Source organism: Lipophrys pholis, assembly GCF_963383615.2.
Source record: "Lipophrys pholis genome assembly, chromosome: 8".
In the NCBI taxonomy this organism is placed as follows: domain Eukaryota; kingdom Metazoa; phylum Chordata; class Actinopteri; order Blenniiformes; family Blenniidae; genus Lipophrys; species Lipophrys pholis.
The window spans coordinates 19,066,416-19,138,504 of NC_137630.1; the positions used below are offsets into that span (position 1 = coordinate 19,066,416).

Genomic DNA, 72,089 nt, shown 5'->3' on the forward strand with positions numbered 1-72,089 from the left:
TGCTGATGTGTTTGATTCTTCTTCTTTCCTTCACCGTAATTTGAGGAAGCGCATGGCCGTCCTGTGCGAGCAGCCATGTGGTGAGACTGACTTTGTTCATAAATACTTGTGTAAACTCTTAACTATCTGAGGTCCGTTGTTCTTAGCCAGCCACAGTTTTGGAACATGCAGAATACTGAGAGAAAATGATCTTACACTGTGGGCACCATTTGTTCCAGCCACACACATCCCAGCAACATTTATCTGTCCCAGGGCAGTCGTAGTCATCAACGCACAGTTGTTGGCCACTGACCCCACAACTGACATCCATTAGGAAGTCAGTGTGAGAGCACACTCCTGGCTTGACTGAAAACACATAGAACACAACATGTGCTAAGATTAACACAATTGTTAGCATCAAAATAACTTTTAAGCTTATTTTACATAACAGTGAAACACTGAATTGAGCAATTTACTTATTGATGTTTTCAAGTTAACTACCCTATGCTTCATCAACGTTACATCTTACACTTTATTTTCATCTTACCTCTCATCACTGGCGTGCACACTTGTGCACATCCATTGTCGCAGCATTTCTGATCTTTATTGCACTGACTGTCAATGAAGCACACAGGAAACGTAGTTCCGCGACAGAACCATTGGTCGCTGAGAAATTCTGGGAGAGGGCACACCCCAGGGTGATCTGAAAGCAAAGAGAAATCATCATGTTCAATGAGCTGAAAATAAGACAAAAAAAACCCCGCCAACACACATGATTGTGATTTAACAGAACGTCAGGAAGGTTTAGCCAAAGAAAAGATTCAACAGCCTGAAACAAGTAGAACATAGACATTGAAACTAAAAGCAGATAGCCTTTTACCTTCAATTCCATCTTGCCACCTTAACTTTTATATGTGTTGCTGCCATTGAATTCAATTGAGGCTTATATAGGAAACAACACAACAGCAAAAATATACAAAAAATTATCTCTGCTGGTTTATAGAGTGTAAGACAAACTTACTTCCAATCAATCCAACTGAATTTGCATCTGACTGCCCAACTGCACCCAGAACCAGGATCAACGCACAGACTGCAGACAGGCGTCCCTCCATGTCTTCACTTCCTGCACACAAAGAAACAACGACTGGGAAAAAATCTCTGTACTTACAGTACATGCAGTTGCAAAGTAGTTCAGAAAGATGATTGGTCTGCTCCTTCTATTTTACCCTCTGATGAATAGATGAGTTCACTGGACTCCTCGTTCACTTTGAAGGAAAAACAGTCATTAATGTGCTCTTTTATTGATGAGGAAACAAGAGTGGAATTAATCACGCAGTTTCACAGATAATGACCTTAAACAGAATACATGGAATAAAACGAGATCTCGGGCTCAAGCACCAGTCTGTCCGGGAGGATCAGGCTTCAAATGGTCAAGTGCCCAGAGTAAATGAAAACGTTGGTTTAGAAGCATTTCTTTCACCCCTCCCTGCACATATGGTGTGGATATCACATGTTGTCTTTATTGAAATTGGCTACATCTCGTGTTCTGTCCCGAGAAGTTTTAGACATCACAACCGTACTATCTTCTCACAAGCTGGATGTCACCTTGACATATGCTACAAACTGGTGTGTATGTAGTTGCATCCTCCCATATATGGTCATGTTATTAACAGTTCTGAGCAGAAGTGAGACAAGCTGATTATAATGGTAAGCAGGCTAGTGCGTTGATAACTCATAACATAGATTTCTTCCTTTAACTTTAATGACATTCTTGTAGTGGATGAAGCTCCCACAAAAAAAAAATTGTATCTACATTATCATTATCTGCCTTTCAATATTTGCTGAGCAGCACTTTGTAGCAAAAAACACACTTTCTATATTATGAGTTGCTTTGGTTCTTTGAACCCCTCTGACCAGAAGTATCTGTTCTGTCCATCATTAAACACTATGAATGTTCAATTCTTAGTCAAAGAACCTTTATCAACCTTTTCATAATAAGTACTGAATCAAAACTGACGTACTTTTTCTCAACACAGTACTTTGGTACTAAGATGAACAAAGCAAATAAAAGGTCTTCTCCTTGCACCAGAAGCCAGACTCTCAGAAGGTCAAACAAAACAGATGATAAATAACAACATTCATCTTCTCATCCTGGATTAAGATGTGCTCTGTACCTGTTTGTGGTTCTAGCCGGGGTTAAAAAAGGTAGAAGTTGATCTCCTCCCAGGTGTTTCTCTCCAATGTCTGGGCTGATGGACAGAGGGGGGAATTTATAGTCACAATCATCATCCCATTGGTCAGGAAGAGAACAATTATTTTGTGTAATTGTCAAAAATGTGGGCAGGGTGGTATAGACTTCCTATTCAACCCTCTTCATGAATGTGATGGAGGAGATTTCCATCGTGTGCTTCAGGCTTTCCAAAGATGTGTCCTTTATGCTGAGTCGATGGTCCAATTTGGTGACTCCTGCCTTCCTCAGGTTGACCCTCAGACTTGTTGACTGCAGTACTGGAGGCTGAAAAAACCTGTTGAAAAACCAAGGTTCTTCAAACATCCACATGCCTGGCGTTTCCCTTGTTGCATGTTTGGGGAGAAAAACCAGCCAGGCATGAAGGACCCTTCATAAATTATTCATCAGGAATTGCTGCTTGTCATACCCAAGCCACCCCACCCTCCTCAGCAGTAGGCGAGCAGTGTCCATCCACCTTGCTCCACGGCCATAGAGCAAACGCTGTGCAGTGGTGAGTCTGAAATCTGTGGCTGAAGGACTAATGGACATCTGGTTGAAAGCTGCAGACAGATAAAGGACTACAGGCTTCACCCAGTGTTTATCAGAGCAGAAAAGATTCAGGAGGATCATCTGAACCTCCTCTATCAGTCCTCTTGGTGGCGTCACCATGATCAGAGTTGAGGCGACCAAGTTGTTGACAACCAGAGCTCTTCCCCTGTAGGGCAACTGAGGTAGCAACCATTTCCATTGAGACAACTTGGCACACACGTTATCCCTTACAAGGTCCTGTTTGCCCCCACTATAACCCACTATTCAGTAAGAAACTGTCTTATCCTACCACTGTCTGATCGCTAAAGCTTCACTCTTTGCCCAACTCAACCACGCTGACTTTGACTGTTCATAAGTTGATGGTGTTTCCTTAAAAAATACTCCCATTGAATATTACAAAAAGGTAAACTAAACTAAACTATACCAGCTAATGCTCTATTGTTTTCTACTTCCGACTGACCTTAAGATTCATTGGGATATTTGCAACCTTTTTGATGTTGTTTATCTTGTAGATGTCTTTTCTTACTTACATGTTGCAGCTTCTTGTATCAAACTGGACTTCAGATGCATTTATGTTGCATTTCACACAATTAATATATGTGGTACACTGGGCCTATACTGTGATATTTGTGTGTAGTTTCAAGTAATGTTGACAAATGTATTTGAATGTTGTCTTTGTCATTTTAGTATTTGCTGTTTTCAATACAGCAGAACCTCTGAGGAGCAGAACCGGTAAGAGCGGACACCCTGTACTGGGCAGACACGTCACTGTGTCATTTTAATATTTGTTGTTGTCAATACTGTCTGCTGTGTTCAGAGTCAGACTGAAATTGTATTTCTATTCCATCATCAGTGTTCATGTAGTGTCTTTTTGTTATTCTGACATTATTATGAATGTGTTTTTTTAACTCATTAAGATGATGTTCATATTGTGCTGCTTAACTGTATTCAATGGTCAAAAGTTATTTGTGCAGATGTGTTGAAATGTGATTTAGCCAGTTATTGGAAAGGCTGACATAATGGCACCCACATTGACAAACACTTTAGTTTATTAGAAGCTGTATTAACATGCAGCAGGCAGTTTATTCAGCTGCTAACCTTTCTTTAATCCCACCACACTCAGTGTATGTATTGATTTGTGATTAAGAAAAACATAAAGATTCAATTGATCACTCAACTGTTATTAAGGTCTATCTCTTTATGTTCTTTAAAGCTGTAATGCAAGAACAAGATCTTGACTGATTCTGTTTGTTCATCGTTTTTTGAAGAATAAAAAACCCCTGAGAGAGCAGATAAACTTTACTGCCTCTAAAACTAAACTAGAAATACATGACCACTTCACTATGCTCAGTATTGTGGATATAAATTGATTCATAAAATTGATGTGATTGTGAATATAATTGGCAAAACACAGAGCATTTTGTGATGCAGTAGTTTCTTTTTATTTGCTGATATTAAAGATATTCAGACAGTCGGAGCGACAGTTACCATACCATTATTTAACTAAAAAAGGATTCATCATATAAAGATCAAAATTTGAATTAAGTTGAAAAATCTCAGATAATATATTGTTTAGCCCATTTTGGTTTATACGTTTTTTTTATTTTTTTTATTTGACAGTTAAAGAATCCCAGAAGATGCAGCCAGATATGTAGAAGATTGCTGACTCGGCAGGGCTCCCTGCAGGTATGACAGCCAGTCGTCTTGTTGAATTTATTCTCTTCTGAACATTTTTCTCCTTCAACCTTCTTTGACAGACATCAACCATGCCAGTTGTCTAGAAAACAGAGAAGAAAAACACTTGCAATTAAAAAAACAAAACAAAAAAAAGCCCCAAAACTACACAATAATGGTTTGAAAAAATATCTGAGGAGTTTTTCATATTTATAACTCACATGGTCGGGTACAGACTTTTCCACATCCGTTTAAGCAGCACTTCCAGTCACGGGGACATTGAAAGTCATGAGAGCATGGACGTTGTCTGGGACACCGCAAAGCCTCATCCAAGGGAAAGGGACGGCAATGTCCTGGCTTGACTGAAGGGAAACAAATGAAAAGAAAATGTACAAAGTTAAGAGACAATCTGACAAATATTGTATGACTCAAGAATATATGATTTGACTTTTGAATTTATAGGAAATTACTGAATAATTTAGGTTGTATTATGTACAGTCATTTGCAAGAAGTAATAGAATTGGTTGGTGTGGGTTCCATTTCAACATGGGAATAGAGTGTTTCAGCATTTGGTTGCATGCTGCACAGATGGAGTCGTCATGATGATGTACAACATTGTCATTGAAACTAAAAGAAGATAATGTTTTATCTTCAAAACAATCTTACCACCTTAACTTTTATATTATGTGTTTATGAGTTGAGAAATACCCAGAGTCCCGTTTGCCCCCACTATAACCCACTATGCAGTAAGAAACTGTCTTATCCTACCACTGTCTGATCGGTAAAGCTTCACTCTTTGCCCAACTCAACCATGCTGACTTTGACTGTTCATAAGTTGATGGTGTTTCCTTAAAAAATATTCACATTGAATATTACAAACAAGTAAATTAAACTAAACTATACCAGCTAATGCTCCATTGATTTCTACTTCCTTCTGACCTTAAGATTCATTGTGATATTTCTTTTTGACCTTTTTGATGTTGTTTATCTTGTAGATGTCTTTTCTTACTTACATGTTGCAGCATCTTCTATTAAAATGGACATCAGATGCATTTGTTAGCTGCTCAAGTGAAAACATGCAAAAAGATACTGAGTGGATGTATACATCTTATATATAGTACATGTATATATAGTGTATACATCTTTGTATTGGTTCAGTTATGTGCTTTTAAATAACCATAACATATTTGGTGTTTGGTTCGTTCAATTTCAACTGGTCCTACAATTTCTCCTCATGACCTGTCCCTCCGAAGAGAGACAAAAGTGAAAACAAGTGAAAAGTTGGATTCAAACAGTAATGTGGTAGAAATTGGGAAATATTGAATGACTCGTCAATTACTTGTAGTATAAATGATGGTTGAAGATGTGCAACAGTTTGAGAACAGTGCTCAGAACTTAATTGAATCACATACCAGAGAGCAACCATACCTTCCAGTCAGCAGTAACCATGTTTCTTATCACATTATGGCATTTACTACATTGCATTAAGAATTAATAACAAAATAATTATAACAAATTTGGTTATCTATCAGAATTTGTTTGCATGCTGCACAAATGGAGTCGTCATGATGACAGGGAAAAATAAAGGCTTCAACAGATGATTTAAAGAGAAGACAGACACAAGCTGGCAAGCAAACGCCTGTGAAAACCTCAAAGACTGAGGTAAGAATAATGAACTTTGACAACGCTGGCTCAATCAACAAACCGATCTTTCATGAAGTACGCTGGCTTTCCAGAGGAAACGTATTGGAGCGTTTATTATGATTGAAAAAACCCCAAATAAGACAATTCTTAAATGGTCCCAATCAGAAATTATCTGACGAAATGAAAGATTAGCTTTTCTCTAAATCTCCCAATCTGGATATATTCAGCGAGTAGAATGACGACGGGTCACTTAAGTCAACTGAGGAGAACATGCGGGTCCCTCAAAAAATAGGGTGGGAAGCGCTGGCTTAGGGTCGTGTTAAATTGAATAGATTCATCTGAATAATAGCAAAATACTCATTTGTTTGGGGGGATTATTTACTTGAGGGGCACAAGGAGTATATGTAAATGAGAATCAAAGAGAAGCCAGAAAAATTGTCAACACACATTATTGTGCTTTAACATCATCAAGAAGATTCAACCAAAGAAAAGATGCAACAGCCTGAAACAAGTAGAACATTATCACTCAAACTAAAAACAGATAGTCTTTTACCTTCGATTCCATCTTACCACCTAGATTTTTATATTATGTGTTGCTGCCATTAAATTCAACTTAGGCTAATGTAGAAAACAACATACCAACAAAAATATACACAATTTTTTACTGCGGTTGGTTTATAGAGTGTAAGACAAACTTACGTCCAATCGGTTCAATTGGCTGTGCATCAATTACACCCAGAACCAGGATCAATGCACAGACGGCCAACAGGCGTCCCTCCATGTCTTCACTTCCTGCACATAAAGATACAACGACTGTTTGGGCAAAAATCTCTGTACTTACATGCAGTTGCAAAGTAGTTCAGACCGAGGATTGGTCTGCTTCGTATAACATTAGTCCTGACCCTACCATTATTTTGTTGTGCATCCCTTTGCAGCAATAAAGACACTTTACATTTTATGATTTGCTTCAGTTCATCCAACTCTTTTATAAATAGTTAAAACAAAAAAAGGCATATCGAGAGAGAGAGAGAGAGAGAGAGAGAGAGAGAGAGAGAGAGAGAGAGAGAGAGAGAGAGAGAGAGAGAGTCATCATCACCAACAAAACAAAAAACATTCTCAATTGTCCGTCATTGAACACTATGAATGTTCAATACTGAGTCGAAGAACCTTCATCAGACTTTTCAGAATCACTACTGAATCCAAACTGCCCCTGTTCTCTTCACATTTCTTCCAATTGAGCCTGTGACAGTGAGCGACTTAACAAAACAACATTTATCGTCGACCCCTGGATTAAGATGTGCTCTGTACCTGTTTGTGGTTCTAGCCGGGGTTGAAAAAGACAGAAGTTGATCACGTCCCAGGTGCTTCTCTCCAATGTCTGGGCTGATGGACAGAGGGGGGAATTTATAGTCACTCTCATCATCCCATTGGTCAGGAAGAGAACAATTATTTTGCGAAACTTGTCAAAAATGTGGGCAGGGTGGTATAGACTTCCTGTTAAACTCTCTTCATGAATGTGATGGAGGAGATTTCCATCGTGTGCTTCAGGCTTTCCAAAGATGTGTCCTTTATGTTGAGTCGATGGTCCAGTTTGGTGACTCCTGCCTTCCTCAGGTTGACCCTCAGACTTGTTGACTGCAGTACTGGAGGCTGAAGAAACCTGTTGAAAAACAAAGGTTCTTCAAACATCCACATGCCTGGCGTTTCCCTTGTTGCATGTTTGGGGAGAAAAACCAGCCAGGCATGAAGGACCCTTCATAAATTATTCATCAGGAATTGCTGCTTGTCATACCCAAGCCACCCCACCCTCCTCAGCAGGAGGCGAGCAGTGTCCATCCACCTTGCTCCACGGCCATAGAGCAAACGCTGTGCAGTGGTGAGTCTGAAAGCTGCAGCTTTCAACCAGATGTCCATTAGTCCTTCAGCCACAGACAGATAAAGGACTACAGGCTTCACCCAGTGTTTATCAGAGCAGAAAGGATTCAGGAGGATCATCTGAACCTCCTCTATCAGTCCTCTTGGTGGCGTCACCATGATCAGAGTTGAGGAAACCAAGTTGTTGACAACCAGAGCTCTTCCCCTGTAGGGCAACTGAGGTAGCAACCATTTCCATTGAGACAACTTGGTACACACTTTATCCCTTACACTATCTCAATTATCTTTTCAAAACTTTCTGAGCCGAGAAATACCCAAAGTCCTGTTTGCCCCCACTATAACCAACTATTCAGTAAGAAACTGTCTTATCCTACCACTGTCTAATCGGTAAAGCTTCACTCTTTGCCCAACTCAACCATGCTGACTTTGACTGTTCATAAGTTGATGGTGTTTCCTTAAAAAATATTCACATTGAATGTTACAAACAAGTAAACTAAACTAAACTATACAGCTAATGCTCTATTGTTTTCTACTTCCGACTGACCTTAAGATTCATTGGGATATTTGTAACCTTTTTGATGTTGTTTATCTTGTAGATGTCTTTTCTTACTTACATGTTGCAGCTTCTTGTATTAAACTGGACTTCAGTGCATTTATGTTACATTTCAGGCAGTGTTGTGGATTAATCATGGCACGTAGATCTGGGGGAAGCGTGGTGCTGGATGAGCCCAAATACATTTTCTGTGATTCTCCAACTCTAATGGTAAAAAAACTTGACTCTTGAAGCAAAAAGCAGATAAGAAGTTGGACTTGGATGCAAGAGTCTTTATTCTGCAGAACAAACACTCTGAGCCGCGGATCCCACCGCAGTCGGCGTGCACAGATCGCGTGGTAACAAAATGTGGGCTGCGCCGTCAGCTGAGTGTCGGAGTGGAGCCTCTTGCACGGGGCAGATGATGATTTTGACGTCACAAGACTCTGCGCTCACGGAAGTTTCCCTTTCCCTTAACAGCAGAGAAGATAAGGCCTGTGGGCCAAAGCAGACCTGCAAGAGGCTCTAATCTGGTCCCACAAACCCACCAAGCAAGGTGCTTATATAGGATTTATATAAGTTGTTTGTTTTGACATGTCATTGTATTTTGCACCAGAATGTTTCATTAAAATTGACTTTCTGTTGAGATTTTAGTCATTTTCAGTACTAACTGTTTGATCTTGCAAAAATATCGACAATTTCATTACATACACTGCGACAACAACAAAGAAAAACTTCCTAGTGTAAATTTAGAGGTTATTATAGCAATCTTTCACCATTCTGGTCCACTCAAGATGAAACTGGACTGTATGTGGTCCCTGAAGTAAATAAAATCTTATTTAACGATTATTTTGTATACATCTTATACACATGTATATATATTGTATACATCTTTGTATTGGTTCAGTTATGTGCTTTTAAATAACCATAACATATTTGGTATTTGGTGCGTTCAATTTCAACTGGTCTTACAATTTCTCCTCATGACCTGTCCCTCCGAAGAGAGGACACCTGTCTTCAGGGGAAACTTGCCCTTGGATTTTAGGGTGTCCCTACATCACAGGTTTTACTGGACTGAGTCAAACTGAAATTGAATTTTTATTCAATCATCATTGTTCATGAAGTGTCTTTTTGTTATTGTGACATTGTTTTCAAAGTGCTTTTTAACTAATAAAGATGATGTTCATATTGTGCTGCTCAACTGTTTTCAATGGTCAAAAGGGAGTTGTGCAGATGGGATGAAATGCATCTCAGCTACTTATAAGAAAAGCTGACATGATGGCACCATGCAGGCCACCCACATTGACAAACACTTTAGTTTTATTAGAAGCTGTACAAATATGCATCAATCTATTTATTCAGCTTCTAACCTTTCTTTAATCCCGCCACACTCAGAGTATTTACTGATATGTGATTAAGAAAAACATAAAGATACAATTGATCACTCAACTGTTAATAAGGTCTACCTCTTTATGTTCTTGAAAGCTGTAATGCAAGAACAAGATCTTGACTGGTTCTGTTTGTTCATCATTTTTTTGAAGAAGAAAAAAACACTTGAGAGAGCAGATAAACTTTACTGCCTCTAAAACTAAGCCACAAATACATGACCACTTAACTATGCTCAGTATTGTGGATATAAATTGATTCATAATATCGATGTGGTTGTGAATGTAAATGGAAAAACACAGAGCCCTTTGTGATGCAATAGTTTCTTTTTATTTGTTGATATTAAAGATATTCAGACAGTCGGAGCGACAGTTACGGCAAAACATATTTAATTGATAAAGGATTCATCATATAAAGATCAAATTTTGAATGAAGATGAAAAATCTCAGATAAAGAATAGTTTGGTCCATTTTGGTTTATAATGTTATTTTTTGTTTTTAGTTTTTTTATACTTTGGCATTAAAGAGCCTCAGAATGTGCAGCCAGATATGTAGAAGATTGTTGAGTCAGCAGGGCTCCCTGCAGGTATGACAGCCAGTCGTCTTGTTGAATTTCTTTTCTTCTCAACAGCCTTTCTTTCCTTCCTTCCTTCCTTTCTTTCCTTCAGCCTTATTTGACAGACATCAACCAATCCAGTTGTCTACTACAGAGAGAGAAGAAAAACAACACTTGCAAATTTAAAAAAAACAAAAAACAAACCCGAAACTACACAATATGGGTTCAAAAAAATATCTCCGGAGATTTTCATTTTTATAACTCACATGGTGGGCTACAGCCTTTTCCACATTGATTTCTGCAGCACTTCCAGTTATTGAAACATTGAAAGTCATGAGAGCATGTACGGTGTCTGGGACACGGTGAAGCCTCATCAAAGGGAAAGGGAGGACAATGTCCTGGCTTGACTGAAGTGAAACAAATGAAAAGAAAATGTGCAAAGTTAAGAGACAATCTGACATATATTGTCTGCTTCAAGATTATATAATTGAAATTTTGAAAATTGCAGGAAATTACTGAACAATGATTTAGGTGGTATTATGTACAGTCAATTGCAAGAAGTAATGGAATTGGTTGGTGTAGGTTGATGACGCTTCTGTCGAAGACTGTGATGTGAATCTCAGTCTCAAAATCTCCACATGCAAACGGAAGGACCGTTTTACTAAATCTTCATATTGGCTGGAGTTTTCAGGTATCACCTTTTTTGGTGACTCGTCGTTGCGTTTACATGTAAATGCAAGGCCCAATCCGTAGAAATGTCACTGTTTTTATAAATACCTGTCTACATGTAAACGTGGTCAAACAGAATAAACTTTCTCAAATGCTGTTCAGGAACAAATGCAATAAACAGATCGTGTCCTTTGACTATGTCGTGTTAATGATGGGGTCTGTTCACACGGTGGCAGTGGTAGAGTTCACCATTCCCAATTTAACTTGTTATATCAGAGCAGAGTCTCATGACAGCGAGCAGATATCAACTTGTTATTGAGCTACAGACAAACAGCTGGAAAGCCAGTCTCATGAATGAAACAGTATTTGCCCTACAGGCAACTACATGTAAACGCACCGACATGCACACTGCCGCTGCTGATTTCTCACTTCATCAATACATTTTCCCATCTTAGCTCTTTAGAAACTCCCTTTATATTATTTAGCTCTATGGAGGCTTCATATCCAGGGCAGTTTCTACACGTGTGAATAAGCATAAAAGAGGAGAGAGGAGAGGTTCCATCTTGTCTCTTCATTAACTAAAGTTAGATTTATTTGCATGACGGACACTTCATATATCAAGATAATATACTATTTGTGTTATACGGTAAAACGTTTCAACTTTTAATGAGAGAATCATGTTTGAATGAGGAAACACTGTGGACCTAAAGTGATCTTCAGTTAGTCACGGTAATACCGTATACCCCGGGAATATGTGTGGAAGGTTTAACGGAATCAAAATGTGGATGAAGCCAAACTCTAAATTATGGAGATTTGTTTGTTTTCAGTTCAACAAAATAAATGTATATTAATAACTCTCTGCTCTGGGCTTTTCTAAATGCAAAGGAAAACCTAATGTACAAAAACTTGTAAAACAAGCAATTAAAAACAAACAGACCAACTGGAGGTTAACTATTTGTTACAGAACAAAAGTGTTAAAGCTAGGATCTTAAATATTAATCTATAAAAAAATAGGTTATTTTAGTCAAATCTTACCAAGTGAATTTGCACACAATCTGGTCGTGCCACATTGATCCCAGCAACATTTCTCAGTCCCAGGGCAGTCGTAGTCATCATCGCACACAGGTAGGCCACGGACCTCACAAATGCCACCAATTATCGAGGGAAAGCGAGGGCAAATTCCTGGTTTGACTGAAAATACGTAGAACACAACGTGTGCTAAGATGAACACAACAATTGTGATTTGTAATCCATTTTGCTGTGTGATAGTGTCAAAATAACCTTTAAGCCTATTTTACAGTATATGACAGTGAAAACACTGAATTGACCAATTTACTTATTGATGTATTCAAGGTAACTAACCTATGCTTCACCAACGTACAAAGAAACAAAAAAAAAACAACTAATGAACAAAAAAAACAACCCCCAATAAACACTTAAATATATCTTACAAGCAGTATGTTGAATAAAGTGACTTTATTTCCACCTTACCTCTCCTCACTGGCGTGCATACACGTGCACATCCATTGTTGCAACATTTGTCATTCTTTTTGCACTGACTGTCAATGAAGCACTCTCGAAACCTAGTTCTGGCACAGAACTCCGGATTGTTGAAATAATCCGGAGGAGGGCACACACCAGGCTTGTCTAAAATGAAAGAGACATTTTGTTCAATGAGCTGGAAAAAAGACAAAAAAAATGGCAACACACATTATTGTGCTTTAACAGAACATCATCAAGAAGATTCAACCAAAGAAAAGATACGACAACATGAAAAAAGTAGAACATTATTATTCAAACCAAAAGCAGATAGCATTTTGCCTTCAATTCCATCTTACCACCTTAACTTTTATGATCTGGGTATCTGCCATTGAATTCAATTTAGGCTAGAATTGAAAACAACAACAATATACAAAAAATGATCTCTGGTTGTTTATAGAGTGTAAGGCCCTGTTTATACGACAACGTTTCCCGTGACAACACCAAATCCGCTAAAAAAAGGAGTGCGTTTACACTGCAGCAGCGGACACAGAGACAACGATGTAAAAATTGAGAGCACCCGACATCTGCATGGACTGATGACACATCGGATGCTATCGGGGGTGAGTCTCAACTATTAAACTACTGATATGGATGATAAAACTAGAATATGGACCGCGGGTCATCCCACTACGCGGCCACCATGTTTGTTTACAGCTGGATTGAGCAGGAGGGAGGGGGAGAGATGTGCATGCGCAGTAACGGGCTATGTAGCCTTCGAGCAGTCTCTGCAGGAGGGATTTGCGCCATGAAAGAATCTTTCCACCTTGGGAGCCGGATTAAAAACTTTGCGGATATAGTGCATCCGCAAACTGGTGCCTTGTAAATGGACCGCCCAAAAGTAAAGAAAGTTTTTGCGGATACACTCGAATTCGAATAAGACACATTTACCTCCAATCAGGCTAGTTGCCTGTGCTCCAATTACACCCAGAACCAGGATCAACGCACAGACTGCAGACAGGCGTCCCTCCATGTCTTCACTTCCTGCACATAAAGATACAATGGCTGTCAGGGAAAAAATCTCTGTGGCAGAGCAGTTCAGACAGAGGAATGGTCTGCTCCTTCTATTTTACGCTCTGATTAATAGATGAGTATACTGGACTCCTCATTAATTTTAATGATGTTCTTCTAGTGGATGAATCTCTCACAAAAAAATATACCTTTAAACATTTATCGTCGACCCCTGGATTAAGATGTGCTCTGTACCTGTTTGTGGTTCTAGCCGGGGTTGAAAAAGTTAGAAGTTGATCACGTCCCAGGTGCTTCTCTCCAATGTCTGGGCTGATGGACAGAGGGGGGAATTTATAGTCACTCTCATCATCCCATTGGTCAGGAAGAGTACAACTATTTACTAAACTTGTCAAAAATGTGGGCAGGGTGGTATAGACTTCCTATTCAACTCTCTTCATGAATGTGATGGAGGAGATTTCCATCGTGTGCTTCAGGCTTTCCAAAGATGTATCCTTTATGTTGAGTCGATGGTCCAGTTTGGTGACTCCTGCCTTCCTCAGGTTGACCCTCAGACTTGTTGACTGCAGTACTGGAGGCTGAAGAAACCTGTTGAAAAACCAAGGTTCTTCAAACATCCACATGCCTGGCGTTTCCCTTGTTGCATGTTTGGCCAGAAAAACCAGCCAGGGAAGGAGGACAGAGGTGTAAAAAGAAGCTAGACCAGTTCAGTCCCCTTCATTAATTATCTCACAAGAATTGCTGCTTGTCATACCCAAGCCACCCCACCCTCCTCAGCAGTAGGCGAGCAGTGTCCATCCACCTTGCTCCACGGCCATAGAGCAAACGCTGTGCAGTGGTGAGTCTGAAAGCTGCAGCTTTTGACTGGATGTCCATTAGTCCTTCAGCTGGTGTTAAAAGATATAGTTTGCGGTAACGTTGACTAATGTATTGAATGTTGTCTTTGTCATTTTAGTATTTGCTGTTTTCAATACTGTCTGCTGTGTTCAGAGTAAAAGTGAAATTGAATTTTTATTCTATCGTCACTGTTCATGAATTATTTATTTTCTTATTATTCACATTGTTTTCGATGTGCTTTCTAATAAATAGGACATTCATATTGTGGTGCTTTATTTTATTCATTGATCAAAAGGTAGTTGTGCAGTACCACTAAAGATGTGACGAAATGCATTTCAGCCACTTATAGGAAAGGCTGACATGAAGGCTCCATGCAGGCCACCCACTTTGACAAACACTTTAGTTTATTAATAATAATAATAATACGTTTATTTGTAAAGCACTTATTTTAAACAATGTTACAAAGTGCTTTTACATTAAAACGACAATAAAATTACAATAATAAAATACAGAGATCAGAGGAAAAGAGTAAAAACAGCTGTACAGTTCATAAAACTGAAGTGATAAAAGTGAGTTTTAAGACCAGATTTAAAAACAGGGTAATGAGTTTGCCTGTCTGAGCTCCTCTGGCAGGGCGTTCCAGAGCCGAGGAGCCTGTACAGCAAAGGTTCTGTCACCCTTTGTAACAAGCCTAGTTTTAGGAACCATTAGTAGGCCCCTGGCCCCCGGCGAGTTCAGTTGGTAGAGTATGAGACTCGCAAACTCAAGGTAGTGGGTTCATGTCCCTCGCCGGACGCCACCTTCCCATGGGCTCACCACCCGCAGGAAAAGTTCTTAATCGGTGCAATGTGATCTGGGTGACAGTGCTCAGACGGCCACCCCCGTGACCTGGAAACAGATAAGCAGGGGAAAATGGATGGATGGATGCATAGTAGGCCCCTGCCAGCAGATCTCAGACAGTGGTCTGGTTTATACACTGTTAGCAGGTCTCCGATATAAGGAGGCGTCAGACCATTCAAGGCTTTAAAAACAAGTAGGACAATTTTAAAATCTATTTTAAAATTTACAGGCAGCCAGTGAAGTGCAGAAAGGATTGATGAAATGTGGTCACACCTCCTGGTGCCTGTTAAAAATCTGGCAGCAGCATTCAGCCTTTGGATACGGCACTTACTGATGCCCGAATAAAGGGCATTACAGTAATCCAGCCTCGATGAGATGAAAACACATATGATTTGCTCCAGGTCTGCTGGGGAAAGAAATGACCTGACCTTGGCTAGCCGTCTCAGTTACGCAAAGTAGAATTGGACCACTTTGGTCACCTGGCAGTCAAAAGACAAGTCTGAGTCAAACATGACTCTTTCCGCACATTGTCCAAAGAGCTACCCAGACTGTGGCAGAGGCTGTTAAAATCAATCGAACTGAAATCAAAACTAGAACTGGGTCCATAAGGAGCAATAAAAAGGATTTCAGTTTTTGTGGAATTTAATTGTAGAACATTTTTTGTCATCCAGCTCTTCACCTTTGCCAGGCAGGAAAGTATGGGGGAAGTGTCTGTGGTGCCAGGTTTTATCTGCATAAAAGTGGAACTTGATGTTGAGGCTGTGCAAAATATCCCCAAGGGGAAGCATGTATGGTGAAAATGATAGGGGGGCCAGAACAGATCCCTGAGGGACTCCAAAAAAAGGGCAGCACAAGTGGAGGAAGCTTCTCCCAGTCGAACAGAGAAAGATCCATCAAATAAATAGGATTTAAACCAGTTCAAAGTCACACCAGAAATGCCGATGTAATTTTTAAGACGGTTGTGGTCGACCATATCAAATGCTGAGCTAAGATCAAGGAGAATTAAAAATGAGTACATGCCATTGTCGGCTGCAAGTAGTAGATCATTGGTGACCTTGACCAGTGCAGTCTCAGTGCTGTGGTGTGCGCGGAAACCTGACGGAAATGTCTCAAAGGTATTATTGGGATTCATAAATGAAATGAGGTGGGAAGCAACCATTTTTTTCTAGAATCTTTGATAGAAAAGGAAGTTTGGAGATCGGCCTAAAATTACTTAAAACACTGAGGTCCAGTGATGGCTTCTTATTAGAAGCTGTATTAACATGCATCAATCTATTTATTCAGCTTCTAACCTTTCTTTAATCCCGCCACACTCAGAGTTTGTATTGATATGTGATTAAGTAAAACATATAGATTCAATTGATCACTCAACTGTTATTAAGATCTACTTCTTTATGTTCTTTAAAGCTATAATGCAAGAACAAGATCTTGACTGGTTCTGTTTGTTCATCGTTTTTTTGAAGAAGAAAAAAACCCCTGAGAGAGCAGATAAACTTTACTGTCTCTAAAACTAAACTAGAAATACATGACCACTTAACTATGCTCAGTATTGTGACTATAAATTGATTCATAAAATTTATGTGGTTGTGAATGGAAATGGAAAAACACAGAGCATTTTGTGATGCAATAGTTTCTTTTAATTTGCTGATTTTAAAGATATTCAGACAGTGACAGCAACAGTTACCATACCATTATTTAACTAAAAAAGGATTCATCATATAAAGATCAAATTTTGAATAAGATGACAAATCTCAGATAATATATTGTTTTGTCCAGTTTGGTTTTTTGACAGTTTTCACATTAAGAATCCCAGAATGTGCAGCCAGATATGTAGAAGATTGTTGAGTCAGCAGGGCTCCCTGCAGGTATGGCAGCCAGTCGTCTTGTTGAATTTCTTTTCTTCTGAACATTTTTATCCTTCAGCCTTCTTTGACAGACATCAACCACGCCAGTTGTCTACAAAACAGAGAAGAAAAACACTTACAAATTTAAAAAAAAAAAGGAAAAAAAAAAAAAGCCCCTAAACTACACAATAATGGTTAAAGAAAATATCTCTGGAGTTTTTCAAATTAATAACTCACATGGTCGGGTACAGACTTTTCCACATCCGTTTAAGCAGCACTTCCAGTCACGGGGACATTGAAAGTCATGAGAGCATGCATGTCGTCTGGGACACAGCGAAGCCTCTTGCAAGGTATAGGGACCGCAATGTCCTGGCTTGACTGAAGGGAAACAAATGAAATGAAAATGTGCAGTTAAGAGACAATCTGACAAATATTGTATGACTCAAGATTATATGATTTGGATTTTGAAACAACAGGAAATTACTGAATTATGATTTAGGTGGTATTATGTACAGTCAATTGCAAGAAGTAATAGAATTGGTTAGTGTAGGTTCCATTTCAACATGGGAAGAGAGTGTTTCAGCATTTGGTTGCATGCTGCACAGATGGAGCCGTCATGATGATGGAGGAAAAATAAGGACTTCAACAGATGATTGAAAGAGACGACAGACACACACTGGCAAGCAAAGACCTGTGAAAACCTGAACATAACCTGTAAGACTGACATTGAAATAATAAACTGCTCGATCAATAAACAGATCTTTCACAAAATGCACTGGCTTTCTCTGGGAAACAATTTGGAGCGTTTAATGAAATTACAAAACAAATAAGAGAATTCTTAACTGGTCGCAATCAGAAATTATCTGACAAAATGACCAATGAGTTTTTCTCTAAATCTTAAGATTCAGATATATTCAGCCACGAGAATGAGACAAACAAGCTCATGAAGGGTGCGAACAGGTCACTTAAGTTAGCTTTTAAAAAACACAGGCTGGGAACCACTGGCCTATGGTATTCATACACCCAATAGCTTCATCAGGAGATTTGCAAGACAAGCTAGAATCCTGAAACACGAAAAGCAGATTCAAGAAACTTTGACAAGGAACTGCAAAATAATGACATTGTCATTGAAACTAAAAGAAGAAAGAATTTTACCTTCAATTCCATCTTACCACCTGAACTTTTATGTTCTGTGTTGCTGTCATTAAATTAGGCTAATATAGAAAACAACATACCAACATAAACATACACAATTTTTACCTCTGTTGGTTTATAGAGTGTAAAACAAACTTGCATTGAATCGGTAGAGTTGCTTGTGAACCAATTACAACCAAAACCAGGATCAACGCACAGACTGCAGACAGGCGTCCCTCCATGTCTTCACTTCCTGCACATAAAGATACAACGACTGTTTGGGCAAAAATCTTTGTACTTACATGCAGTTACAAAGTAGTTCAGACAGATAAACTACTCTGATTAATAGATGAGAGGTAGAGAGAGAGAGGTAGAGGTAGAGAGAGAGAGAGAGAGAGAGAGAGAGAGAGAGAGAGAGAGAGAGAGAGAGAGAGAGAGACATCATTATCACCAACAAAACAAAAAACATTCTCAATTGTCCGTCATTGAACACTATGAATGTTCAATTCTGAGTCGAAGAACCTTTATCAGCCTTTTCAGAATCACTACTGAATCCAAACTGCCCCTGTTCTCTTCACATCTTTTCCAATTGAGCCTGTGACAGTGAGCCAAATTTTTGCGAAGTCCGAAAATAAAGTCTATGAGTTTAACAACATATTTTTCCTTTCAACAAACAAAGGAAATTAAGTTTTAGTTTGATGATAAAAAACATAATTTATCTTCAACCCCTGGATTAAGATGTGCTCTGTACCTGTTTGTGGTTCTAGCCGGGGTAAAAGACAGAAGTTGATCACGTCCCAGGTGCTTCTCTCCAATGTCTGGGCTGATGGACAGAGGGGGGAATTTATAGTCACTCTCATCATCCCATTGGTCAGGAAGAGAACAATTATTTCGCAAAACTTGCCAAAAATGTGGGCAGGGTGGTATAGACTTCCTATTCAACTCTCTTCATAAATGTGATGGAGGAGATTTCCATCGTGTGCTTCAGGCTTTCTAAAGACGTGTCCTTTATGTTGAGTCGATGGTCCAGTTTGGTGACTCCTGCCTTCCTCAGGTTGACCCTCAGACTTGTTGACTGCAGTACTGGAGGCTGAAGAAACCTGTTGAAAAACCAAGGTTCTTCAAACATCCACATGCCTGGCGTTTCTCTTGTTGCATGTTTGGCCAGAAAAACCAGCCAGGGAAGGAGGACAGAGGTGTAAAAAGAAGCTAGACCAGTTCAGTCCCCTTCATTAATTATCTCACAGGAATTGCTGCTTGTCATACCCAAGCCACCCCACCCTCCTCAGCAGTAGGCGAGCAGTGTCCATCCACCTTGCTCCACGGCCATTGAGCAAACGCTGTGCAGTGGTGAGTCTGAAAGCTGCAGCTTTTGACTGGATGTCCATTAGTCCTTCAGCTGGTGTTGAAAGATATAGTTTGAGGTAACGTTGACTAATGTATTGAATGTTGTCTTTGTCATTTTAGTATTTGCTGTTTTCAATACTGTCTGCTGTGTTCAGAGTAAAAGTGAAATTGAATTTTTATTCTATCGTCACTGTTCATGAATTATTTTTTTTCTTATTATTCACATTGTTTTCGATGTGCTTTCTAATAAATAGGACATTCATATTGTGGTGCTTTATTTTATTCATTGATCAAAAGGTAATTGTGCAGTACCACTAAAGATGTGACGAAATGCATTTCAGCCACTTATAGGAAAGGCTGACATGAAGGCTCCATGCAGGCCACCCACTTTGACAAACACTTTAGTTTATTAATAATAATAATAATACGTTTATTTGTAAAGCACTTATTTTAAACAATGTTACAAAGTGCTTTTACATTAAAACGACAATAAAATTACAATAATAAAATACAGAGATCAGAGGAAAAGAGTAAAAACAGCTGTACAGTTCATAAAACTGAAGTGATAAAAGTGAGTTTTAAGACCAGATTTAAAAACAGGGTAATGAGTTTGCCTGTCTGAGCTCCTCTGGCAGGGCGTTCCAGAGCCGAGGAGCCTGTACAGCAAAGGTTCTGTCACCCTTTGTAACAAGCCTAGTTTTAGGAACCATTAGTAGGCCCCTGGCCCCCGGCGAGTTCAGTTGGTAGAGTATGAGACTCGCAAACTCAAGGTAGTGGGTTCATGTCCCTCGCCGGGCGCCACCTTCCCATGGGCTCACCACCCGCAGGAAAAGTTCTTAATCGGTGCAATGTGATCTGGGTGACAGTGCTCAGACGGCCACCCCCGTGACCTGGAAACAGATAAGCAGGGGAAAATGGATGGATGGATGCATAGTAGGCCCCTGCCAGCAGATCTCAGACAGTGGTCTGGTTTATACACTGTTAGCAGGTCTCCGATATAAGGAGGCGTCAGACCATTCAAGGCTTTAAAAACAAGTAGGACAATTTTAAAATCTATTTTAAAATTTACAGGCAGCCAGTGAAGTGCAGAAAGGATTGATGAAATGTGGTCACACCTCCTGGTGCCTGTTAAAAATCTGGCAGCAGCATTCAGCCTTTGGATACGGCACTTACTGATGCCCGAATAAAGGGCATTACAGTAATCCAGCCTCGATGAGATGAAAACACATGATTTGCTCCAGGTCTGCTGGGGAAAGAAATGACCTGACCTTGGCTAGCCGTCTCAGTTACGCAAAGTAGAATTGGACCACTTTGGTCACCTGGCAGTCAAAAGACAAGTCTGAGTCAAACATGACTCTTTCCGCACATTGTCCAAAGAGCTACCCAGACTGTGGCAGAGGCTGTTAAAATCAATCGAACTGAAATCAAAACTAGAACTGGGTCCATAAGGAGCAATAAAAAGGATTTCAGTTTTTGTGGAATTTAATTGTAGAACATTTTTTGTCATCCAGCTCTTCACCTTTGCCAGGCAGGAAAGTATGGGGGAAGTGTCTGTGGTGCCAGGTTTTATCTGCATAAAAGTGGAACTTGATGTTGAGGCTGTGCAAAATATCCCCAAGGAGAAGCATGTATGGTGAAAATGATAGGGGGGCCAGAACAGATCCCTGAGGGACTCCAAAAAAAGGGCAGCACAAGTGGAGGAAGCTTCTCCCAGTCGAACTAGAAAGATCCATCAAATAAATAGGATTTAAACCAGTTCAAAGCCACACCAGAAATGCCGATGTAATTTTTAAGACGGTTAATTAAAATGTTGTGGTCGACCATATCAAATGCTGAGCTGAGATCAAGGAGAATTAAAAATGAGTACATGCCATTGTCGGCTGCAAGTAGTAGATCATTGGTGACCTTGACCAGTGCAGTCTCAGTGCTGTGGTGTGCGCGGAAACCTGACGGAAATGTCTCAAAGGTATTATTGGAATTCATAAATGAAATGAGGTGGGAAGCAACCATTTTTTTCTAGAATCTTTGATAGAAAAGGAAGTTTGGAGATCGGCCTAAAATTACTTAAAACACTGAGGTCCAGTGATGGCTTCTTATTAGAAGCTGTATTAACATGCATCAATCTATTTATTCAGCTTCTAACCTTTCTTTAATCCCGCCACACTCAGAGTTTGTATTGATATGTGATTAAGTAAAACATATAGATTCAATTGATCACTCAACTGTTATTAAGATCTACTTCTTTATGTTCTTTAAAGCTATAATGCAAGAACAAGATCTTGACTGGTTCTGTTTGTTCATCGTTTTTTTGAAGAAGAAAAAAACACCTGAGAGAGCAGATAAACCTTAATGTCTCTAAAACTAAACTACAATTACATTTCCACTTAACTATGCTCAGTATTGTGAATATAAATGGAAAAACACAGAGCGTTTTGTGATGCAGTAGTTTCTTTTTATTTGCTGATTTTAAATATATTCAGACAGTGACAGCAACAGTTACCATACCATTATTTAACTAAAAAAGGATTCATCATATAAAGATCAAATTTTGAATAAAGATGACAAATCTCAGATAATATATTGTTTTGTCCAGTTTGGTTTTCAAGGTGGTTTTTTGACAGTTTTCACATTAAGAATCCCAGAATGTGCAGCCAGATATGTAGAAGATTGTTGAGTCAGCAGGGCTCCCTGCAGGTATGGCAGCCAGTCGTCTTGTTGAATTTCTTTTCTTCTCAACATTTTTATCCTTCAACCTTCTTTGACAGAAATCAACCACTCCAGTTGTCTACAAAACAGAGAAGAAAAACAACACTTGCAAATTAAAAAAAAAAAAAAAGGAAAAAAAAAAGCCCCTAAACTACACAATAATGGTTAAAAAAATATCTCTGGAGTTTTTCAAATTTATAACTCACATGGTCGGGTACAGACTTTTCCACATTGATTTTTGCAGCACTTCCAGTCACGGGGACATTGAAAGTCATGAGAGCATTGACGTCGTCTGGGACACAGCGAAGCCTCATGCAAGGTAAAGGGACGGCAATGTCCTGGCTTGACTGAAGGGAAAGAAATGAAATGAAAATGTGCAGTTAAGAGACAATCTGACAAATATTGTATGACTCAAGATTATATGATTTGGATTTTGAAATAAAAGGAAATTACTGAATTATGATTTAGGTGGTATTTTGTACAGTCAATTGCAAGAAGTAATATAATTGGTTGGTGTAGGTTCCATTTCAACATGGGAATAGAGTGTTTCAGCATTTGGTTGCATGCTGCACAGATGGAGCCGTCATGACGATGGAGGAAAAATAAGGACTTCAACAGATGATTGAAAGAGAAGACAGACATAAATTGGCAAGCATAGACCTGTGAAAACCTGAACATAACCAGTAAGACTGACATTGAAATAATAAACTTTATTAACACTGGCTCAATCAATAAACAGATCTTTCACAAAATGCACTGGCTTTCTCTGGGAAACAATTTGGAGCGTTTAATGAAATTACAAAACAAATAAGAGAATTCTTAACTGGTCACAATCAGAAATTATCTGTCGAAATGACCGATGAGTTTTTCTCTAAATCTTAAGATTCAGATATATTCAGCCACGAGAATGAGACAAACAAGCTCATGAGTAGTGCGAACAGGTCACTTAAGTTAGCTTTTAAAAAACACAGGCTGGGAACCACTGGCCTATGGTATTCATACACCCAATAGCTTCATCAGGAGATTTGCAAGACAAGCTAGAATCCTGAAACACGAAAAGCAGATTCAAGAAATTTGGACAAGGAACTGCAAAATAATAATCCAATTTAATTACATCTTACAAGAAGTATGTTGAATAATGAGACTTTCTTTCCACCTTACCTTTCCTCACTGTTGTGCACACATGTGCACATCCATTGTCGCAGCATTTCTCATTCTTTCTGCACTGACGATCCATGACGCACACTCGAAACCGAGCTCTGGCACAGAAATACGGTTTGTTGGAATACTGTGGACGAGGGCACACACCAGGGTGATCTGAAAGGAAAGAGAAATTTTGTTCAATGAGCTGGAAAAAAGACCAGAAACCCACATTATTGTGCTTTGACATCCTCAAGAAGATTCAACCAAAGAAAAGATACAATAGCCTAAAACAAGTACAACATTGTCATTGAAACTAAAAGAAGAAAGAATTTTACCTTCAATTCCATCTTACCACCTGAACTTTTATGTTCTGTGTTGCTGTCATTAAATTAGGCTAATATAGAAAACAACATACCAACATAAACATACACAAATTTTACCTCTGTTGGTTTATAGAGTGTAAAACAAACTTGCCTCCAATCGGTAGAATTGCTTGTGAACCAATTACAACCAAAACCAGGATCAACGCACAGACTGCAGACAGGCGTCCCTCCATGTCTTCACTTCCTGCACATAAAGATACAACGACTGTTTGGGCAAAGAGCTCTGTGCTTACATGCAGTTACAAAGTAGTTCAGACAGATAAACTACTCTGATTAATAGATGAGAGGTAGAGAGAGAGAGAGAGAGAGAGAGAGACACATCATTATCACCAACAAAACAAAAAACATTCTCAATTGTCCGTCATTGAACACTGTGAATGTTCAATTCTGAGTCGAAGAACCTTCATCAATCTTTTCAGAATCACTACTGAATCCAAACTGCCCCTGTTCTCTTCACAGTTCTTCCAACTGAGCCTGTGACAGTAAGCCAAATTTTTGCAAAGTCCGAAAATAAAGTCTATGAGTTCAACAACATATTTTTCCTTTCAACAAATAAAGGAAATTAAGTTTTAGTTTGATGATAAAAAACAACATTCATCTTCTCACCCTGGATTAAGATGTGCTCTGTACCTGTTTGTGGTTCTAGCCGGGGTTGAAAAAGACAGAAGTTGATCACCTCCCAGGTGTTTCTCTCCAATGTCTGGGCTGATGGACAGAGGGGGGAATTTATAGTCACTCTCATCATCCCATTGGTCAGGAAGAGAACAATTGTTTACTAAACTTCTCACCAGTGGGGGCAGGGTGGTATAGACTTCCTATTCAACTCTCTTCATGAATGTGATGGAGGAGATTTCCATCGTGTGCTTCAGGCTTTCCAAAGATGTGTCCTTTATGTTGAGTCGATGGTCCAGTTTGGTGACTCCTGCCTTCCTCAGGTTGACCTTCAGACTTGTTGACTGCAGTACTGGAGGCTGAAGAAACCTGTTGAAAAACAAAGGTTCTTCAAACATCCACATGCCTGGCGTTTTCCTTTTTGCGTGTTTGGGGAGAAAAACCAGCCAGGGAAGGAGGACAGAGGTGTAAAAAGAAACTAGACCAGTTAAGTCCCCTTCATAAATTATTCCACAGGAATTGCTGCTTGTCATACCCAAGCCACCCCACCCTCCTCAGCAGTAGGCGAGCAGTGTCCATCCACCTTGCTCCACGGCCATTGAGCAAACGCTGTGCAGTGGTGAGTCTGAAATCTGCAGCTTTCAACCAGATGTCCATTAGTCCTTCAGCCACAGACAGATAAAGGACTACAGGCCTCACCCAGTGTTTATCAGAGCAGAAAAGATTCAGGAGGATCATCTGAACCTCCTCTATCAGTCCTCTTGGTGGCGTCACCATGATCAGAGTTGAGGCGACCAAGTTGTTGAAACCAGAGCTCTTCCCCTGTAGGGCAACTGAGGTAGCAACCATTTCCATTGAGACAACTTGGCACACACTTTATCCCACTTAATACCCAGAGTCCTGTTTGCCCCCACTATAACCCACTATTCAGTAAGAAACTGTCTTATCCTACCACTGTCTGATCGCTAAAGCTTCACTCTTTGCCCAACTCAACCATGCTGACTTTGACTGTTCATAAGTTGATGGTGTTTCCTTAAAAAAATACTCACATTGAATATTACAAACAAGTAAACTAAACTAAACTATACCAGCTAATGCTCTATTGTTTTCTACTTCCGACTGACCTTAAGATTCATTGTGATATTTGTAACCTTTTTGATGTTGTTTATCTTGTAGATGTCTTTTCTTACTTACATGTTGCAGCTTCTTGTATCAAACTGGACTTCAGATGCATTTATGTTACATTTCACACAATTAATATATGTGGTACACTGGGCCTATACTGTGATATTTGTGTGTAGTTTCAAGTAATGTTGACAAATGTATTTGAATGTTGTCTTTGTCATTTTAGTATTTGCTGTTTTCAATACAGCAGAACCTCTGAGGAGCAGACCCGGTAAGAGCGGACACCCTGTACTGGGCAGACACGTCACTGTGTCATTTTAATATTTGTTGTTGTCAATACTGTCTGCTGTGTTCAGAGTCAGACTGAAACTGTATTTTTATTCAATCATCAGTGTTCATGAAGTGTCTTTTTGTTATTCTGACATTATTATGAATGTGCTTTTTAACTCATTAAGATGATGTTCATATTGTGCTGCTTAACTGTATTCAATGGTCAAAAGTTATTTGTGCAGATGTGGTGAAATGTGATTTAGCCAGTTATAGGAAAGGCTGACATAATGGCACCCACATTGACAAACACTTTAGTTTATTATAAGCTGTATTAACATGCAGCAGGCAGTTTATTCAGCTTCTAACCTTTCTTTAATCCCACCACACTCAGTGTATGTATTGATTTGTGATTAAGAAAAACATAAAGATTCAATTGATCACTCAACTGTTATTAAGGTCTATCTCTTTATGTTCTTTAAAGCTGTAATGCAAGAACAAGATCTTGACTGATTCTGTTTGTTCATCGTTTTTTGAAGAATAAAAAACCCCTGAGAGAGCAGATAAACTTTACTGCCTCTAAAACTAAACTAGAAATACATGACCACTTAACTATGCTCAGTATTGTGGATATAAATTGATTCATAAAATTGATGTGATTGTGAATATAAATGGCAAAACACAGAGCATTTTGTGATGCAGTAGTTTCTTTTTATTTGCTGATATTAAAGATATTCAGACAGTCGGAGCGACAGTTACCATACCATTATTTAACTAAAAAAGGATTCATCATATAAAGATCAAAAGTGGAATTTAGTTGAAAAATCTCAGATAATATATTGCTTTGTCCAGTTTGGTTTTTAAGTTTTTTGGGTTGTTTTTTTTGATAGTTTTCGCATTAAGAATCCCAGAAGATGCAGCCAGATATGTAGAAGATTGTTGAGTCAGCAGGGCTCCCTGCAGGTATGGCAGCCAGTCGTCTTGTTGAATTCCTTTTCTTCTCAACATTTTTCTCCTTCAACCTTCTTTGACAGACATCAACCACGCCAGTTGTCTACAAAACAGAGAAGAAAAACACTTGCAAATTGGAGGAAAAAAAAAACCACACGACACAATAAGGGTTTAAAAATAAATCTCTGGAGTTTTTCATATTTATAACTCACATGGTGGGCTACAGACTTTTCCACATTGATTTTTGCAGCACTTCCAGTCATGGGGACAGTCAAAGTCATGAGAGCATGGACGTTGTCTGGAACACCGCAAACTCACTTCCAAGTGAGAGGGACCGCAATGTCCTGGCTTGACTGAAGTGAAACAAATGAAATGAAAATGTGCAAAGTTAAGAGACAATCTGATGCACTGCATGACTCAAAAATATATGATTTGAAATTTGAAATAACAGGAAATTACTGAATTATGATTTAGGTGGTATTATGTACAGTCAATTGTAAGAAGTAATAGAATTGGTTAGTGTAGGTTTCATTTCAACATGGGAATAGAGTGTTTCAGCATTTGGTTGCATGCTGCACAGATGGAGTCGTCATGATGATGGAGGAAAAATAAGGACTTCAATAGATGATTGAAAGAGAAGACAGACACACACTGGCTAGCAAAGACCCGTGGAAACCTGAACATAACCTAAAGACTGGCATTGAAATCATGCAATTTCTTAATGCTTGTCCTGTCAAGAAATTAATCGTTGACTAAGTACGCTCGCTCTACAGGGGCATTGTGTTGGAATTTAAATAAAACACAAACAAGAGAATTCTTAAGTGGTCACAATCAGAAACCATCTGTTGAGTCTTTCATCAAATGTTATTATTTGGACATATTCAACCAGTAGGACGAAGCAAACCAGCTCATTTAAGTTAACTGTGGAGAATATGTGGGAACCACTGGCCTAAGGTAGTGACGCATTTATCTGAAGAATAGCAAAGTCGTGAATTTTATTGGGATTATGTATTGTATGTATTTCTTTAATATCCCTCCCAAAATTTCATGTTTGCATATAACATGCATTGTCCATACTGCCAGGGTGCCATTTTCATTTTCACAAGCAGAACATTTGCATAACGATTACAAAAATATGGAACAAAGGACCTTTAGCTTCTTATCTTGTGACCAGGAAAAGTGTCATATGTAAGATTTAGGAGCATTTCATTACCTCCTCAAACTAATTGAAACCTGTGCATCATCCCCTCTGAGTGTTTTCTAAACTACTGAATGGAAATAAAAATGGACTAAATGGTGGGTTGTGTGAAATAAGACCTTATAGGATTAAATAAGCTTTTAAAAAAAAAAAGTGTCATTTGTAGGCCGAGGACACACAACAATCCTTCCTTCCTGGTGATGACACTGTTGTATGCATGAGTACCATTAAAAAGACAAAAATGAAAGAAAACCCTAAACCACACAGGAAGTATTTGAGAATATGATGTAATTTCATTGACACCTTACCTGCTTCAACGCACATAGATTCACATCCCTTCAGGCAGCACTTCTCATTTTTGGGACAATGATAGTCATGAGAGCATTGACGCCACCATTGAGGATCCGCCAAAGCTTTCAAAGATTTCAGGTCAGGGCACAATCCAGGTTTGACTGAAGGGAAAGATAAATCAACAATATAAAACAGTGAATGCTGATTTCCTTTAAACAATGTCAGGTCTTTTCCTCCACAACAAATTATTATCCAAGAAGACCTAAGTAAAGATTTGGAAGCTCCGGATTTGAAAGTGGGTAAAAGCACAAGGAAGGTTTACAGTTTGCATGGCAGTGTTCAGTTGAATGAAAAGAACAAGAAAACAACAAGTATAAATACTTATAAAACAGTTAGTGTGCACAATGTATCTATTGACTGTTAAGAAAAAAAAAACGTAAAAAATTAAAACAAGCAATCAAGATAAAACTATTTATTATTATTATTATCAAGTTTAACTATTTGTTACGATCTCAAATATTAAACTGTATTGGAAACAGATGGTCATTTTATTCCATTCTTACCTTTGAGTGGTTTCGCACAGACAGGTCCACACTGATCCCTGCAACATTTCTCATTACCAGGACAGTTAAAGTCATCAATGCACACAGGTCTCACATTGAGCACACAAATCCTATCCCTAATCCAGGGAAAGCGAGGACACACTCCTGGCTTGACTGAAAACACATAGAACACAAAACATACAAGACGAACACAACAATTGTCATTTGTGAGCCATCTTGCTTTGTAAAAGAGTGTCAAAATAACCTTTAAGTCTATTTTACATGACAACAGCGAAACACTGGACTTAACAATTTACATATTGATGTCTTCAAGTTAACTAACTATACTTTACTAAAGTACCAAATACAATTAAAAAAACCAGCAACACTTAATTACATCTTACAATAGGTATGTTTAATAGTGTGACTTGATTTCCATCTTACCTCTAATGGCTTTCGTGCACACACGTGCACATCCATTGTCGCAGCATTTCTCATCTATGTTGCACTCACTGTCATGGGAGCAAACAGCAAACCGAGCTGTGGCACAGAATTGCAAGTTGTCGCAAAAGGCTGGACGAGGGCACACTCCAGGGTGATCTGAAGGACAGAGAAATCATCATGTTTAATGAGCTGAAAAAAGACACAAAAAAAGGTCAACACATGATTGTGCTTTAACAGAACATGATCAAGAAGATTCAGCCAAAGGAAAGATAAAACAGCATGAAACAAGTAGAACATTGTCTTTCTAACTAAAAGCAGATAACCTTTTACCTACCATTCAATCTTACCACCTTAACTGTGTTGCTGCTATTAAATAAAATTTGGGCTACTATAGAAAACAGCGGAACAAAAATATATACAACCGATTGTTCTCTGTTGGGTTTAAAACATGGAAGACAAACTTACCTCTAATCGGGCGAATTGATTCTGCATCCGAGTGCCCAACTGCACCCAGAACCAGGATCAATGCACAGACTGCAGACAAGCGTCCCTCCATGTCTTCACTTTGTACACACAAGGATACGACAACTGTCTGGGCAAAAATCTCTGTACTTATATACTGATGCAGAGCAGTTCAGATAAAAGATTGATATCCTCCTTCTATTATACTCTTGTAGTTAATAGATAAGTATGCTGACGTTCCTCGTTCATTTTATTGCTGTTTTTGTACTGGGTAAAGCTCTCACAAAAAAAATATAATTATATCAACAAGAATTCACTGACTGAAAAAACACAATAGTTAGAATGGTTTCTCCACCCTTCAAAAATGTCAACATGTGATCATCTCAGCAGCATGAGAAAAAAAACAAACCAAAAAACATAACCTGTAGTTATTTAGTTTCTTCCTCCTTTGGTAACATGTGAACTGTCTAACTATCTGAATCCTACAGCTTTTCTTAAATGACCTTTACTTTAATCCATGATCGTCTTTGCCTTAGCTGACACAACTGCTCTGATCTTCAGTGATGTTTCAAGGTTGCTTTTACATTAGAGTACAAGATGGAGCACAGAACTGATGTGGAATTACCATATCATGCAAATTGTGATCAAAATGTGTATGTAAAAATTGCGTGATTTCTGATTATCAACAGATAAATCAATTATAATCTAAATGTATCTTGGCAGTACTCACTTACCTGTTTACCGTACATTTGTTGAAAGATTTCTTCATTTTACAAATTATAATGAAACTAAATAAAAATATATATATATTCATGAATTTACTCACTCAAAGAACAGAATAGATACTGACCGGGCACTCGGCAGAGCGAACACCATCAAAATGTGTAAATAAAAACTGCATGATTTCTAACTATCAACAGATAAATCAAGTACGACCTGAATGTTTTTTGGCAGTACCCACTTGGCTGTTTATTTTGTAAGAAAGATTTTGTGTTTTATGTTATATAAAGAAACTAAAACAATGGTACCAGACTGGCCGCCAGCAACAATGACATTGTGGTAGTTTAAAACTAGTAGTTTAAAACGCGAGCAAATCTCTTTAGTCATCTTAACTGATCAGTAATTCCTAATCATATTTGGTTTACCTTCTTCATTGAAGGTGAATACGTATTTGTAAAAGCAGTTGTTCTCTAAACTTAGATCACCCGCCTACGCACATGTGGGCAAGGCTCTGTTGTCTTGTAACAGCTCACAAAACAAAAGACCAAGAGCTCTCTTCAGGCTGTCACTTGAACAAATATTTTGTCAGAACATTGTGAACCCAGAAACACCCCAACTTAAATTGAGGAATTTGACTAAGTCAATCACATCATGTGCAAGAAAAATATTACCCATGGTGGACCTATCAGGAACACAGTAGCTTTGCTAAATTTCTACCAATGGTCCAGAAAGTCTTCAGTCTGTTGGAAAAGGCTCTGGAGAGCACCCGGACAAACAGTTGGACATCATGAGGAGAGGTCAGTTATCTCTAAAGCTAATATGTCACATGTTTAACAGGATCTTTGAGTATTCAGATGTGCTCTTTGCAATACTGCAGAGCAAAGCATTGGATGTTTGGATTGTTCTGTCTGGAAAAAGTAAAGGAATTTTGTGACACCATTGAGTGAGAGAGAGGCATGGATTTGGTGAGATCTACGAGGCCACTGTGAGCATTTCAAGCACTCCAAGAGGGGACCAAGCCAATGAGACGTTTAGGCACATTGCAACTTTACCCTATACCAATATTTTGGATAATATTCTTTGCCAGGCTCAGAATAACTTTCAAGATAATGCAGAACTATATTAGGAAAAAAGAACAAGATGTTAAGCTTGAAAACATGGAGTGACCAGCACAGTCTAAATTTTTTCCATCTTAATTTTACCAGGCACTTGCTCAAGACCAATTGATCTGTTATACAAGCAAGGCCTGGCCAAAATGGCAGCATTAAAACAAAGGATGATAGACACAGAGACAACATCCCAGAGCCTGGTGGATGGGTTATGTTACATAGTCCAGTATGGGATGGGGGGGAGTACAAGAGGAAAGAGAGGGACGGATGGAGGAGAGAAGGGGGTAACTTTAAGAGATATAATCATGACGCAGCACAAAAGACCAAAACACAAGCTAAAAGACCGCCAAAACAAACATGATGACAGTGCAAAGCAATATATCATCTACACATTCCACAATCATCCATTAAAAAGTATTTGACGTGATTTTTACAATTAGCAATCAGATAAGTTCCTGTAATTTTAGTGATTTTTGAGCAGTGTTTCAGGCAGAGGGAGCGGAGTACAAGAATTCCCTCTTTCCAAACTCACTCCATGTTTCTGAGGGTAGAAACAGATAGAAAGTCCGAAGAACCCAAATTTTCTGTTGGATTTGATGTTAAAGTGAGGTATATGCAGTTGTGTGATGAAAGCAGCCCAATCATTGTTTTCTAACTGAAGGTATAGCAGCGCAGTAGTGGAGTGGACAGAAACAACCATCCTACCAGGACAAACAGAGTACAGTGATGACCGAGTGATTTATAGCTGGTAATGAATCTTAATAAGTGGCATCCAGCATATGAAACGAGGTAGAGCAGGCATTAATATACAGTACAATATCATGGTTGGCATAAAAGTAGCAGCAGCAAAGATCTGTTTCAAAACAAAAGAAAACCAAGATATATTATGGAACCACAAGTCCAATCTAATTTTTTATTTAATTGCCAGGTTTTAATTACAGAGTTTAAAAGAAAATCTGTCTTCAAAGGTGATATCTAGGTATTTGAAGGTAGAAAGAATCTCAACAGGAGTTCCTTGAGATGTAAATTCAGTTGAGCGACAATTAGTTTTGTCTCTAGATTTCGTCAAGATTACCAAACAATGCTTATACGAGAGCAGCTTGGAATCGCTCAACAGCCAATGACAAAGTGTTCACAAAACAATAAATAACAGTTCTCGTTTTGGGCATTTTTTCGCAGATAATTGATATAAATAAATAGCAAGGGACCTAACACAGAGCCCTGTGGCACCCCTTTGTGGAAAGTCAGGATGACAGAAGAGCAGCCATCAACTTTAACACACTTCTTATCTCTTCAATATTCCCCCTCCAGAAAATTTCCACCCAGAAAATCCAAACTTTGGAGAGGCTATCACTACTACTATATGTCCTTGCACGTTTATTAATTAAAATACTCTTGAGAGAATTCCTGGTTCCGTGTCTCTGTCCGTGCCTGAGTCTGAGTGTGAATCGTGACTCTCTCTCTCTCTCTCTGTCTCTCTCTCTCTCTCTCTCTCTCTCTCTCCATTTTCAAATAAACACCTGCTATGGGGCAGAGGTCTTCCAAATGTACACAAAGAATCTCACAATTCATATCAAATAGCTAGAAAGAAAGAGGACATAGATGCATAATTAAGGAAACTCAATCCAACACAAGGCACATGTGAGAGGAAAGAAATACTTAGTCAGTACTTCAAAAAACTCAAGAACAACATTTTTGGAAAATATTTACTTTTCTTTAAGTCATTACTTTTAACACATTGAAGGAAATATTTTTGTTCCCGTCAAAAACAATGACAAAAAAAAAGCAACTCAAAATGATGTTCTTCTAATGCAAATAACAAAACAAACAAAAACCTGAATATACAGGTTACCAAACCAGAAAAATCTGCCTCACGCCCAATTAAAGGCACAAAGTAAATACGCCCCTTTTTTTTCTGCTATAACCACTGAAGAGGAGAGAGCCAGTGGAGCAAGTTGTGTTCCATTTCTTCACCTGGTGGGTGTGAATGACCAGGTCTCGTGCAGTGGTCTAATCATAATCAAAATAAGTCACCTCAGATTTTTTTTTTTTAAACTATCAATGTGTATTAACTTATAAATGTTCACTACAGCCGCTAACAATTCTACAAAAAAGAGCGATAAGAATAATTCCTAAAACTGGGTATAGAGATCACACAAAGTCACTCTTTTTCAAATCAAAAATACAAAAATTCACTGACCTGGTGCAATTTCAAACTGCACAAATAATGGATAAATCAACTTCCTACAAATAGTCAAAACTTTTTAAAGCTAAAACACGGGAGATTTTGCACAACTCTAAAATCATTTTGTCTTTCAATATGTGGAGTGACGTTGTGGAATGGATTGGAATCTGAGCACAGGCAGTGTTCAGTTTTCACTAAGTATAGGGAGGAGGACGAGCTATATATAAAGAAGATATATATATATATATACATACATACATACATACGTGCGTGTGTGTGTGTGTGTGTGTGTGTGTGTGTGTGTGTGTGTGTGTGTGTGTGTGTGTGTGTGTGTGTGTGTGTGTGTGTGTGTGTGTGTGTGTGTGTGTGTGTGTGTGTGTGTGTGTGTGTGTGTGTGTGTGTGTGTGTGTAAAATGATTCATTGTTCGGGTGGGAAAGGGGTAGGAGTAAATAAGCTCAGGCTTCGTCCTACTCCTTTTCGGTTATGGTTGGGCATTATTTATTTAATCACTTATTTTTGGCTTGTTACGTTTATTTGTTATGTGTGTTTTTATGTAAATTTGTTGTTATTGTTTGAACAATTTCATTTGTGCCCACATGTCCGAAATAAATTTTCAGTTCAGTTCAATTCAATTCAACTTATTCCAAATTGTCATTTAAAAGTTTTTCTCCTGGTTGTGCAGCTTCCAGAAGAGTATTTATATAGTCTTATCTCATAGTATCTTGACCATCATATTTTGTTACGGACAGAGAAATCTGCCTTTAGGAACTCACGGAAAAATAGAGCAGATCGTGTAAGTTACCAACGCAATAATCTGCCTTGAACAACTTTAAATCATCTAAAACCCAAATGCGCTTTTTGTAGTCCATTTTCGGAAACTTGTAGTTCCTTCCCCACCATGGTGGACGTCGCTAACTTGCGCCGCCGTCGCATTATTATGGCGTCACTAAGTGAAAGTGTGGTCCGACTGCCACACTAACGTGATCGCCTTTTACTCCTTTAGGAAGCCTCCTAACACCTTTCCTTAACCCCGTGACGTCATCCACGGGATTGGTGAATCCAAGCTCTCTCCTACACTCTCCTTCCAGGAACTTTCCCTTCAGGCAATTACCTTGGGTTGTTTGGGTTGGTATTGGGTTGATTTTACCCTTAATTTTATTTTAGTTGAGCACTTTCAATAAATCATTACTTTATTCAAAAACGGGTCTGTGTCAACCTACCTTCTTTGTTGTGCTCCCCAAAGAGCCCGGCATAACACTATGCAAACGAATGCTTTGTTGTTCTTCTTTGTTGATCTCCCAAACTCACACAAAGTTTGAGGTCACTGCTATTGTGAACAACCATTATTGCCCGTGTCAACAGATCCTGCGGATCCATTCATTATCACGCCTGCCACACTCCTCATGCAGGAAGGATACCCTTGTCTCACTCCAGCTGGAGAATTTGGAGATAAAGACGTACTCAAACAACAGTGACGAAGAGTTGAAAGTGTCTCATACACATTCTGGGACAGGTGGTACAAGCAGTATCTGTCAACTTTGCACAGTCTTCAGAATAGATATGTAGTGCTTCTCAAGGCCTGTCAGTGCAAGTGAAATGACTGGCCTCCTGGCATTATCACAGATGTGTACCTCAGTAGGGGTGGGCGGACATGCAAAGTGCAAGTGAGATTCACCATACGAGACGGACCAGATTTCCTCCTTAGACCTGTGAATGAGTTGGCCCTACTAATTCTCCAAGACAGCAAAAATATGAAGTGTTTTGACTCTGTGAACTTAAAGCAGGGAAACCTCCTGGGTTCGAAGTGTGAAAGGGTGTGTTTTGTTATCGGTGTAATTCAATGAGTGCGTTGTATTTAATGTTGCATGTTCCCTTGGCACCACCTAGTGACAATCTTGTGGAACTACTACATAAAGAATTGTGCGCTTGAGGATGATGCCGAAACCACCTTACAGGGGTGAGATACTGATATATGTACACAATGAGCCTCTTTCTACAGAGAGAGAGAGAGAGAGAGACCTTTTCATTTCTCTCCTTTTCTCAGGTTACTTACAGTGGATAGGAACTGTTTAGAGATAAAGCCGTGGATATATTGAACAAAGTATGCTGGTGATGAGAGGAGAGAAGGAGGACATCACAGTATAAATGGGTTGGAAGAGTGTACATGTGATGGGGAGTCAGGTGATCCTGTAGTCTAGATAATAAAGAGAGGTTTCAGTGGTAGTCTACATTCTTACCTAATCGTTATGTGATTATGTGATTGTACCCCCCCCCCCCCCCCCAAAAAAAAAGATATTTATATCAACATGAAAAAGACGCACCCGTGTGGGTTTGGTTTTTATTCCCCCTAACATTTTAAATGTGCCGCTCTGTGCGTCACGGCGCCGCGCCCCGGTCCGTGTCTCCGTCACACCGCCGCGCTCCGGTGAGGCGGCGCGCCGCTCGCCTCTGTTGACACTGGACGAATATGCGGCGATGCCCTTGCGTGTGGAAGCGTCTGCAGCGGTGTTACGGCAGCAGCGGAGAGATTTCGCCTCGAACGGGAGATTAGGAGGAAGAGGAGGAGGAGGAGGAGCGGGAGCGAACATCCCCGAGGAAGAAAATAGACGCGATCTTTTGGTGCGTTGCCTCCGCCGCTCGGTGGCCGCGGACCCTTCGATTCTTTTGGGAGCCGGGGGCTGGATTTAACATGTCGCTGGGATGTGTGCGGGTGAGTCGGCTGCTCCCCCAGAGCCTGCAGAGCCTGCAGCGTGTAGCCTCCATACAGCTTTTGTGTGTGTGTGTGTGTGTGTGTGTGTGTGTGTGTGTGTGTGTGTGTGTGTGTGTGTGTGTGTGTGTGTGTGTGTGTGTGTGTGTGTGTGTGTGTGCGCGCGCGCGCGCGTTCGGAGACATCCATCAGAGCAGTTGATTGCCTCTCCAGGCCTGACGATGGATGCTGATGGCTAATCACATGAACGCAAAGCTGCGTTTTTATCTCCTTCTTTATGTTTCTTTCCTCTTCTTCTTCTTCTTCTTCTTCTTCTTCTTAAAAGCTGCATATTATTCGCTGCTTCAAGGAATCTCGCATCATCTGCACCCATGATCCGGTGGCACAAGCCTCGCGATTGCATGTAATTATTGGGACCATCAGGGAACTGTGATGTTGGATTAATTTGATCCGCAGGCTTCCATAAACGCCCCTCGGAAATATCACTGCTGGAAATAAACCTTGCTTGCTCCTCTAAATAAAGGAGCAAGCGGGACATTTTCGAGCTGCTTGTCATTTCTCGGCTTATTTTAGCACACAGTTTTCTTCCCACAGAAACAAATCATCTGCAGCATCGTCGCTGACTCCTGTGTGTTTTCCTCCTAATAGAAAGATCGATGATGAAAGGAGGAAGAGAAGGAGGACAGCGGAGTGAGCACTTCCTGCTCCAGCACAGGTTTTAATTAGACTCCGGCAAAACCAGGTATCTTTCATCCAGACAAATGCAATATTAATCAGGAGAAACGATGATTTCAATAGACTGAATATTTCATGTCTCTGCTCTCAGTGACATCTGTGGTCAGGACGTGATGGCCCAGCTTCACCGCGACTCCCCTTCGCTGCAGATGGACGCCCACCTCCTGCACGCCTGAGCCCGCACTCAGTGCCGCCTCTCCTTCCCTTCCTCTCCCTCCGCCTTTCACACTTCTTTCCTCAAACCCTTTGCTCCGACCCCTCCTCCGCCCACCTCTCCATCCAGTTTCCCCACCCGGAACTTCACTGCACCTCTGGAATCCTGTCCTTCATGATGGCATGTTTCGGACGCCCTCTGGACTCCCCCTGCACGTTAGCCTTGCTGGTTGGCTTCCAGTTTGCCTTTGTGCTATATTTCTCCCTCGGGGGCTTCAGAGGCCTGGTGTCCGTCCTGGTGCACACCACCGACTCTGAGTTTGACTACTCCCGGCCTCACGATGTCTATACCAACCTCAGTCATGTGGGTCCACCGCCTCCCCCACCTCGCAACTCTGGGACTGGCCCCCCCGTCACAGCACCACCGCTGAGAGATTGTCAGATCCCTTCTCCTCTGCTGGGTGAGAGATTTTAAATGTAACACCTGGTAATAAAAAGGAAGGAGCGGTGAATGTTGCTTCTTTAAAAAACAAAAACAAACAACTCAGCTTTCACTAAAATATTCCAGACTCTTTTCTTTTTTCCAGTTGGACCCGTCTCTGTCCATCTCTCCTCGCCTCTGTCCCTGGATGAGATCAGACAGAGGAACCCGTTAGTGCTGCCTGGCGGGCGCTACCGGCCTCCAGACTGTGAGCCGCACCACCACACGGCGATAGTGGTGCCATACCGGAACCGGCAGACCCACCTCCGTGCTCTGCTCTACCACCTCCACCCCTTCCTGCAGAGACAGCAAATCCATTACAGCATCTACATAGTGCAGCAGGTCAGCTTATGCCTTCGTGTTGGCACCTGTGTACATGCGGGCTGCTTTCAGCAGTATTGCCAGTGTGGTTACAAGAGCGCCTGTGAAAAGCTGCCTTTTCTTTTCTGCGTCCCTGAGCAAAAGCATGTGGGCATATTTGTCATTTAACCATGGTGCAATATTCCTCTTCCTGTTGGTAAATCACTGCAGGGTTAGAAACATTAACCATATGCAATGCTGCTTTGAATAATCATCATTATTCTGATATAATACTGCTCGGTTCCTGTCTCCTTAATATTGATGTAGTAGTAATATGGATGATTTTAGTGGATTCTACTATAGTATTATTAGTATTTTAGCAGATTTATTTATTAAATGGTAGTGGTACTTGTGACATACTGGTATAATCATTTATGTACAGTCGGCATGTTTAGTTTTGTTACAAGCGGTTTTAATTAGACACTTCTTTTGTTACAATTTCTATGTAGTTTTTGTTTGAGGCAGCTAATATTTCTAGAAAATTGTTGCACATTAATCAAATAAACTTTTAAGTTTGGCCTACTTAAGCTATGAAATACAGCCAAGGGAATTTTGGTGAGATTGTGTTTCGATCTTGTTTGAGTGAATCACATATGCAGATAGTGTAATTGGAAACTAACCCATTAGTGGAAAGTCTTTAGACCATAATCTCAGGCTACCATGTTGCTAAATCTAACCACAAATTGTGTCAATCCGTGCTTCCATATTTGTCCAAATCGAAATGAAATCCTCGCCACGCGCTGTATGTGTTTTCAGATCGATGCTTTAACGTCCACATGAATGATTCTCCCTCTTTTTCTTGCTTGAGTGGGGGAATGGCACTTTCAACCGGGCCAAGCTCCTGAACGTGGGTGTGCGGGAGGCCCTCCGGGATGAAGATTGGAGCTGCATCTTCCTGCACGACGTCGACTTGCTGCCTGAGAACGATCACAACACCTACACCTGCCACAAACAGTTCCCCACACACTTGTCAGTGGCCATGGACAAGTTCAGATACAGGTAGCGGCGCAGCGGGAATGACGGCATGAGTGGTTTCCAAGCATTATCACACGGCTGTGTGACGGCATTTTTAAAAAAAAAATTTTTTAACTTGTTTATGACGTGACCCTTCCAGGCTGCCATATCCGCAGTATTTTGGTGGCGTCTCTGCAGTGACACCAGACCAGTACATGAAGATGAATGGCTTCCCAAACCAGTACTGGGGCTGGGGTGGAGAGGATGATGATATCGCTGCCAGGTAAAGAGGATGCACTATGCATGATGACCACGTTGTACACTGACATGTGAGATGTCCAAGAGTTTTCAGGATGAGAGCTATTCGTACGTCATTTCAGCTTCTCTCTTCTTCTACTTTTTAGTTTTTCTCTGTTTCATTAATCTTTTGTTTTCTTCTCGTGTTTAGTTCCTTTGACTTTCATTTGTACACGTCCTAACATCATCTCTCATCTTAATGTCTCCCTCCATTGCTGTGGCTTTGCTTTATGTCTCGTGGAGTGGGCTCATTTGGTACGTTTGCATGGAGCAGATTGCAGATTTGAACTGGCCGGCATGCTTAAGAGCTCTGAGGCAGTTTTTAAGATTCGTCTTTATTTCTGTGCTGGTCCCCTCTCTCTACTCTCTGGCTTTTTGAGCATTCAGCAGTCTGTTATGAAAGTCAGTGATTGCAACAAAGACCTTCAAAAGTTTAATAAGAATAAAAAAGCTTGGAATACAGGAATACTTCGACATACCTTTTTAACACTTTGCCTTCTGCGCATGACATTTGCAAATTAAAAATACATCATATACAGAACATTAATGACAATAGTTATTTAATGTTTTGATCAATATAGATAACTGGTGTGATACGCAAGCAAGAGATGGAAAAAGGGAACCACAGTCTGTTCCACCGTCTATAGACTGTAAAGTACGTCTTGAAATCATTATTATGCTTTTACTCTGCTTTCATTATTTGCTCTTTTCAGATGTAGTTCTTAGACAAAAACTAATGCTGATAGTGTTTGTAGATAGTGGTGCTTCAGTTTTACAGTTTTTTGTTTTAGAATATGTGGTTGAGAGGCGGCAGGTTCTTGAAACATTCTCGTTGCTTTTGCCAATGCAGAGTGCGTCTGTCTGGCATGAAGATCATGCGCCCCCCAGTGGCCATCGGTCATTACAAGATGATAAAACATAAAGGAGATAGAGGGAACGAGCAAAATCCTCGAAGGTAAATATGACAACAACCACAGTCATTGAAAGAAAATACATTAATCTATCCGACTCCTTTATCCCAGTCAGTGACCATTCTTAGCCGACTGGGTGAAATCAGGATGCATTCACCCTGGATGGGTCGCAAGTTCATCACAGGGGCAATTTTGGAGTCAATTAAACTTCAAACACATTTTTTTTTTTTTTCCACTCTTGTTCTGATTTCCTGGTGGATCTGCCCTTTATTTCAATTATGACATGAGGTTGCATTCCATGTAGCGATGAAACCTTCAGTCACACTTCTGGCATTGTTCTCATTTCTGGCAGCAATCTTCAGTCGTTCTGTGTCTTCCTCTTTTGTCCCTGCCCGTTGTATCTTCACCTCTTGTGTACTGACCTTTCAGAGAAATGTTTTTGTTTAATTGTGTTGTTGACACATGATTTGTGTCGGCTCTGCATTTTTCCTCCGCTCGCTCAGCAGTGCCAACAGTTTCTCCTGCCTCCAACAGCGTGCTTATTTTTTTTTTTTAAATGGATTTAATCTCACACACAATTAGGATAAATCTGCTCTGTTGCACTTTATTAACTTTTGTGGCGAAGACCTTTTTCATGTTGTATAGTTTAAAAATTATGATTCAGGAGGAGAGTCGTGCCTCACTCTTTCTATTGTTATGGTAAAATAAAGAGTTAGGGATTCAAGCTACAGACGTTTATACTCAATGGGCAGACTTAAGTGTTGTGTTGATGGAATTAAGTAAGACTACAAATTCTCAAACTTTTTTCTTTATTGTTCGACAACTAAATGCGCACTGACTTCAATACCATTTTATCCTGAGTCCATCTTACCACGGGTGGACGCAGGGTGCAGCCCACCACAGATCAAACACCCACACACACTGACCACAAACTTGTTTAGGGTCATCGATTAACCTCACATTCATGCTTTTTGGTCCGTCATGCAGGATCTGTAATCTTGTGTTTGTCATTGTAGATTTGACCTTCTGAAAAGGACCAGACTCAATTGGCGCTCTGACGGCCTGAACTCTTTGACCTATGAGCTTCTTTCCAAGGAGCTGGAGCCACTCTACACCAACCTGACCGTCAACATTGGCGAAGACCCCCGTATCCCCCCGGGAAAAATCCCTTTTCTTGTCAAAGCAACAACCTCAGTCCACCAGCGCAGCACCAGCATGACCGGAGAAAGGTCCAAACAGGAAAAGAGACCAGGACGAGCTGTGGCAACAAATACGACAGTGGCCAAGTTGGTTGGTGCAAAGTCTGAACCCGCCCGGACAAAGACAGCCAATCAAACAACACAGCAGAAATCAGGAGTCATGAAATAAGATGACGCATGTCCTAAAAGAAGCGCATCACATCGGTAGCATAAAAAGGCTTCCTCCTTCCTTTTGATGTGGAAGTCAGAATGAAGGACAGCGGTGTGGGTCTGTTGTGTTGCGGGGCAGTGGGTGCAGCAGCTTTGGCTGCTATCTGTAGATCAGGGGTGGATCTGGAATGGCTCAGATGAAAACCCCAGTTTCGTCGACATTCAGAAACACTGCTTGAGTCGCTTTATGTGGCTCGTCCTCAACCGAGTGTGGCTCTTCTGACTGACACAAGCCTGAGGTGGATGCTGACGTCTGACCAGAAGACGTTAGTTTATGTGCATGTAGAGGTCCAAACTGAATTAGACAGCGAACCTCTACACACAGGGGCCCCAAGTTGTGTGAGCAACTCCTTTGCTTCAAAAGCAGACCTGCAACTTCATCCCGTCTGCTTCCCCTGAACACTGCTGCTGTCTGTCCACCCCACTCCTTGGTGGGTTTGTGTTTCTGTGCCTTCTCTTTTATGCGCATTTTATAGGCTGGTATAGTCGCTTTTAGACTCTGACCTGGGCTGAGTTTTCCCTCCCCTTCAGAAAACAGGGAGGATAAAGCTAATCTTGGATCAGAACAAAGTATTTATTCCAGGACTGCCGTTTTATATCCGTGTGCATCGATCAAGCCCTGACCAACTCCATAGTCACTGGACAATTCTAGAGTTTATATTTCTATAGAGAGACTTCTTTATTTGTTTACTGTTTCTGTTTGACTTGTCCTTCCTTACAGTCTGGTGCCTCACTCTGACATTTAGTTCATAGACAATCAGGTTGTACGGAAAAATAACTCTGTATCCGACCACATAACTAAATGAGAATATATTATCATGACTGTCTTTATGCCTGTCCGATAAACATAGACTTGGCATGATTGTTGTCGTCTCGTCCGACTATACTGTCAATACAGTGATAGACCTATGCTTCTTATATATACGATTATGTTTGTTTTAGGTAAGTCAGGTATGAAGAAAAAGAGAAAACATGCAGACATTACTGTAGAAGGGTGACTACATATTTGCCAGTTTAAGATTGTTTCTAACTGAACGGAGTCCTGTCAACAACAAAGCACTGTGCTTAGATTTAGGTCAGCTTTTAACCAGAAGGTCAGACGTCTTCATAGAGCTTCTCTCACTGTATTCCTATAGACCTCATTGCATTGTTCGGCATAAAAGAAAGCTGCTACATTGGAGATGTTGTGTTCTTAGGAGGAGATGAGGCATGAGGACACATGTAGTGACGAGGGCTACCATTACCACGACATGTATGGAGGTCATTTTTTGTTGATCAGAAACCATCTAATAGCAACTTCATTTATCAGACATTCATGTTTTTTTTTTTTTTTTGAGGTTTATTTCAATCATATCAGCAGTTCAGAATGTATCACTACGGTTGTTTACTTTAGTTTAGTATTTTTGAACTGAGAGTTTTAACAGGTGGAAGAGGACCTGAGTTTTATCACTTGCAGACGGTTGTATTTCTTGCTGCTATTTGACTAGGAAAACTGTAGGAGTAAATACATCTTAAAAACGACATACTGTAAGAAATAAGTTGCATCATCACATCAACAGGTAATGTATGACTTGATCAATTTGAATGTATTTAATTTATCGGTTAATTTATTGAGTCACTGGTAGAGGTAAATGTGCAGTTTTCTAAAGTTCGCTTGCTCGTGCGGATGTGTGTCAGGTTTTGTTTTTGTTTCCTATCATATCTCCACATTTCTTTGTTTTTGGTTGTGCCTTTTGAAAAAAAAGCCGAGTATGACTGCAGCGCTGAAGGTGTGCTGCTGAGTTATATGTGAGCACCCTCAAGTGGTTCAGCCTGGCATAACTCCAGCCAAGAGGAGCCTCTGGACTGAATGAAATCTGCAGTGTTGTGACATGAATGTTAATCATTGACGTTTGCCATTCACAGACTCCAGCCAATCAGATCCTTGCGTGGCTCTGTGCGGTGGGCTTTTCATGTACGTAGTGGCCCATGATTGATCCCGCCAGCTTAAAGGAGAAGAACAACTCTCTGAAATTCACTGGCAAGTAGAAACAAACGGGGGAAAAAAAAAAAGACAAAGTGTACAGTGTTTAATGAATGAGGAGGAACCTTTGTTTTTCATAGAAATATTGTGTTAAACCAGTGCTGTATAAACACATTATCAGGATACATAGACAATAAGGTGTAATTTCCTAGCTTCACACAGCATAAGTATTTGATTACTTACAAGTAGATATTACCCTCCATTAATCATATTGCCTGGGACAATGCCTGTATGAAATGAAACAGTGACTCACTGAAAGCTTTTAAGAACATTATATAATCTCAGATTAATCAGCAAACTGTGCTTACCTGGAGATTGTTCTATATTTAATACATAGGCTAGTTTTTATAAAGGATGTCTTTACATAAGTGGAACAATATATCGTGTATTTGAATGCAAAGTCAGCAGGATTAGAAATGTATGGTGGTATTTTTTGTTCTTTTCAAAGTGTGTATTCCCTCATCAAGTGTAAATGGACTGATTGGAACCACCTGGTGTGAGCGGCTGAGTGTTTATGGACTCAAGGTAAACTGAATACCACTTTTATTTTTTTATTATTTTAAGGATGTTGTCATCATTTCTAGGTTGCCTTATTTACTAACCTTATCTCGAGGATGAAGGAGTGTGTGCAATTTGTACGCGTGCACTTGTGTTCCCACACTGAGCAGAGTCATCTGAAAGGGCAACAGAAATATTGAAGAATGATTTCCAGCATTGTGACAGAAAGCAAATATGTATACCAATAAAAACATATAATCCAAAAAACATTTTCCTTTCCATATTTTCTCTGATCACATTAGTGGGAACAAGTATGCAACTACATATGCTATAAATACACGTCAGTGATGCATCTCGCCTCCCCGACACTGGCAGCCTCTTAATGAAGATGCGTTCGAGCATTTTGGTTAATGCTGCTGCAGCTCAAACATTACAGAGATCGGATGCTCATGTGAGCTGATTATCAGCCATACATCATCATCAACACATACTGGGGAGTAATCTGAACACGCAGCTAACCTGTTACATCACACTGTGCATCTCGGGCTTCTGTGTTCTATGTGGACATCAAGAGCAGGATTAAAAAGTTGGATATGAGATCATACCTATAAATAGACAGTAACCCCCAGCTCTGTATGTTCGATCTGTTTCATAATCTAAAATGCTGCATGACTCACCAGGAGAGGGCGAAGCACAAACTCAAAAGGCTGGTCAAAAAGAGCACCTTAGGGCCAATCTCAATGCAGCAGCAGCCTCAGAAACGGCCTATTAGCAGCCCGGATCTCCTCAAATAAATGTGGGTATTACCAGTGCCCAAGCACAGTTACAGTACAGCGGACCACTGCTGATGCAGCACGGCTCACCTATTTGATAATGCTTAAAGGTTTTTTTTGTGATTCTGTCTACTCGTGCACGACTTATTCAACATTCACTGTGAAAACTGACTCAGTAATTTCTGCAACAGACCAATATTTATGTAAAGCCACCATAGCCACAATACTGCAGCAGGAAAACCGCTGAGCATGCAAAAATGATGAAAGATGTTTTGTTTTTCACTTTGCAGAATAATTCATATGATTCAACAATATAATCTCTTAACGGTATGCAATAAGAAAGATTTAACATATAACAGGTCATGATGGAGACATGTGCATCCAGCGTGTGATAAGAAATGTTAATGTCATGAGACATCAAGGGGTAATATCTTTTGAAGTCATCACACCTGACCGTCTCCTGTGACGCCGTCGTGCTGTGATGGCAGCGGTGACAGGCTAGTTTGCACTTTCCCTCCAGAGGACTGACACACTGGCCTGCTGAAGTGACCGCAGCAGGCAGACGAGGAGGGCTGAGGCAGCCTTTAGTCATCTCCTGTTAGTGTGTGGCCTAAAAGACGAAGCTGACCTCTCACACCCTCGACGCTCCTCGAGCCTTAGCACAAACGCACACGTCAGTCACATAAAAACTTGTGCAGCGCATGATGCACAATATCCTCAAAAACATTGCTGAGGGACGGAGACAAAAGCTGACGCACAGCTATAGAAAAAAACTAACAACGTTTCAATACTTTTTCAATGGCTGTTTTAGATGATAGATTAGATTAGATGATGCAATGAAAAAGATCAAACAAATTGACATTGTGATTTCACAAGTTTAAGATTTTAAGTATCTGGACTTTTAATGTTTTGTCAGTAACAAAAACAAACCACTCTGCAGTTACTCTTTAGTTTGACTCATCATCACCACGCATGCTGTGAAAATCCACCACGACAGTAGGTCACAACAATATTTGGTTATACAACTACTCTTAATGTTCTGGCCTGAAAATCATCTCATCATTGGATGTGGAGAAAAAAAAAAGACTAAATGCGAAGATGAATGGAGACGCTGAGGGGTCTCACGCATGGGGGCCAAATCATGAGAAGGAAACGGGATCAGTGGTCGGGGTCGTCGCGATTGACCCCCGATTCTCGTCTTATCCCACGGCTGCTCAGCTGCTCCTGTCGTCCATATTTGCAGCCTCAGTGGACAATTTCCACAGCCGCAGGCCCTCTCAGTGCTCACAACACATCAAGTGAATTAATTCTGTGGCAGCACACTGGAGATCTAGGTCATCCAGTCATGGCTGTGTGTGTGTACGTGTAAGTGTGTGTTTTCTGAAGCCACCTTAAGACATGTCAACATCCACCTATTCTCCAACACAACCTGACCTTGACATACCCAGGTGATTTTCCAGTGTGTGTGCCTGTGTGTGTAGGCCTCCTCCAGTAACAAGGTGCGTGTTGCGCAGGCGCGTGTGCTGACATGCATGTGGACAAATGTGCGTCTACGCCTGTCCCCTTGTGTGTGTGTGTGTGCGTGTGTGTGTGCGTGTGTGTGGAGGTAGTAGAGGTATGACGGGATGTGTTGTGAAGAACAGTGAGCCGCTGTCTATACTTAGGGTTTGCCTGCAGCTATGTGCGCCTGAGAGAGGAGAAGATAGAGAGCGCAGGAGTGGATGTAGGAGGGAGCGCGGAGTGAGAGGCAGAGGGAGTATGACAGAGAAGGGAGCGGGGTGAGAGGAGGAGGAGGAGGAGGAGAGGCAGGGGGAGTATGACAGAGACAGGAGCAGGGTGAGAGGAGGAGGAGGAGGAGGTGCAGGGGACTGTGACGCACGCCGATCGGTCGCTCATTGGCTGCGCGCGCTGCCAGTCACTGAAGCTCCGCGTCAGGCGCCGCTCGCAGAGCAGATTATGAAGCGGAGCTCAACCAGCAGCAGTCTCCTCTTATTGTCTCAATGGCTGCACACGCGTTCCTCCTGTGCTCCATCGCCTTGCTGTCAGCCCTCTGCCGGCCCGGGCTCTCCTCCTTCACTGAGGAAGACCTGCAGCCTGGACTTATCTATGATGAAGTGCCTGAAATTCTGGACAGAAGGTACATCCATCCATCCACCCATCCATCCATCCATCCATCCATCCTCTCCATGGCTGAGAACAGTGGAGGGGTGTAGGGGAGGGGGGAGGGGTGCAAAGGGATGCATGCATGCAGGGATGCTGATGTTCTCTCATACAGGGGCTTTCTTTCTCTCCTTTGCCAACCTCTCCTTCTCTCTTGCTCACCGTGAGTGTGCGTTTCAAAATGTGGATGCAGGCAGTGTTGGTGTGTGTAGGAGACCTGGGCTCCAGCCTTTGTTTGTCTCAGTCTTGGGGACTGCATCAGACGCTGCTCATCGATCACGGATGAGGCTGTTGTCTCTGTACAGTAGTGCTGGTCTGGCAGTGGGGGAGCTAAATAAGGTTGGAGCAGTGGACCTTAAGGAGGGGGTATAGAGATGGAGAAAGAGAGAGGAGACTGGTGGATCAGCATGGAGGTGAGGGTACACAAGGATGGGACAGGGAGGAAATGATGCATCAGGGATGGTCTGCTGGGGTCTGTTTACTGATGCAGTCATTGGGGGAGAGAGAGAGAGAGAGGGAGAGAGAGAGAGAGAGAGAGAGAGAGAGGGAGAGGTAGAGGTAGAGCAGAGATGGGAATTCTAGCCGGCCATGTCTGCATAATGCACATGCAGTCCTGCAGGTCAAATTTGGATAAAATATTCAGGTCTGAAACCTAGGGGCACTCACAACGGTGTCACGGGGACGGGACTGAGCAGGCAGCCCGGGCCTTCGCATGCACCGGCTCCTGCCTGCTTACAGAGACATCACAGCAAAGACCTGTAATATTGTGCCAAAGCCATGTAAGGCTCTTGAAACTATGCCATCAATGATGGCAAACAAAATCCTCTATAGCGCAGATGCTTCAGTGCCAGAATTTGCTGCAGTTTCAGTACTCTTTAGTCGTTATTCAAATGACTTCCCTTGTTATTGCACTTTCAGCGCGTTAATACACTTTAGAGATTATTGCTGTCAGGCTTTCATTTATTGCAAGTAATCTTATCTGGACACATGTTTGCATGTGTAACTTGGATTTAGAATTCAATATGGAAACTCTCATGGGATGGCAGTTCTCATTAAAGCTCAATACTGAGCTCTGAAACTCTGACAGATCCCGATCTTAACCTCCGACCCCCCCCCCCCCCCCCCCCCCCAGTTGCCCTGACGACAATTAAGGTTTTCTTTTCTTCTTCTTTTTTTTTGTATTTCTTGGATCAAACTTTTAACTCAGTAAAACAACAGTCCTCTGTCACCACTCGGGTCTCAGCTCAGAAACACTATTCTCTTATATAAGAGCAGCCTTTCATGCCTCCAATTTCAGAAGCCTTGTAGGGAGCGTAACATTGGTGACGAAGGCGAGGTGCAGTGAATTAGGAGCTGCGGCCGCTGATAGGCTCCGAGTTGAAGTAAACTAATGAGAAAAAAAATCAGCCTGTAAGCCATATTTTCTGTGTCCAGTGTTGTGTGGTACTATGACAGACACATGGTATGACTGAACATAAGATTGATGGCAGGAGCCTCGACAACATCATCATAAAAAGTCACCATAGTAGTTTTTCACGACACAGTTTTAATTCTCTGTTGTCCACAGTATGAAAAACAACCCTTTCAATTTAATGTAGTTTTTGATTTTCTTTTTTGAAAGTGTGATCAAAAGTGTGGCAAATAGCAAAAGTTATGAAAACGCCATGGTTCAGTTAGTCTGATACAACATTTTCCCAACTACAAGCTTGTCAAAAACTACATAATTTACATTTCAAAGATCCTAAATAGCCAAGGAATGTTCACAGTTTAATTAATATCACTTAGAAAGTGTTTTTCCACTGCTTCGTTAAGCAGTTAAGTGGTAATGAATGGAGGTGCAGAGTTCCATCCATCCATCCATTTTCTCCCGCTTATCCGTTTCCGGGTCGACGGGGGTGGCAGTCTGAGCACCGTCACCCAGATCACATTGCACCGATTAAGAACCTTTCCTGCGGGTGGTGAGCCCACGGGAAGGCGCAGAGTTTGAACCTACAAACTTCTCATGGAGAGACGACCCACTCTACCGACTGAGTCACAACAGCCCCATAAGAAAAATGAGACAGACGAAACACTGAAGATGAAGATGATTCCAATATGAGGACTGATTAGTGGTGAAAAGACAGAGTTCTAATTTTGGAAGTGACCCCTTCCTCACACTGTGGCCAAGTTATTACCAGCAAAGACAAAGATAGCATGAAGGGATTTTCCAGCTGCGGTTGATGTTTGTGTGCAAATTAGAAAATGTTGATATTCTTGTGAGCGAGAAAGCGAATCGGATGTTTTTTGTCGATACTTTATTTTCTTTCAGTTACCTCTGATTTCACTAATTCTCAGTTTTATGACCTTAATTCTCTCCGGCAGTCAGATTCAGATATATAATTCACACAGCCTAATGAAAAGTAACAACATAACTAAACATATATATATACAAAATAAATATTTGTTAGAATCAGCAGACATATCAATAATCTGCACGCATTGTCAAATTAAAGCGAAAATCAATTAATTAAATAAGGATACTTTAAAGCTACTAAATAAACAGAGTCTTTCTTGAGAGTTATGTCAAGTAAATATAGTCATAAATGTAAAACATGTCTACAACTCCCTGTTTGAATGCAGTCTGAGATGCATTTGATCTCAGAGGAAGACTTTGACAACTCCAGCACTTGACCTCTGGTCAGATTTGAAGCTCCAATCAAAGCCACCCAGAAATGGCACCCACACCTCGGGAGGCATCTTAGCAAACACCTAAAGCTTAATCTGTACTAATAAATCTATTAATAGGCCAGCACCTGCACAGTGTGGGATTAAGGCCGGTTTTCTTGCTGTAAGAGGAACAGACAGTGGAATTTGTCCCATGATTAAGTCTTGTTATTTTAATGCATTCAATTAGACAGCATTATATTCCCATATACAATATTACTCACCTTTATATAAACATTAGCCGATGAAAGTAGTTCACTGTGTACTTTGTGAAATACTATCATACCCGGGTTTGGAATTTCATGTCGGCATAATACAAGGAAATATGAGTACAAGAAAACATCACTATACTCTGATAGAATATTGAATAACTATTCTCGGCTTAGAAATCAAAAGCTAGTCGAAAAATATTTGACTCATTCGCTTGTAGTCACCGTAGTCTAAGCAGTATTTGGTTGGAATAGTAGTTTAAAAAGAATTTCCACCAAATATTTTGGTGTTAAAGCTGCGATTCCTGCTGCAGGACGTGCAGGTTGGACAGACTGTTCCTGGTTGACGGCGTGTCGGAGTGCACTGGCTTGGCGCTGTGCGCGAGCACAGGCAAACAGGACTTGTTTACAAGTTTGGGGAGCGAGGCACCACACCTTTTCTCTGCTCAGCAGCACACAGCAGAGCAGCGGCACAGATCGGGGACGATGACCGCCGCTCCATCTGGAGGCTGGAACAAGGCTGTCCAGTGAAACTGTATCGATCGAGACGCCACCGGTCGTCCTGGCGTTAATATTTAAAAACCACAATGCCTCACTAAAAATAACTGCGATCATAATGTCCCCGTTATGAAGCACTGAGGTCGAGCCCTGACGCGTGTGAGGTGGCGGTATTTGCGTGCGCACGTGTTTACAGTTTGTATGTAAAATGAAATGAGCAAGTTGAGCCAAGGAGTGGCTCTGGCTTGGCTTTGATTATATAAAGGGCCTGTTCAGCACCCAGGCACCGTGTGACAGGCTGAGCCAATGATGGGGCCGCAGCAGTCCTGGGTTGCTGACCTCGCGAAACTGGCACAGGAACAAACGGCTGGGCTTTAGTTAGTGCTCACACACTCGCTCCGACTCTTCTGGCCCTTCTCAGCCAGCTGAGGCCTGTGTAGGCGCACAGGAAGTGATGCTTATTCACTTGTGTTTGATTTCATTTGTGCGTTAATCGTCCTCCTAAATGTACCTATCGCATGTGAAATTCCAAAACCCCTGGAGAGTTCCTAAGTCATAGGTCCATCAGTGCTGCATTCACCGGCTGAGGAAGAGAAAGGAAGCGTCGTCCGAGTGTCCACCACGCTACTGAGGTTTCAAGTCACAACCGCCAGCTGCCAAAAGGTGTAGTGCTTTTGGCAGCTCACTCACACAGTCATGCTTGCCCAGCATTCATCAAGGAAAATATAAATATTAGGATTTGCCAGATACACAAACTCTCGCATTGTTACTCCTCGAATGGCACTTGCTGATCTTGCGTCTAAACAAGTCCTGAAGATTACACACACATGTGCAGCAGCATGTGCTCACACACACACACACACACACACACACACACACACACACACACACACACACACACACACACACACACACACACACACACACACACACACACACACACACACACACACACACACACACACACACACACACACACACACAGACATCTCAGAGCGAGGCTTGAGTTGAGCCAATCACCGTGCTGACGTTAGAAGTTGGCACAGACGTGCTTGAACGGAGGCTGCAGTGCTTGTACACGGGGAGCAGGAGTGCAGTGCTTCATCACCCACTTTGTGCAGACGTCATCACGCGGCCGTCATTAACCATCCCGCCGGACAATTACTTCAGATTCGGAACAAAACCCACTTGTTTATTTTCTCAGCTGCAAGACGAGGACCTGATCAACATCAATGCCGTGCAGTGAGAGAGTTGCCTGCGTCTACATGTTGCTCTCATTGTTTGATCCTGTGTCTGAAACCCTCTGTTTAATAGGAGTTGCGCATTACTCATTCAGCTGTGAATATTAAGTGCTTTCATGAAAAAAAGAGAAGCCTTTCATATACTTAACGATAACAGATTGCGAATGGTGCAGCAATGCAGCAATACTATAATCATGAGCATAACATAAATTACTTAAAGCAGGCCTAATACTTGAAATCTAGTGCTTGAATGCAAAAAGTAATTGAAAAGTAACTACAGTGATTCACTATATTAGTTGAACGGTGTATCACTGCTGCATTTTGTCTGTGGATTTCACCAGTAGGATAATGACAATGGACAAAGTTCAAGTCTCCGGACCCGCGTGTAATAAACCCCATTTTCAGAGGGCAGTACAGATGCATTAATTAGCACATGAGCTGTCCACAATGCCGCGGGCTCTGACATCATGCTTTAATCTCTTCATCTTGTTCAGGGCCTGCGTCTCTCCATATTTGGGCTCTGATGGACCTGGCCTGTGCTTACCACTAATCCTAATCCATCTGGCACTAAACTACACAATATTGCCCAGGTGGAGACAGCACCATATGGGTAGATAACTACTCCAGGCTGCTGGCACTGATTTATCTGGCAACCTACACTGAAACTGCAACTTTGAGCACCAACAACACAAAAACTGCCAGTTCCCTTTCATTTGCTGTCGAGGTGTGTTCATCCTGTTTCGTCCTTTAATTGCCCTGTGCATATCACTACGCTGGACTCAAAATTGATATTCTGAGACTTCGCATTTCTTAAATCTCAATAAAATGATAGTGCGCCTTAAGTTGTGACATTGCCAGATTGATATACGCCTTATTTCAAAGGGAAGGTCAGGGATATTCTCCAGAGATTTCCTCTGATAGCAGAAAATGGGGCTGTTCCACGAGTGGCTGGGTTTACAATTTGAAAGGAACACAATATGAGCTGTCCTTGGCAACAGTAGTCACAGCTATTGACTGGCTGTTGTGTGCGTGTGTGTGTGTGTGTGTGTGTGTGTGTGTGTGTGTGTGTGTGTGTGTGTGTGTGTGTGTGTGTGTGTGTGTGTGTGTGTGTGTGTGTGTGTGTGTGTGTGTGTGTGTGTGTGTGTGTGTGTGTGTGTGTGTGTGTAAATTTAGTATAAATATTCAGGTCATCTTCAGTGTATCTTCTGAAAAAGGCCTTTCCTGCAAGATCACAGCATTAGCGTTCAACTAAAGATAACAGAGGTACTATCAGTGACAGACGAAGTTCTCTGCAGTTGCTGCTTTTGTAGCAGCAATTCATGGGATTCCTTGAAATCCTCGTGACTGACAAGACACTTTGCTCGTGACCGAGAAGAGGCGTCCGTAGATATTCCCTCTCCCACAGGTCTTAGGCTTTGCCTTTTCCAAGCCCATTATAACGGGCTATTCTATTGTGTGACGATTAGTGATCTGGCCCAGGTGAATGTTAAGGTCAGGTTAGGGAGCATCAGACAGTCACAGCATATGGCGGACCGGCGCAACAACCGGTTGTGGCAGCGCCGCCCGGTAAGCCCATTGGCGTTTTACGTCTTTGATTAGACAGTTAAAGGGATCAGGATTAGCTGTGTGGGGTTTAGCTGAGGGCCAGGGCAAACATGTGAAGGACAAGAGTGTGGCTTCTTCTCTATCACCTGCAGACTATGTAGGTCAACATCAGAGATCAGACATGAACACAGCATTAATCCTACAGTGATATGTTGACTAGGTGAAAGTCTTTATGATTGGATTTTTAGAGTTGCAAGGGCCATGTATGTTTTAAAATGAAAGTCCCTGATCGGTGATCTTTAGATATTTCATATATTAGTGTAGTTTCCGGGTCTTACATTACTAAGTTACGGCTGTGAGTGCAGATGTAAATGATTTTTAAAAGTGTTCTCGGAGGAAACAAATAACTCTTCTGTCTGACCAAACCTATTTGTGATTGAGTGGTGGCTTTAAATACTGGTATTCATCTATAAGTTTGAAAAAAGGTTTTAAAAGATGACCTTTTTTTTTTTTTACATTTTTGTAAATGGTATGTCATACCTAAGAGAAATTCCGAGCATTTTTTAGAGTTGTTAGAGCAGCCGTGTCTAGTTTGTCGTCTGATACAAAGGTTGTTGGTTTGGTTCCTCGCCATGTGTCTGTGTCCTTGAGCAACATGCTGAACTTTGAGTTCATATGCAGCTATTGTCACTGATGTGTGAGTGCATGAGTGAATGTCATTTCTCATCAGAAAACAGTGAATTTAAGTGAATCCAATTTATCATTTAATAAACTTTAGACACATTTGCATACTCCTGCGTACACAGCAGGTTCTGAATACAAATACTGGAAGTTTTTAGAAATAGTTTTTAATAAAACCCTCTTTGTTTTTTGTTTTTTATAATGATCTCACATATAATTTACATGGACTAGACTGAAGTATTTTGACCTGTGTGTTTCCTGTAACTTAGTGTGTCTCAATGTGTTGAAGCATGTGTCCCCCCACACAGAGAACTCTGCATAAATAAAAATAAAAATATTCAAGTGCCAGTTTTATACTTTTTGCTACAGTTGATATTCTTGTGGTTTTGTACTTAAGCTTATTTTATCATTTGAATTGGTCTTCATTACATTGACCACAAATTGTGATACAGAAACTAAATGTTTTTTGTATTCGAATCTGAATTTTTCTAAAGGAGAAAAAAAAAACGTATCAGGAAAATGCTGACCCCCCAAGTTTCTCCTGAAGCTGTAGATTGTGGCAAAAATCCAGCTGCGAAAAAAGAGAGAATTCTTTGACATTTTTCTGCATTTTGTTTTCACTCGTCCTCACTGTGTCTTCTTTTTTCCCACAGCAAAGAAAACCCCAAACAAGCAACAAGAGTCACATCAAGTAAGTAACAAATGCGCTGTGACAGAAGGCCTGATTCAATCAGACCTGCCATGACGTAGGCGACACTGATGTGTTGGGTAGAAAGACCTGAATGGTGGAGACATGTCTGCAACACTGTAACGCAATCAGCTCCCGGAGTGTGAACGGCTCTTTGCAGTAATGGGCTCCTATATTTAGGCACATTTGACACCGGCGTGAAAAATTATGGCAACATTCTTTGAAATTCCGTGATGCTGAAACATGTGTCTGTGGAAGAAGATGAATAGTGTTTGTAAACAATACCACCGTAACTGTGAAATAAAGTGCTGATGAGTCAGTGTGATGACGCAAAACAACTGGAAATAGATACGAGGCTGAGCAGCGAGGTGCACGCAGGATCTCTTTCTGTGTGTGTGTGTGTGTGTATGTGTGTGTGTGTGTGTGTGTGTGTGTGTGTGTGTGTGTGTGTGTGTGTGCGCGCGCGTGTACGTGTGCAGTGAGTGTGAAATCGTCTGAACTTTTATGATTATGTCGCAATCTGCAATGCAGTATTGCAATCAGTTTAATATGTACACTGATATAATCTGTGCTGATGCGGTAAAGTACACACGTCGTGTGTTTTCAGGTCAAGATGGAGAGTACGGCTTAGATAGCGAAGAGGTTATTCTGACGCCTGAGGATGAAAACCCACTCAGGAGAATACTGCAGGTACAGTGTCTCCATTCTTCCCTGGCTCTTTCCATCGTCAGCCCACCCAAACACACACGCACACACTGAAACAGACTGGGACTCACGCTAACAAAACAGAGCATGCTGCAGCCACACTGCATGACCTTGGATGTGGGAATATTGTTAGTCTCATATTTACCAGAGGTAAAACATCTTTGCCACCCACACACAGCTCTGCTGGGACTGAGAAATCAGTGAAACCATACTGCTGTATTATGCTGCATGCTACATCATCTGTTACCACACCTTTACACGCAGTGTGAATGTACCGCTGGATTGGTCTAAATTCCCTCCAGCCTTTATGCCTAAAAGAATCAAAAGGGGGCCGTTTGTATTTGCATACATATCGCACTGGTATATGTGCTGTCACCTCTATTGTTTTTTTTTTGTTTTTTTTTATACTCTCTTCAATCCTCATTCAGGTTTGGTTTGGTGGTTGTACACTGACCTTTACAAAGAACTGACATTTCATCATCACAATGACAAACCCAAAAGAAGAGGGATTTCTAAATGGGCCATTGAAATTAAATATCATGGCAGGCACGAAAGAGAGCTACAGTAAGCTGTGCAGGAAAACAGGCAGGCTTGGTGCAGAACAAATCCAGTGATGATAACACATATCAAACTGACGTGTGCTGCACAGAAAGAAACAATGATCAGAATAGATGCATATATGTAGGATTAGGATACCTTTAACGTATAATCTCCAAAGGTGTATGTGTTTAGTGGCTTGGTCTACAGTTTTTTAGTTTATGGGGTCACCATTTGTATCCGTTGCAAATGGGGGTTTTTTTTGGACACAATTATAATTTTGGGGGGGTTTTGTTAATCTTCTAGTGATAAATTCTGACATTATTGATTGAGAAAATATTTGGGTCAGACAGACAGACAGACAGACAGACAGACAGACAGACAGACAGACAGACAGACAGACAGACAGACAGACGGGACAAAATCATGTCAAGGGCATTTTCTACAGAACATAAGCCATCAAGAAGTTCATCATTTATACTCTTTTATACTTTTGTCATGCAGAATACAAACTACGTTTGATCTGACTATTCATGACATTGAACTTTTGTTGGCTGTATTTAGATCCAAAATAAGTCAAACTTAGAAAGTGTGCATGCAAGAAAAATGACAGATTACCGAGAAAAAAAAATATGCATATTTGCTGTGACCTTTCCAGCTGTTTGTTTATAGTCTATTTTAGTAATTCCTTTCTTTGCATGTTTGCAGCCTTTCAACTGGCACCAGCCTGGGATGTCTCACAGTAAGAGGAAGCTGCTCCAGTCCCTGATGGGGCCTTACGGCCCTCTGAGTGTCTCTTACAATGGAAAGACCTGCATTCTGTTCAAGGCAAAGCGGCTTGCGATTCGCTACAGGAACCATACCTTCATCGATCTGACCGAAAGGGTCTTCAACCCCAACTTGCCTGTAGACACTAAAGGCTCCATTTGCACCAAGGAGAAAGCTACGTATGTGAAGTTTCTTTAATTTCACTCATTCTTGATTTGGGGGCATTTTTTATTGTATAATTGCTTGTATATTATGAGACAGAATAAACAGATGATGTTTATTCCGAATAAATAGAAAACAGTTGTGGTTTAATATGTTCTACTTTTTGTGGATTTGTTCTGCTGCAGGCTTTCATTAAGGTTTGGTGATGTGGAGGATTTACGAGGTCTTGTAATCAGGTAAAACAAACATTTTCTCTGCACAACATGAGAAAAAAAAACACCAACGCATTAGAAATTGAGTAATAAGCCTGTACATGCACATGTGTGGAGTGTATTTATCTAACTGTACCGTCTCCTCCTACAGACTTCAGATGTCCAATACTTTTTATGAGGCAGCTGGTCAAAATTGGTTCACACTAGACAGCGTTCACATCCACTACAACTGGACCCAGGAGGCCACTTTCAACGCCAGTGAGGTCTACGCCCCTGCCACTTCATCCTACCATTGCCAGCACGTCAGCAGCCTGCACAAATATGACACCCTGCTCGTGCCCAGCTCCCACACTGACACATCTGCTAACTGGCACATCACTTTCACTGATTTCCAGGTACACCACTGCACAATGGACAAAACCTTTGTTGTGCCATTCTTCTAATATCCTCTGCACAGTCACTGTGGTATAGTAGTTGCTTTTGTAGTTTCCTACTCGTGTGCATGCGTCTACATGTTTGCCAGCTATTTCCTTTTGTGCTCTGGCGTTTGGCCCTCGGTCAGTCAGTCTGTCTGTCTGTTTACCATCTGTTTGGCAGTCTGTCAATCTGTCTGTATACTGTCTGTTTAGCCATCTGCTAGGCTGTCTCAACCTGTCCATCTGCCCAGTATCTCTGCTCTGTAAGCCCAGTAAAAGCCTGTTGTCCTCTTTAGTTCCTTCTAATCTCATCTTTCCGCTCTCTGGTTGCTCCTCCAGATCCAGGCCTTCAACGTGCAGTCAGACAAGTTTGCGTCGGCCAGTGACTGCGCTACCTTCTTAACGCCGGCCATCCTGATGGGCCTGGTGACATCTTTGATCCTACTCCTCGTCCTCGCCTATGCCCTGCACATGGTGGTACATCTCAAGCACATCGATCGCTACGAGGAGCACAAAGCCACGGTCTACTTTCCGCGTAGTCCAGAGGCGGAGCTGCCGGACAAAAACAGCCTGTGAAGGATAATGAAGAGCCTGAGGACGACGGGGGATTGAGGGAGAGAGAAAAAGCTGAGAAGCAAGGCTGAGGGAATGCAAGTGACTAAAAGAGTGAAAAAGTATCCTCCGTTGAATTTTTGTTTGACAAAATGACAACTTTGCCTGTTCATTTGAAAAAAAACAACAGAAAAAACCTTCTAAGTCTTAACTACTTAAAAAAACTAAATGCAGACAATGGTTGGATACTTTTTCTTCTGTCCTCATTGACCTGCATCTTGGCATCCACATTTTGAATAAGGCCTTTAGACGTTCCAGCCTCTCCCGCAGGGGGCTTGTGATGCTGATGTCAAAGGTCAAAGTCAGTCCCAGGGCCCTGAAGGGCAGCAGTGTATAAAGGCCTTTACCCCAGCCAGCCATTAAAACTGCAACAGGCTAGCATCTGTAGCTAATACAGCTAACATCCAATGCTCCTGCTTCTATGTACTACATGGCTCACAAGTGTCATATTACAAGCTTCCATCACAGACAATGTCTTTCCAGCATTCATTAAAGTATGCTTTTGTCAAATACTGCTGCAAGAAATATATACTTCAAAACGGCCAGTTTAATAGCTGAGGTAGCCGTATTAGCTGCATGCTGTAAAAGGCTGGTTTACCTGGGCTAGCGCAGTGTTTCCTAACAATACCATTATAGGTGAGCATTGAATGAGCAGCTTAAAATAATCCCACGTGGCATGAAGGCGAGAAACAAAAAAAAAAAGTCTGGGAGAATAAGCAAAAGAAAACGTAAGGGGGAACCACTGGGCTAGCATCTGGCTGGAGTGAATGAACCGATACTGGAGGCCCTTCAGAACCACTGGCATCTCTCACCCCGCCCCTGAACAAGACTGCTGCTTGGGACTTAACTGTGAAATGGCCTTTTTACAGATCAGCCAGACAAAAGGGGTTCTTCAATCTAGCACAACATTGGTTAGATGCGAAAGCACTAACGACAAACTATCAAAGACTACACCAGGAACTATGCTGCACAAGATGGCCCACCTGAAGGGCATGGCAGAAAGGCGGGTCTGGGAATGAAACGACTCTCTGGGAGAGTTTGAACAAGGGAGGCCAATGTGTCCTCTGCGTGCACCACTGGATATGACTGCCAAAGTGAAGCTACAAAGGAGTTGCCATAAAATATGGTGAGACAATGTGAAAATGAAAGCTAACCATTACAGCTATGTACAAAACAAATACAAAACAAACAAAAAAAAAATGCATACATGTACAGAAGTGTCACTCTGCGGAGGTCTTTTTTTTTTATAAACAATGTAATCATGAACTACTATTAGGTACAGGATAACTATGCTAATCCTCATAAGCAAAAGGATATTCAAAGCTGTAGATACATTAAGGTCTCTATACGATCATAGCTGTTTACTATCTTCAACTACTGCACAACTAATAAGCTTAGGTATGAGTAAGACATTGTGCTATGAGGATTGGTGAAAATATCAATGCATATGATTTTTTTTTATACAAATGATCAACCTATTACACTGTCTGTCTATTTGTTTTAACCTGGGCCAGGACATGTGCGGTCCAGTTTCATCAAACTGTAAATTACAGTACGAATTCCTACCATAGAAGGACGATACTATGGAATGCCGTCCACCCACTCGGACTTATAGATGCCATTATTATGCCAGAAGCCACACAAGCAGCAGTAACAACATCAGTAAGTCATTATTACTGACAAAAACACTCAGCATGACAGTAAATAGATATCTTAACATTCGATATGGCAGTTCTGTCAATCTGTAGCAGTGTGAAATGTGTTTCTTTGGTCATAAATGTATTCTACAAACTATGAAATGATTGGAGGCAGTTTGGTTTGTCCAAGGACCAACTGGTGTAGACTGAACAATAAATGATATTCAGTGGAACAGTCTGTGTGTTTATATGTCAAGTTAGTCCCTGTCCTGTTGAGTGACCCTGTAGCTTATCATGTTATAAGCAGGAACATCGTTACAGTCAAGTAGTTTTTAAAAAAAAAATGTTTTAATCAAAAACATTTTATTCTCATATGGTGAGCTACAAATTTGAATCATCTTGAATGATGGTTATTCTCCGCATTTCCTAGGTGTTCCATTCTTTTCAGACATGTCAGCTGGAATGACAGCAACCTCAGTGACCTTAGTCTGGATGAAATGGGTCGAAAAGATTGATGGATAGATGGTAGCCTTGGGGTTCCGGGGAGGTAAAGTGTTTAGCACTGTCGCCTCACAGCAAGTAGGTCACAGCCTGAAACCCATTGGTCTGCCTGCTGCAAATTCTGCGTGGAGTTTGTAAATTCTCCCTCAATCCAAAGTGTATGCTGGGTTCATTAGTTGCTCTAAATTTGGCACAGGTGGGACTGTGTACAACTGGGTTTCTGGTAGTATTTCTGTGTTCAGTGTGCACTCGCATTCAAAAGCATTGTCAGAAGAGGACATCAAAAAGCTGCCTGAACTATTTGAATGTATAAGAGTCTCCATAACTGTCAGATGCATGATGGCAGTGATAAATGAACTGTGGTGTTCTCTTACAGAACTATTACTACTTCTACACAAGGATAGGACGAGATACGGTGCTGCACAGGACTGTGCACCATCTGGATAGAGCCAGGGGTCTGCTGTGTAGAGTTTGGATGTTAATTTATTTGTATATTGCCTGTGTGTGTGTGTGTGTGTGTGTGTGTGTGTGTGTGTGTGTGTGTGTGTGTGTGTGTGTGTGTGTGTGTGTGTGTGTGTGTGTGTGTGTGTGTGTGTGTGTGTGTGTGTGTGTGTGTGTGTGTGCGTGCGCAATTATTAGTACAATTATTTCACTCCACCACATGAGTTTGGCATAAATTATGTGTGGATTTAAGATTAGCCACATGGGTGTAGTGGTTAGAATTCTTTCTTCACAGTGTGAACATGCTCAAGCCTGGGGGTCTTGTTTGTGTCCATGTGCAGGTTTTATTCTGGTACTCCCACCATGCAAAAACAGGTGTTTGTCGTTGGTTTGTGACTCCAGATTGCCTCTCTCTCTCTCTCTCTCTCTCTCTCTCTCTCTCACGAAGTTACACTATTTGTGAAGTTTACTTGAATCAAAATAATAGAAAGAAGAAAAAAAAAAAAGATGATCTCGGTTCAAGAGCTTTATTGTGTTTTACAGGGACATCTAGTGGCAACACCGGTTCATTACACCTGCATGAAGATCATAATACTTGGTACTGTGATATTCAGCGAGAAAAAAGAAAGAAAGAAAGAAACACAATTTAAAAACACAATTTAAGTTTAAATATACCAGCAAAGTGTATATCTATCTTGTGTTTTTTTTTTGTTTGTTTGTTTCTTGTCTTGGAGAAGTTATATCCGCCTACAATGGGGTCAAAGGTAACAGGACGCACTGTGGAGAGACATCGAACTTCCTCCAGTAGGACAGGTAGCCTCTAACTTGTTTTCACACTTTTCCTTTATGTAGATGGGTTTCAAATTGTTGTCATTCTTACAACTAATGAAACTCAGCAGGTTTATCACAGTTCAGGTGGTGAACAACTAACTAGAAAAACACTCAGTTTGTGTAATTTCCCCACATTTTGCATCGTTTTTAAAACTTTAAAAGTGGCGACACCTGCCGGCCAATTCTTTACCTGTGTAGAGACAACAACCTGGTTTCTCCTACTTTCTCTAGTGTGGGGTCTAAAAGAGGAAAGGTTGCCTGATTAATTTTTCTAAATTTCCAAAAGTTCCCTTTTGTTTTAGTGCAGATATGATTTGAAAAAAGAATATTTGCAGCACTTGAGGATCGTCAAACAAATACAAAAACAAAAGCGAAAGTCTGGCGCAAAATACAGTAAAATGTCCTCAAAGCATGACCTCTGTTTGTGGCATTTTGCAGAATTCATCTTGATTACACAAACGTTCACTCACATCATGGCTGTGATGTCAATGTTAACCTAAAAGCAGTAAAGTTTGTAAGATATCTACTTCCCTGTTGCCTCAATGGTCACTAATAGAACGCTGGATTACTCCAACTGAGTAAATGGATTTCATTTATATAGCGCTTTTCCACCGCCTAAGCAGTCCCAAAGCGCTTGAAACTGTCAATCACATTCACACACCAATGGACCAAGGCACTCAGTCCATCCACTGGGAGCAGCTCTGGGGTTCAGTGTTTCGCTCAAGGACACTTCGGCATGTGGACAGATAGAGGTGGGAATCCGCCCTGCAACACTCTGATTGGGAGACGACCACTCTACCAACTGAGCCTTGCCGTAGGCAGTAAGCTGTTGAAAACCAGTGGACAAGAAGATTTACTGAATGCTTTCATGGCTCCAAACAGTAAATATAAGTTAGATTGTGTTTTATCAGGCCTGCTATAAACTAACAGTATACTATTGGATTAAATGGAGCTCAGGTCATTTAAAAACTTTCCGGTTCCTGGAGCCATACTCCCTCTAACAGCCATTTTACCAGTTGAAAACCCAACGATGAGATACTCCATCGGTCTGAGTTCAGCTCCAAAAACACTTTGAGCTCAAGGCTTTTTGATTTCGAAGCTCGATAACATTAAATCCCCTATTTCAAATGCTTTTACTTGTTCAGGATTTCAGGAACAGAATCAAAGAGGAACCAAGTGTTTTAAAGATTTTTAAAAAATTTTTTATAAACAACAACTTTGCATCTTTTGAGCAGATCTCAAGAGATTTTTATCTTGTCAAACACCCACTTCTTCAGATACTTGTAGATAATACATTTTCTACAATCTCATATATCAGACTTTCCTGAACCTTCCTGAAGGGGAAAATTGGAAAGACATTTCTCAGACATAAAATCTTCTAAATGTTAAACCTAACTCAGTGATTGCTATCGTTGGCACCACTGGGGATGAGAACTTGCTTTTAACTCCCACCCAAAACCGCACACCTTGGCTTTCACCTCTCTCCTGGCATGAGGTGCAATACTCTTGAGGTAGAAAGATACCGTTTGAAAGAAAACTCTTTATAGGCCTCCCGTTCAACACTTGAAGCGAGAAATCTAACCTTGTTATTGTTCGACTTAAGTGGCTTTTTAAAACTAGAAAACGCTCCTTTCTTTCAAATTTGAGAAATTGTTGAGTATTTGTGTCTAGTATTTTACTAACACTGTGATATTAGTAGAAAAAAGGCTTTGGGCAAATATTTCAAAATGATCATACTTTGACACTGGTTTTCTGTTAACGTGCACATGATTAAATATAGTGTCAAATGGGGGGAAACACAGAGGTGTGAATGTGAAGCATACAAATCTGTACCAATGTTGATGTCCAGCACCACTTTTCTGTGATGTACTGGTCATTGTTAGTTCAAGGTTGGGCATTATCACATTTGGTCTCTTGCCTCATGTTTTACTGTTAGCTGAAAGCTGCTTGAATGGAATAGGCACAACTTAATGAACGCTCACGTCCTCCAGCTTTAATTCTACAACCTCTAAAATAACATGTGGAGTCACATAATATCTTTACACAATGATCATTTTATTTTGATGCTCTGTTGTAGCCATGTCTGTATTATACCCCCACCTTATTATTTACTATTTAATTCATAAAATGTTGGGATGAGGCTGAAATAAAAGCTATTCAGGTTTGAATCTCAGCCACTTTTTAATGTGTGGACCGTTTCTGCTGTGCGTGCACCTCAGTGTAATGTCATAAAACATGCTCTAGATGTCAGTGTTGACTTGTGTCAGAGTGTGTTGGGATTCCACTCTGCATCTACTGTGAACTTTGATGAAAAGTGATTTAAAAACAGATTTGTATGTCTGTTTTTTTGCTCCAGAGCTGTTTGCAACGCTAACATCCTCAGGTCACAGAGGCTCGAGCATTACTCAGCAAGTCCTTTATGAATGTTGAAAACCGTTATTTGAAAGCTGAAGTTAGTAAAAAAAAACAAAAAAACATTCATGCACACAGAGAGCATGCAAAATCCACAGACATTGGCTTGAAATCGAATCCTGATCTTTTTTCTTTTAGGTGGTAGTGTTATAGCAAAACTGACCTGTAGCAAAATTTCACATGGATTTGAATGGCAGTGACATGTAACATACCAATGCTAAAGTTCAATATCAGAGCGAACAACTAATATGCACAAATATTCAAAGAAACGAGCCGCTTTGACGCATACAGCCAAAGATTCCTTGTGTTGACACTGAAGTTGGAGGCATTTAAAGTTTGTACATTGATTCATAATTTCCCTCCGACATGAACAGAAGAGTCATGTTTAGTGTTTGTTGTTAATCTCTCCCTGTGCAGAAACTCCAGAGCGAGGATCCTCAGAGTGCTCAAAGCTGGGGATTCGGACTTTGTGGCCGCAGCCTGTGCAGAGACAGATAGGCCCGCCTGTTTTATATGTAAAGCTGCCAGCCAGAAAGCGCGGGCCCACAGGGTTCTCCACACAACTCCTTTGTTGCAGCCAAACTGTGGCAGGGTCCCACTGTCTAAGCTGCTTTCCATTCTGGTGCACAAGAGATGGAAAAGACACTGAGGATGGAAGGTGGGTAACGGTGGACCTTTTCATGAATCCTAGTTTGTGTGCTTTTTGCACATCTGGTGGGACACTGTGACCTGGAGGGCTTTTAAAATAAAAGTGTCAGACGCCACTCCTCTTACCTGTTTGTTCTCGGGAGGGGAGGGGGGGGGGGGGGGTTCAACACTACCAGTGATCACAGTTTACTTCTGCAACAGTCTTTTTCAGTGTGTCAACCCGGGTGAATAGATTCGCTGTAAGTCAGCACTTCGTTGCCCGGGATTATTCTTCTCCTGTCAATCACTGATTTGCCCGATGGGACACTTTGATGTGTGTTAGGACTCGGTGAGTCGACTATTAATTGAACAGGACAGTCAAGCCAATCCCAGCCTCTGAGCTGCTCTTCTACTATCAGCACAGCCGCAGTGAGTGGCCTCATTTTAGCCTCTTGGGCATGTTATCATTGCAAATGAGTTGGTTATCACCGAGACAGCACAGACTATGAGGCTTAAACAAATAAACAGTCCGAGGGCTGATCAGACGAGCTCCACGGCGAAGCTGCTCCACGGCGGAAGCTGCTCCACAGACTGCCGCAGAGACGCGCTCGGCTGTTTCATGAAAGCCCGCGTTTTGTTTTGGGTTGCAGAATTGAGTGCCGCGCTGATAAATATTTGCCGTTTCTAAAAGGCTGAAAATAGGCCACTTTGGCAGCAGTGCCAAGTACACAGGCTGCGTTTCAGGATCCGCAGAAACAATGACAGACTGTAATGTGATGACTGGAAGAAGTATGCAGCGTTCACTCACTTCATTTTTGCACTTGTGCCGCTCGTGCGTTTCCAAACCAGCACAAAGAGGGAGAGCAGGAAGGACTGGCTATCTTTTTATTCACAAGTCTCCCTGTAATTTCCTGTAACGTGGGCCGTGGCTTTGCTTCTCTGGGCAAACACTTCGCCTTTGAAGAATAATTTGAAAATATACATTTTAATAAGGTGCACTGAGGCAGGGCCAATGAGACACAAGGAAAAGATAAAAAGGAGATTGCGTATCTGAAATAAGCTGATGATGTGAAGGAGGAGGGAAATAAAGGCGAAAGAGGGAATAATGGGGGTAAGGAGAGGACTAGGAATGCACTTTTTTTTTTTTTTAATTGAAGTGGCCGGGGAATGCAAAAATGAAATGGGACGCTCTGGGCAATTTAGTTGCAAAGATGTTGTGAATGTAATGTAACACTTTAGCATCATTTTTAATTTGCTCCGCAAAACAATACAAATATCACAGACATCTTTCCGGCCGCCTGGTATTTTCTGCCTATAATGAAGCTGCTTTTCCTATCAAGTCTTTTCTTTCAGGCAATCAAACGGCTGCTTGAGTCATTTCACACTGTTTGTTCAAAGACGGATGGGAAAATTGACAAGTTTACTTTTTAATCTAAAAGTCAGACAACTTGCACATTGTGTGCATTCCATTTTTTTTAACTCCTTTTATTAGGCTACTGCTTTGGACAGTCCTCCTTCCTCCATCAGTGATTTCTGTCTGTCTGTCTGTCTGTCTGTCTTTTTTTTTTTTTTTTTCTCATTTCTGACTCATCTCTTGTTTCTGTACTCTCTTTCCCAGTCTTCTATTTTTAGGTGGAGTGTCTTTAATTATGCATGTTGTCATAGTGCTTTTAGTATTACTGTCGTTAAGAAGACGTGTGGATCTTTCACAGGCCTTACTTCCTGTTTGTGCACTGCACCGGGCTGTGTGAACGCTGGGGCCCGGTGTGAGGACACAGCGCAGAGTGTAAAATATGTCATGCTTTTTTTTTTTCTTTTTTTTTTGTCCCCTCAGGAGACCGACAGTGTGGAAAGAGACTGGATAGATGCATCATCATGCATATGTACACACACACGCATTCCTCCATTATGAAAAGAAAGTTTAGGCTAAAAATGTATATTATTTCATACGCCAACATTTCTCACATTAGTGCAAAAAAAAGTGCAGCAGCAATGACAGTTCAGGTCTGTATATAAATATGGCAGCTATGGTTGAAGCTGTGTAAAACCCTGTTTTAGACTAAATTCAGTTCTTTAAAGCGACAGCAGTATCATTCAGTCAAAAGCCGCAACATTTTTTTCACCGATTGAAAATCAATGTTCTTTGATTGCAGATTTGAAGGCAGAAATGACGCTGATTGACGTTTGAGATTTATGCCAAAATATGTGCAACATCACTTAAGGATGTTATCGTCGTGAGGTAGTGAGAAGTCAGCAGGACTCCGAGTGTTGGGGAGTCATGCTGATTTGTCACCAGTGTGACACCCACTGATTTCTAACAAGACAGACTCTTAAATACCAGATTGTATGAGCTGACGAATCGTCCTCTTTCCTGCCTCTGCCACGCTCTGCTCGAGATGCCTTCGATGTCTCTCATTTATTTTTTTTAGCCTTTTAAACGTAGCTGAGTATCTCTGTAGTTTTTTTTTTTTTCTTTCCTGCTTTCGTCTCTGACCTCAACACTGACCCCCCCCATTGACCTAATTACCTCGATAACTGAGATATCTGCTTGCCATTATGGCAAACGTGAAGACAGTTTCCTGGGCTGAACATCCTCACATAGGCTTCGTTTCGCTCACTCTACAGTACAACCTGGTGTCTTGTACCTGCAGATGAGTTTGAAACACACACACACACACACACACACACACCATGAAACCAGCCTGTCAATGGTCCCACGATGTTCCCTGCAGAACGTGTAGCGGGTCACTAATACTGCAACTCCCTCAGCCATTATGTGACTTACAAGCCTTCAGTCAGCTCATTTCTCTTTCATAAATGGCTCAATGTTCTGATTCTTATCTCCAAGTGAAGGAAGTGGCTGCTATAATTGCTTTTAAACACAATTATCAATTATGCTCAATAGTATGCGTCCCATTTTGTAGATGACAAATTCATCTTTGGTGGGGTTTTTTTCGCTGGACAAGCTTCTTTTTTTTTTTTCCCAGTAGTGTCCACTTGCTAAAACTACAAAAGAGTGTTAGGGCCACTGACGAAAAAAAAAAAAATTGGAGGCTGAAAATAAAAACACTTCATGCACTTCAGAAAAAGTCGAAAATCAAAGTCAAGATTTTTTTTTTCACAGAGAGACGTCTATCCATCCCTCATCATTTGCCCGTAGATGTGAATTCACATCAAATCACTTAATTGCGACTATATAGGGTTGCTTACTGCTTATGGACATGCGATTTTTACACAGGATTTCCTTGATTAATAAGAACACATTTAAATAAGCAGCCCGGGATCCGTGCCTTTGTCCTTCGTATTCGACGAACTTCTGCGACAAAACAAGGCAGCACGCTGCTACTGTCTCTTCTAGTCCTGATACTGATGATAACTGCACCGTGTTTATGAGCTAAATTCTGTCCTGAAGCATCTTTTCACCACTTCATTAAACCACCTGCGATGCATTTTGAGGAGGCAGTCACACGCTCTGGCATATGGAAGGACGGCTTTGTAAAAAAGACTTTTTTTTCCACTGTGGAAAAAAAAATCTTGACTTTGATTTTCGACTTTTTCTGAAGTGCATGAAGGTTGTTTTTTTTTTTATCCTCTGAATTTTTGGGCCCTGAAACTCTTCCGTACTAAAACACACTGGATGCAAGATCAAACCCCTGGTTTGAGTCCATTATTTGGGAATCCTGTGTGTCTTAATGTTCTCCCCGGGCATGCCTGTGTTTTCTCCAGCTGTCCAGAAACCTTACTTTTGATTCTAGATTGCTGTTATGTTGACGACAGGTGTCGCTTGCCTTTGTCCAGCTGGCGTCAATGAACTAGAAACTTATGGTGAAACAAACAAAAAAAAAAACACTCCTTCATAAATTCAATTGCAATAAATTTAAATAAATGAATGGAGGCTCTCCAGTTCATTATCTAACACAGCAGCTTTTGGGTCTATAAGCATCTGCTGACTGTATTTTCTTTTTGCCATTGCAATCATCGTGAAAAAAACAGGGGGAAAAAAGGAGCTCATAAGTTGTTGTTTAATGGACAGTCCATTTTTATCCAGCATGGACTTCCTGAACTTTTGACACTGGATTTCTTCAGCGCTCCATGTATTTATATCATATTCCTTAAATTGTCTTTTTCTTCTCCCCCTTTCATAGATTAGGCTTCCTTAAAGTGTCGATTTAGGATGTCATTCAATAAATACTAAGCTGTCACCCTCTAAAGCAAACATTTGTGGGTTTGTGTTTAAATGGCATCTAAACATCCGCAGTAATTTTCCCAAAGAAAAAAAAAGAAAAAAAAAAAAGATGTCAGTTTAGAAAATTAGTCTACCTTTCACCAGCACTGGGGGAGGCGTTTTCAGGCTTTTTAATGATCTATTCAACGTGGTATACTGAATGTTGACGACGATTACCGAAGGTGGTTTCTCCCAAAAGCCTTCCCTTGTGTTTGGACTCCTTTTAACCTTCTTTTTCAAAGAAGCCGCTTGTGTAAGCACTGCCAGTCTTTGCCAATATTAAAGCTCAAGGACACGTTTTCCAGTATGGGAGGGAAGCCCAGTAATCGCTCATTTTCCCTTCTTGTGGTTTCACAGGTGACATGCCAGGCAGAGGCTCGCCCTCTCACGTGGGAGCTCCCCGCTGCTCCTCGTGGCCAGCTTTGCGCGTGTTGTCCTTGATTTCTGAGCCCATGAATCTTGCAAGCGATGAATACATTTCAGATCCATGACGATGCATATTCCAGCAGCAGCTGCGTCCTTCCTTCACAAGTACAGTGGTCTGTCTCCCTGCAAGTGCTGATGGAGAAAAGTCCCCGGCATCTCATTATTAATTGAATTTAAGGAGGGTATTTTTGGAGCAAGGTGAGAGAGAGTCTGGTAAGGAAGAATTATTTATGGCTTGCTTTGAAATTTCCCAGGCACTAATGGGACGGAGGCCATCACTGTCCAAGAATGAGAGAGAACGCTGACGCTCAAACGCAATCTGCTGTTTCCTGCTTTCTCTTGGAAACACAAACCAGTGTCGACAGACACGCTGCTCAACAACCCCTCTAAGTATAAATTGTAATAAACCCGATATGTCATTTGACAAATAGAGAAGGTAAATGTAGGTGACAGGACCTCTATTAGACCAACATGTATAGGATTCACCCCCAGATATCTGGTCACGGGGAATCAGTTTTTGAAACATTTTTCACAAAGTGGCAAAAAGAGAAAAAGAATTCTAAATGTTAAAGTTGGAAGCATGAACCAAATGAAGAACAATGACTAGTTGCAGTAAAGGCTCTGTGATTTAACCACACACTGTATTTTGGGTAAACGTTGTCGTTGCGCCTACTCCTTTTCCTCTGATCTGTTTCCCTGTGATGCAGAAGTGACCTTGGCGCTAATGAGCTGCTGGAGATATGGAACTAACAGGTCGCCCTCGGGCCAAAAGTGGGACGGCAGAAGGAAATGTGGCCACAGGGTAGAAGCTTTCAGTGTAACCAGATTTAACTAATGTCAAAGGAACCTCATTAGTTTGTCAAATGTATGTAAACAATTGGTTTGAAGGGACGGAGAGCACATTAGCTGCTAATGCAGTCATTTTTTTCCCCCAAGCGGGACAGGACTGTTAGAAACTCTGTCACACCGGTAATGAGTTCACCAGATCTGCAACCTTTATGACAAACTCTTTCCCCGAAATAAAAATCATCTGGAGCCACAAAACATGTTTAACCTTTGAAATTAAGGTAACGAAGGCATTTATATAGTCTTCCTTTACCTAAAAAAATTATGTTTCACAATATAGAACAGCAGGCATTTGTGTGTGTGTGTGTGTGTGTGTGTGTGTGTGTGTGTGTGTGTGTGTGTGTGTGTGTGTGTGTGTGTGTGTGTGTGTGTGTGTGTGTGTGTGTGTGTGCGTGTGTGTATATTGGAGACAGGATGTTCACGTTTAACCTGCCTCTATCCTCAATGCCCAAAAACAATTATTTAGTCATTCGAACTATATTAATAAATGATATACTTTTAGTATAAACATTATTTTTCACAGTTTTGTGACACAAATGAATTAAATGCTGACTCAACTATCTATAAAACAGTTTGAACATTTTTTTTTTTTTATAGCCCTGACAATCAAGAGGGCTTTGCAAACCCCTCATAAATCTCCGGCGCCCTTGTAGTACCCCGTAAGTACAAATACTTTGTTACCTAACTGAGGTCGAATCTTTAGGTATCTGTCATTTTTAAGCTGACTTTATTCTTCTACTTTTTACATTTTCACACAATAATCTGTACTTTCCTCTCCTTACATTTTTTAAAAAACATCCTCATTACTGTTTTAATTTTGGGGCATTTTCATCGTTTAAAAAAAACCCTCCAACAATATCCCAAACAACAGCACCATGGACTTAAATTGTTTGTGATTGGATGAGAAGACTAAACATATCCCATGTTGACAGCCTATTGGTTTGTGTGCGATTCGTCGCCTCTGCACATGAATGACAAATACAAATCACGTCACACAACAAGCAAGAGGCACATAGACCTTGACCGACCTCATGTAGTACGAAGATGTCCGTGGCAGAGACTCAAGAGGACTCAAATGAAATTGTTCCAGGCAAACCCCAGCGAGGAGGTCTGGAGCCAGGAAGAGCAGCCAACCCTTGTACGTCCCCCGTCGTACCTGGCGAGGGACGCACGACTGGTTGGATCCAAAAAAACAACTCCTTTCGAATGTGCTGCAAACTCTGCGCGGCTAAGTACCGCGAGCTAACGGCATTCAGAAACTGTCTACTTTACTTTTAGTTTCATACTTAAAGTAGTTTCGAAGCCAGTACGTTTACACTTTTATTTTAGTAAACAGCTTGAGTTGATACGTCAACTTCTACAAAAGTCTTTTTAAACCCCTGTATCTATACTTCTACTTTGAGATTCCCGCTAATATTACACACATATTACTCATTACGAACATATTACCTATTACAAGCAACACAAATGAAGTAGCTTCGTGCTTTTTGCAAAACGTATTTGAGATGTTCCAGTGTTCAGGAACTGTATTTTGCTGTAATGTCGAGTACACTGGGCTTACCAATGTCTCCGGTACACTGTGCTCCTCAGAATCAGGCCTGATTATGACCCTGAGAACAGAAATTGGAGAGTGAGCGGAGAAACCAGATGTTATGAACACGCAGCGACAGAAAGTGGGGATCATTAGACTTAATGCTTTTTTTTTTTCCTCTCTCGATCTTCTACAATAGGCTTATTTAATGTAATGTGTTGCTTTCTCTGTGTCCACTTATAGTTTTAGTCCTTGCTCGCTGCATTGATAACTTCATCCTTGCGGTGCGTTTATTGGTCTGGAGGTTGACCGTGTGAGCGGATCCTGCGCTAATCCAGGCTCTAGCCTCCTCCCTCACTGCCCCAGCCACTCAGAAAATCTGCTAGGATGTGCTTCAAACTCGCTTCCATGAAATTATGTTAAAGGGCGTCA

General features: G+C 41.0%; 3 protein-coding genes across 4 annotated transcripts; 2 read left to right on the top strand and 1 right to left on the bottom strand.

The window, feature by feature from the left end:
* Window positions 1–26,532: 26,532 nt before the first annotated feature.
* LOC308112928 (uncharacterized protein) lies at window positions 26,533–29,845 on the bottom strand. Its single transcript, XM_080468756.1, has 6 exons — window positions 29,731–29,845; window positions 29,266–29,421; window positions 28,843–28,995; window positions 28,297–28,440; window positions 27,003–27,143; window positions 26,533–26,893 (listed from the first exon to the last, which is right to left on the bottom strand). Exons 1-6 carry the CDS (start codon window positions 29,819–29,821, stop codon window positions 26,877–26,879), a joined length of 702 nt encoding a protein of 233 aa, XP_080324882.1. The 5' UTR covers window positions 29,822–29,845; the 3' UTR covers window positions 26,533–26,876.
* Window positions 29,846–37,512: 7,667 nt separating this feature from the next.
* b4galt3 (UDP-Gal:betaGlcNAc beta 1,4- galactosyltransferase, polypeptide 3) lies at window positions 37,513–44,531 on the top strand (the record flags this gene model as incomplete). Its single annotated transcript, XM_080470164.1, has 6 exons — window positions 37,513–37,798; window positions 37,925–38,160; window positions 38,987–39,177; window positions 39,293–39,415; window positions 40,280–40,384; window positions 41,357–44,531. 6 exons carry the CDS (start codon window positions 37,513–37,515, stop codon window positions 41,706–41,708), a joined length of 1,293 nt encoding a protein of 430 aa, XP_080326290.1. The 3' UTR covers window positions 41,709–44,531.
* A 2,195-nt stretch (window positions 44,532–46,726) lies between these two features.
* On the top strand, window positions 46,727–60,055 carry atp6ap1lb (ATPase H+ transporting accessory protein 1 like b). Of its 2 annotated transcripts, none has more exons than XM_080468806.1 (7): window positions 46,727–47,180; window positions 54,734–54,771; window positions 55,376–55,458; window positions 56,719–56,957; window positions 57,126–57,176; window positions 57,304–57,547; window positions 57,908–60,055. In XM_080468806.1, the coding sequence occupies exons 1-7, from the start codon at window positions 47,044–47,046 to the stop codon at window positions 58,142–58,144; spliced, it is 1,029 nt and encodes a 342-aa protein (XP_080324932.1). In that variant the 5' UTR covers window positions 46,727–47,043; the 3' UTR covers window positions 58,145–60,055. The 2 variants fall into 2 exon arrangements, with proteins under 2 accessions (XP_080324932.1, XP_080324933.1); XM_080468807.1 differs by having other exon boundaries at window positions 46,967–47,180; window positions 57,304–57,415; window positions 57,908–60,048.
* The last annotated feature ends 12,034 nt before the right edge of the window (window positions 60,056–72,089 follow it).

What these genes read in the sequence shown, in the direction of transcription:
- LOC308112928 (XM_080468756.1), bottom strand. Translation starts at nt 29,821, where the DNA reads ATGGAGGGACGCTTGTCTGCAGTCTGTGCATTGATCCTGGTTCTGGGT. An exon ending in GTGCACGAAAGCCATTAGAG is followed by an intron (nt 28,996 to 29,265) that starts GTAAGATGGAAA and finishes ATGTGTTTTCAG; the next exon opens with TCAAGCCAGGAGTGTGTCCT. An exon ending in CTGTGCGAAACCACTCAAAG is followed by an intron (nt 28,441 to 28,842) that starts GTAAGAATGGAA and finishes CTTTCCCTTCAG; the next exon opens with TCAAACCTGGATTGTGCCCT.
- atp6ap1lb (XM_080468806.1), top strand. Translation starts at nt 47,044, where the DNA reads ATGGCTGCACACGCGTTCCTCCTGTGCTCCATCGCCTTGCTGTCAGCC. An exon ending in CCTGAAATTCTGGACAGAAG is followed by an intron (nt 47,181 to 54,733) that starts GTACATCCATCC and finishes TTTTTCCCACAG; the next exon opens with CAAAGAAAACCCCAAACAAG. An exon ending in TGCACCAAGGAGAAAGCTAC is followed by an intron (nt 56,958 to 57,125) that starts GTATGTGAAGTT and finishes GTTCTGCTGCAG; the next exon opens with GCTTTCATTAAGGTTTGGTG.